The sequence below is a fragment of the Dromaius novaehollandiae genome, unplaced genomic scaffold (assembly GCF_036370855.1).
Source record: "Dromaius novaehollandiae isolate bDroNov1 unplaced genomic scaffold, bDroNov1.hap1 HAP1_SCAFFOLD_56, whole genome shotgun sequence".
NCBI classification, from domain to species: domain Eukaryota; kingdom Metazoa; phylum Chordata; class Aves; order Casuariiformes; family Dromaiidae; genus Dromaius; species Dromaius novaehollandiae.
This window is the reverse complement of record NW_026991304.1, coordinates 687,402-758,589: the sequence shown is the minus strand read 5'-3', so window position 1 is coordinate 758,589 and position 71,188 is coordinate 687,402. Positions and strand designations below refer to the sequence as shown.

Genomic DNA, 71,188 nt, shown 5'->3' with positions numbered 1-71,188 from the left:
CCATCCTGGACCTTGGCTCCATCTCCACCACTGTCCCCAAATCCATGGCCAATTCCCTGAGGGACACCAGGGCCATTTCATACTTGGGATGTGCTGTTCAGGTCTTCCTGGTTGTCGTCTTGTTTTTGGCAGAGTATTCTCTCCTCACAGTCATGGCCTATGACCGCTACGTTGCCATCTGCAGACCCCTGCACTACGGGACCATCATGGGCAGCAGAGCTTGTGTCAAAATGGCAGCAGCTGTCTGGGGCACTGGTTTTCTCCATGCTCTCCTGCACACTGCTAACACATTTTCCATACCACTCTGCCAAGGCAACACAGTGGACCAGTTCTTCTGTGAAATCCCCCAGATCCTCAAGCTCTCCTGCACAGACTCCTACTTCAGGGAAGCTGGGCTTCTTGTGGTTAGTGCCTGCTTATTCTTTGGATGTTTCATTTTCCTTGTCCTGTCCTATGTGCAGATCTTCACAGTTGTGCTGAGGATCCCCTCTGAGCAGGGCCGGCACAAAGCCTTTTCCATGTGCCTCCCGCACCTGGCTGTGGTCTCCCTGTTCATCAGCACTATCATGTTTGCCTACCTGAAGCCCCTCTCCATCTCCTCCCCAGCTCTGGATCTGGTGGTGACTGTTCTGTATGCGGTGGTGCCTCCAGCAGTGAACCCCCTCATCTACAGCATGAGGAACAAGGAGCTCAAGGAGACACTGAAAAAACTGTTTCAAGTGGTACTAGTTCAGCAGCAATGAGCTGCCCATCTCTCCTCACAAGCAATTCCCAGTTTATTTCAGGCAGCTCTTGTGTTTTGGGAGTTCTGCCTGTGATAGCCATGTTTGTGCACAAATGAGTGAATTCCTCCCACTTCTCCAGAAGTGCAAACCCCGTCTGCCTGACCCAGAGGCCTTCTGTAAATCTGCTGACCACTGTGTCAGAGGTGGCCTCCCAAGTAGCATCTCTGTAATAAATGGGGTCCTACTTAGTCCTGTGCCTGAAGGTTGAGGTCTTCTTCTCAAGCTGGAGTCAAGCATGCACTCAGGGAATTGCACCCCATAAGGCCCTGTTGCTGTGCCTGGGTTTTCCATGGCCTAAGGGGGATGCACTCATAGGGTGATGTGTTAGGGTGCCCAGTGGGTGCCCAGTAACCCTGGGGAGGGTGAGTGCTCAAGAGATCTCTGCCAAGGACTGTGCCATGTATTAGAGGGCTGTTGACAGATGCCCATCCCTCTGGAAGGGAATATGGAGCCACCCGGAGAGCAGAGGGGATCTCCAGGAGCAGTTTGTGCCTGGGATGGGCAGTGCATGTAGACTCCCAAAACCAAGTGGAGTCACCCAAAGGTGAAGAGCCAAACCGTTGAATGCACCACATCAGGGCTCTGCAGTCTCAGGAGAGGCAGTGGACTGGGCCTAAGGACACCTCTGAACCCATCCTGAGCAATGTGAAATGGCCTGTGATTGCTCCAAGGACCCTCCAAAGCCACAGACCCTGGGGAGGGTTTGTCAGGTGCAGTGATGCTGGTCCAGCTGGGTCTGCCCTCACCAGCATGGCCAGTGAGGAGTCACCCTGGGGCCGTACAGCCTGCTTGCCCTGCAGGGCAGCACCGCCAGCCCGGGGCCCTGCAGGGAGCCCAGGACAGGGGTGCAGGAATGGCCGATCAGGCCAGCACGGACACACTGACCTGAAGAAAGGCTCTCTGGGGAGCAGGGACATCTCCAGAGAAGAGCAAAGGAGCAATTGTGTGCTTGTGAGGAGGAATAAATGAAAACCTGTTTCTATGTGTGTCAGCTCAGGGCAGGCTGCCCTGTCACTGGAGCTGCCTGAGGAGCCCCGGGGCCAGGACTCTTGTGCTGTGCTGGGGAGAGGGGCTGCCCAGAGGGGCTGCAGGCAGCCAGGGTTAAGGATCTCTGGTCACGAGAGCAGTGGAGACATGGAGTGCCTGGCCTCCATTGCCTTGTGCCATTGCTGGCCCCCAGGTGTGGGGCTGATGGGGAGGCTGACACCCCTCTCTGCCCCCCAGCAGCTGCTGTGGCCTGCAGAGGGGCTGGGGCTGTGGGGTGAGTGCCCAGAGCTCTGCAGCCCCCTGCCACAGGCACTGCTGTGGGGCCACCCCAGCCTGGTCTGCTGTGCTGGGTGGGCTGGGGAGAGGGCAGGGGAGGTGGGGAGAGCTGGGGAGGGTCTGGTCTGGTCTGGAAAGGGTCCAGGAGAGGACAAATGCCAGCAGGCAGCTCCTGCGTGTGAAGGGCAGTGTGGGAGCACGCAGCCGTGTGCTTGCAGGCAAATGCAGGTCTGCTGGGAAAGGCAGCAGGACATGGTGGGTGCAGGAGAGAAGAGCCCAGGTTGTTGCCTGTGTTGCATGCTGTCATGGCAAGGCGGGAAAGGGAGGGTCAGATACTGCATAGAGGGACACTCAAGGTTCATGGGAGGTTAATCAGGACAGATTTAACAGAAGACTTACATTCCAAACCCGGGAACTGCCCCGAGGGCTCGCTGTTGGACCTCGTTGTATCTTAGAGGGCCCCTTAAATCTGCTAGAACTGTTTCCTTATCTCAGCTATGCTAAGCTTGAGCAGATACTGCCTGTGAGGCAGCTAGATGTTGTTGACAAAATGGGACATGCATGTCTGACCTTTGACGGGAATTCAGTCGGTGTACAGAGATCACATGCTGGGGCTGCAAGCATGTACTCTACCAGTCCCCTGACTCCTCGCCAGATCTCCCGCAGGTATTCTCACCACACATGTACACGCTGGGGAAGCTGCCCCATGGTCATCGTCCCAGACCAGCCCTTCCAGTGCTGGCTGCGCACCCCAGCTGTGGGGTGGACCATGGCCAGCTCCTTCCTTGTGCAGGTCTCCATATCCCGATGGAGAGGAAAATGCCAGCCTTGTACGGCCTCTCTTCTGCACCAGACTGCAGCAGATCCTGGAGCATGGCTGTCTGCTGACCCCCGAGTGGGGCACAGCCCAGGATGGGCAGGCGGGTGTTTGGATCCCCCCGACTCTGAGATCATTTAATAGTCATTTAATAATACCCTTTTCATGTCAGAGATCTCTGGTGCCAGCTCCACCTCCACCTGCTCCTGAAAGGCTTCAGCACAGCCCTGGAGGGAGCTGGAGCTGCCTCAGGCCTTGGGGCAGTCTGGCAGCAGGAGGGTTTGACATGGGCACAGCAGCAGCGGTGCCGGGAGCAGGGAAATAGGGGCGAAGACCCCTGCCCTCGGCTGCACAGCCAAGGCACTGGATGGGTGATGCCTTTGTGGCCAGCCAGGCTCTGGGTGCAGGGTGGATGCCAGCTCGAGGGTAGGAGTGCTGCAATGGACTTCGGTGCAGCCATGACAGTGGTGAAGGCAAGTGGGCAGAGCCAGACACCTGCAACTGCAAAGGCGGGGGTGGGAAAGGCAGCGTGGGGCTGGTTGTTATGGAAATTAGGCTTGTCAGCCACCATAACAGGGCTCGACCCTAGGTTCCTGCAGAAAATTTCAGAGCCAAATCAAAACAAATTAAATAATTAAATATTAATGACACGCGTGCAGTAATTACAGCTCGAGCTGGGTGCCTCTGAAGAGGGACCCTAACATAAACAAATCCTGGGCAACTATAGTTTTTTTCAGCTTACATTTCCCACCCCTTATGCGGTAGTTAGATCAATAGTAATTTTTTGGTCTGGGGTCTCCTGCTCCTCATTGGGTCTCATTGTCATTCTGAGGTAAGCTGCTTTTCTCCTTATTCTTGGTTTTTTGCAGTCTCTGATGATGGTTGTACCTCTGTTTTTGTTGGGTCTTACTGTTGTGTCTTAAGGTCCTGAGGAGGAGGAGGAGATTCTAAATCATAACAACACTGCCCCAGCAGTGACCTAAGGCTTTGTCCCTCAAGGTCCTAATGCTCTGCACTGGTCTTACTTCAAAGCCTTGACACCCTCCCTTTGGGAGTGTGAGACGCAGGAATGCAGACTGCTTGTAACTTCCTTATCTTCCCAGCTGGAACCAGCTCTGAGGCCCTTTTCTTACTGGACTAAGTAAAAGTTCATTATTTTATCTAAGTGCGGCCTAAGGCTTCAGCAAATTTAGCTGCTCATGCTAAGCAAGTTTTATATAAGTTGTGCTAAGCAGCTACCTCTAGACAGTGTCAGTTCGCTATTCTTTAACAGTATATATTTATTCTATATATACACATATATATACTTACAGTTATTAATTCCCGATACATTTCCTACCAGCACTCTGCATGGAGAAACTTTGTTCTGAGGAACTACGGTATTCAAATAGACGTACTGCCTATCTCTTCTTCTGCCTCTCTGCCCTTTCTTCTGCATCTGCAGAAGGGGGACATGGCTGCAGTGCTGACTGTGAGGTCACTTCCACTGCAGCTGCCTGATTGGCCCTCAGCAGATGTGCTGGCCAGCAGGCTTAGTGATGTCACCCAGTGCATCAGAGAGCCCACCCAGCAGCAATGACAGCCCTGGGGAGGGGAGGGGGTGACACAGGTGACAGGGGCCCATCTGGGTGCTGATTGTGAGGGCACCTCTGCTGCAGCCACCCCACCAGCCCACGGCCGGCAGGCAGGCAGGCACGGCTCACGGCCACCCTGCTCAGGACTAGCCCCTCTGCAGCCGACCTGCCACCAAGCAGTGCACAGCTCCTCGCCTAGATCTCCTCCGAGCCCAGGGTGCTGCCCCTGCAGCCCAGGGACAGCACAGGCATCATCTGGAAGGTTCAGCAAGGTGTGCCCAAAGTAGTGCATGATGTATTATTACCAGCCACGGGGGTTTTATATAGTATGATACCAAGAAGGAGTCACACTGCGTGCACTAATGTACAGTTTGATGATGGCTGGGTGAGTTGAACCGTGCAAGGCCTGCTGGGTCAGCCCTGGATGACTCAGGAAGGAACTGAAACTCACTTTTTTTTTTCCACACCTCACTGTGAAGAGGGGACCTTTGTCCAAAGTAGCTTCAGATCCACACTTGGGATATCATCTCAGAGGGGGTTCACTTGCAAAGAAGAGTCCAGGAGTGAGCTAATAGCCAGGCTGTGCCTGCGCTGATCAGGCTCCCAGAGGCTGAGAGGATGAAGGAGCCAGGTGATTTCATGGTGCTGCAAGGATGAATTACCTCAGATGAGGGCTGAGACCCTCTGTCAGCTGTAAGAGAAGCCTGTACGAGCAAGAGTGGATGGACCTCCCAGTGCAACAAGGGGAGACAAATCCCATCTGAAGAGCCCCTGTGGCATGGGAGCAAGCCAGCAGGAGAAAACCCTCCCTGCTGTCCTCTGGATGAACACAGGGCATGGGTTTAACCGTCATGGGCGGGATTCAGCTCCCCTGATGGCAAAACGTCCATGTCTGAGCTTCAGGAAGGGAGGGGGGATGGCACCACCTACTTAGTTTTCTACCACCCAGGTAGAAAACTCACACCCCAGGTGCTGAGACACAAGTCACCTCACAGACTGCTGCTCCTTGCCCATCACTTGCAGAGACAGAAGTGACCTCACCATCACCTTCGTGGCCATGTGCCTCAGATTGGCCTTTGAGCTTTGGGGCCTATCAACCTGTCAGAAACCAGTACTCTCACCATCATCTACCCACCCTATATGCCTGCTGCTGGCAGGTCAGCTTCTCAGAGGGACATGACCAGCTATGTGCCAGCTGCTATCCAGTCAAGGACTCATGCAGAAGTGACCTCACAGTCACAATGCAACCCATGTGCCTGCTGCTGGCCTATCAGGCACTCAGGCACAAGTGACCTCACAGACAGTTTCCAACTCCTGTGCTTGCTCCTGGCCCATCACCTGCAGACACAGAAGTCACCTCACAGTCCCCTGCATGGCCATGTGCCTCCTAAGGGCCTACAAGCTTCTGAGACACAATCTTCTCCTAAAATACAGCCATGATACCACAGCTGTTTGCACTGCCACTCAGAGGGACCTTGGCAGGCTGGAGAAATGGGCACAGAGGAACCTCATGAAGCTTCACAAAGGGAAATGCAACATCTCGCACGTGAGAAAGAGTAACCCAATGCACCACGGCACACTGGGTGCTGACCACCTGCAAAGCAGCTTTGCAGAGAAGGACCTGGGGGTCCTTGTAGACAACATGAAGCAGCATGAGGCAAGACCATGTCCTCATGTCAAAGAAAGCCAATGGCTTCCTGGGTTGCACTGGGAAGAGTGTTGCCAGCAGGGCGAGGGCTCTGTGCCTGCTGTCTAATCAGGTCCTCAGGCACAAGTGACCTCAGAAGCACATCCTCCTGCTGTGAGCCTGCTGCTTGCCTATCACATTCTCCAGGATAAGTGACCTCACAGGCACTTCCACATCCCGGTGCCTGCTGCCAGACCATCATCTTCAGAGACAGAAGTGACATCACTGTCATCTTCACAGCCAGGGTCCTCCTAGTCCTCCTAGCTTAGGAACTTCCAAGACATAATTCACCTCATCATAACTTTGCCACCCATCAGCCTCTTAGTGGCCCATCAGCTGATCAGATACAAAGAACCTCACAAACAACATCCAAGCCCACGCACCAGCCTTTCAGCTTCCCAATGGATGTGACCCAGCTACGTGCCTGCTGCTCTCCAGTCAGGTAGTTGGGCAGAAGGGACCTCACAGTCAACATCCAAGTCATGTGCCTGCTGCTGGCCAATCACCTGCAGAGACAGGAGTGACCCCAAAACCTACATCCTAGCCCTGTGCCTGTTGGTGGCCTATCAGGTACTCAGGCAGACAGGACCTCACAACCACTTACCGCACACAGGAATCAAGTGCTGGCCTATCAGCTTCACACATACTTGCATTTCCATATTGCTGTAGAGATCTGCAGGTGTCAATCCCTCCTCCTGGCACACTCACCAGACCCACAACCTCACCACCAGCAGCTGCTGGCCTGGCAGTTGCTCAGGTAGAAGTGACCTCACAAGTGCATGCCCCCACCAGGTGCCTGCTGATGGCCTGTGGCTTTAGAGACAAAAGTTTCCTCAAAACACCTTCCCCAGCCACCAACATACTGCTTCTCTACCAGGTCCTCTGCCAAGGAGACCTCACAGTCTGCTTGCACACCCATCTGCCTGCTGCTGGCCTATCAGGGATGCAGGTACAAGTGACCTCACAAGCAAATACCCAAGCCATTAGGCAAGTGTGAACCTTGAAGAGAGAAGTGACCTCACAGCGACTCTCCCAGCAATGTGCCTCCACACAGTCTACCAGGCACTGAGACAGAGCTGAGCTCACAAACACTGACCCTGTCACATGCCTGCTGCTGGCCTCCCTGCTGCTCTGGAGGAAATGACCTCAAAGTCCGTTCCCAGCAAGGGGCCTGCTACTGGCCTATCACATACTGAGACACAACTGACCTCATCAGCACACTCTCCACTTCACAGCCTGCTGCTGGCCTATCGGCTTCTCACCCAGAAGGCACCTCACAGGCACCTTTACAGCCAGGCGCCTGCTGCAGCCCTGGAGGCTGCTGGGACAGGAGGGACCTCCGCCTCAGTTCCCAGCCAGGTACCAGCTGCTGGCCTGCCAGCTGCTCTGTCTGCAGTGACCTCACAAGGGACTTCCCAGGCAGGGGCCTGCTGCTGGCCTATCAGGGACTCAGAAGGAGATGACCTCACAGTCACCTTCACAGCCATGTGCCTGTCACTGGCCTACAAGCCTCTGAGACAGCAGCTACCTCACGATAGCTTCCCCAGCCATTGGACAAATGCTGACCTACCAGCTGCTCAGGCAGCGTGATCGCTAAAGCACAGATCCCAGCCAGGGACCTGCTGCTGCCTTACCAACTGCTTAGGCAGAAGTGACCTCACAGTCACCTTTCCAGCCACAGCTCTGCTGCCATCCAAGCAGCTCATCAGTCACAAGTGACCTCACAATCAACATCCAAGCCTTGATCCTGCAGCTGGCCTATCAGCTACTCCAGCAGAAGTGACCTCATCATCAGTAGCTGAGCCATATGCCTCCTGCTGGCCTGGCAGCTACTGACCAAGAGCTGATTTGACAGTGGTGATCTTGTGGCACAGCTCTTGTAGACAGTCGTGACCTCATTGCCCACACCCCAGGCACACAGCTATTGCCCCTGCAGCTCCCCCTGCCCTCCCCAAGACTAAGCCAGCTCCAGAATGGCCTCCCTGAGTCACATCATGACAGCACAGATTCATATCATCCCCTCACCATTCTCACAGGGCGGCCAAACACCCCTCAGGTACCAGGTACTACACCAAAAAATCAGCACCTACACCTAGCCTATCGCGTATTGCTGCATCGGTTACCTCACAGTCCAGTTCAAAGCCATATGCCTGGAGCTGCCTTAAAAGTGTCTGAGTCACAAATGACCTCACAAGCACAAATGGTAGCAATATGCCGTCTGCTTGGCTATCCAGTAACGAGGCACAAGTGACCTCACTATCAGCCTTGAAGCCGTCGCCTAGCTGCTTGCCTGTAACACACTCAGGAAAACATGACCTCACAAGCACAGACAACAGCCATTCGACCACCAAGGGCCTATCAGGAACCAAGGTATCAGTGACCTCACGACCACAAACACCAGCCACATGACCAGCACTGGCCTATCAGGCACTCAGGCACAAGTGACCTGACAACAGGAAACAGCAGGCACAGGAGCAGTACTGCTGAGCAGGCACTGAGGCAGAAGTGACCTCACAACCAGAAACAGCAACCATGACCACAGCACTGGCCTATCAGGCACTGAGGTGGAAGTGACCTCATAAGCACAAACACCAGCCATGTGACCAGTACTGGCCTATCAGGCACTGAGACACAAGTGACCTCACAACCGCAAACAGCAACCACATAACCAGCACTGCCCTTTCAGCCACAGAGGCAGAAGTGACTTCACAACCACAAACAGCAGCCATTTGCCTAGCCCTGGCCTATCAGGCACTGAGGCACAAGTGACCTCACAACCACAAACAGCAGTCATGTGCTTGGCAGTGCCCTATCAGGCACTGAGGAAGAAGTGACCTCACGACCACAAACAATAGCCATGGGCCTAGCACTGGCCTATCAAGCATTGAGGCCCAAGTGACCTCACAACTTCAAACACCAGCCATGTGACCAGTGCTGGCCTATCAGGGGATCAGGAAGAAGTGACCTCACAACCACAAACAGCAATAATATTTCTCCTTGTTGCCTGGCATTTACAGGTGCACAGTGGCCTCACAATGGGTATCACAGGAATTTGCTTGGTGCTTGGCTATCCCGTTCTGAGGAAGTAGGGACTTCCCAGTCTTCATCAAAGCCATGTGCCCTCTGCTGGCCTATCAGATAGTAAGGCAATAGTGACCTCACAAGCAAAAACCGCAGCCATGTGCCTACCACTGGCCTCTCCAATGCTAAAACAAAAGTGACCTCACAGTCTGCATTGAAGCCATGTGCCTGCTGCTGGCCTATCACGGACTGAGGCACACGAACCTCAGACGCACAAACGGCACTGCTCTCCATAACGCTGCTCTACCAGGCACTTACACAGATGGGAGCTCAGAACCAGAAACAGGCAATGGCTCTGCTGCTGGCCTATCAGATTCTTCAGCAACAATGACCTCAGAATCTGCACTGAAGCCATGTGCTTGCTGCTGGCCTATCAATACTGAGGCAGAAGTGACCTCACAAGCACAAAAGTAGCAATGTGCTTGATGCTGTCTAATGAGGTACTGAAGCAAAAGCGACCTCACAAGTACAAAAATGAGCAACATGGCTGATGGTGGCGTAGCAGATCCTCAGACCGAATGACTACACCAACACAAACATCAGCAATATGCATCGAGCTGGACTGTCAGGTACTGAGGCTGAAGTGACCTCACAGGAAGCCATCGATCAGCAGATGCTCCTGGCCTGTTAGTGACTGCGGCACAATCGACCTAAACAAGCACAAAGAGCAGCAATGTGCCTGCTCATCGCCAATCACGCACTGATGCACAGCTGGCCACAAAAACATCAACAGCAGCAATGGGCCTGCTCCCCGTTTGTGAGGCACTGAGACACGAGGGACCTCACCAGCATCACCAAAGCTGTGTGCGTGCTGTTGGCCCACCAAGCTCAGAGGCACAACTGACCTCACAAGCACAAATGGCATCGACGTGCCTGCTGCTGGCCTAGCTGGTACCGAGTCACAAGTGACTGGAAAAGTGCAAACCTTCACAGAGGAGAAGCTCACCTGGGCCACTTGCATGGCCCTTGATTATGCTGTGATCACTCTGTACAGAAAAGTCATCTGCAAACGGCTTCCATCTCCTGGCAGGATTCTCTCCAGGTCATGGGACATCTCCACTCTGTCGCCTTGGGCACAAATCACAAAATGCAACGATTGATCTTGCTTTTCCTTTTTGACCATCAAGTCCTAGCTGTGAGCCTTTGCACTGGAGCACCTACACAATGACAGCAGGAGGCCACTGCCATTTCCAGTGCCGAGGTACAGAGATCATCTGAGGGAGCAGCTGCACTGGAAAGGGTTCCTGACACTGTCAGATCAGCTCAGCACTGCACCAGCCATCACCATGACACCAGACCTCAGCTGTGCCAGCTAGTCTGCAAACACACTGTCTCTGCCCCACAGAGCTGGTCCTTCTGCTAGATACAACCAAGTGCCAGCAAGAAGAGATGGATGCAGGACCCTCGCCACTTGCACACTCCCCAGGCACTGCTCTGCTCACTGCCTTCCCCTGGTTCCTCAACCCACACACACAGGGAAGCTCTTGCAGTAACACCGGGATTTGGCCAAGGCACTCCAGGCTCACAAGGCAGGTGCAAATAATCAGCTCAAGACCAGGGACAGAGCTGGCTCCTTGGATGATGCTGCTCTTTTCAGAGGGAAGGAGCCTGCTTCCTTTGGGCAGAGCAGGCTGCTGCTTTCCACCCCCATCCCCTCAGGAACCTCCAGCTAGGGATGGGGGGATGGGGATTTTGTTCAGTAATACAAAAGTTACAGATACACTGTAGAAACCTTTGAGAGTCCTGAAGGCCTCCTGAGCCCAAAGTAACCTCGGTTCCTTTCCTTTAGTCCCTTGGACAAGGAGCCCCTGTGAAGGGAAAAAGGGTGCAGAGGCTTTGACATGAGGCCCAAGCAAGGAGACAGCCCCACACTGGAGGTCTGCTGAAATGCCAGCTGTCCTGGCTGCCACGGGCAACCTGGCCCTGGGCACATCTTCCCCCCTCACAGAGCCAGAAGCCCAAGAGCTGTGAGACTTCCTCACTTCAAGCCAAGCAGGCTTTGGGGCACACAGACAAAGGCACTCAAGAGATGCTGGCATTTAATTATAAGGATCTTGGACTCATCTTATGTGGCACCACAACCTTCTAGGAAAAGGAGGGGGCACAACAGCATTTGCTGAGCAGGCCGGCAGTAACAGCATTTGTGGGACACGGAATTAGCAGCACAGGAGAGGTACTAGGAGGTGAACCCACACCTCAAATCACCCATGGAAGCCAGGCACATTTATGGAAGCATTTGCATCCAGACGTGGCTTCAGCTCATTCACTTGCAGCTGCTTTCACAGAGGACTCACCATGTTGCCAGAGATGTTGACAGATACAGGGACACAGCCTGGCATCCTGCCTCCATCCTCGGGTACTCTAGCACTGCACCCGGAACCTACGTGAGTGGAGCAACCTAGAAAGAGAGAAAGCATCTGAGTGTTACTGTGAGTTCTGCTGGCCTTGTGGAGTCACAACAGTCAGGGGCAAATGTCTCCCCTCTGTGCTGGGCTGTATTTATGAAGACACAGCCAGCAGGGCCACCGAGACATTCTACCCCTCTTTTTGGCACAGGGCAGACCATGTCTGCATATCGGCTCCCATTTGGGCTCTCCCATTCTGCAAAGGCACTAACACACAGGAAGGAATCCAGTACAGGGTCACCAAGATGGTCCGGCCTGGAGCATGAGGCATATAAGGAGAGGCTGGGAGAGCTGAGTTTCTTCAACCTCAAGAAGAGAAGGCCAAGGGGCATCTTCACGCTGTGCACAGCTACCTTATGGAGGGCACAAAGAAGACAGAGCTGGATTTTCTTGGAGGTGCACACTAATAGCATGAGAGGCAACAGGGACAAATTGGACAAAGGGAAATTCTTCTTAGATGTTAAGAACAAGCCTTTTTCTCCGTGAGGGTGGCCAAACTGTGGCACAGGGATCCAGAGAGCTTCTCAGCTCTCCATCCTTGGAGATAATCAAAACTTCACTGGAAAAGGCCCCAAGATACCTCCTCTTCTGGGACCTGCCTTGAGCAGGATGTTGGATCCCTACCTCCAACTGTCTCCCCCATTGAAGGCTCAAGGAGTCTGCTATTCTGAGACTCTTGCCAAAGGGACCAGAGGCTTTGGAGATGCCACCTCCACCGCTGACCAAGGAGAGATGTCTCAGAGCCACCCATAGTCCTGAGAGGCCTGACTTCTTGTGAGGTGGCATCTGCCCTGTCTCCAAGGGTCTGGGTACGCACAAAGTGGAGAAATGGCTCTGACTACTTTGATTAACTACCCTCTGTCGGATGGCTCGGAACGGATTAGGGTCTCAGATGGGAAGATGCAATGAGGGTCCAGATTCAACAGAAAGCCTTCAAGGAGTGAGAAGAGGACTTTCCCCAGCAGTGTCAGTAAAATCCCAGAGACTCACGGAAGCATCAAGACCTTCAGAAACTGCAAGCCTGAACCTCAGCTGACAGAAACCACCAAACTGCGAGCATCCCTGGCTCGCACCAGGATGCTCCAAAGAGGGAACACGGTCACCAACAGTCCTCACCCAGGTCTCCCAGAAGGACTCCGTGATGGCAGGCTGGGCCCTGGGAGCAGAGCACTGCTCTCTCCAGCCACCTCCTCCCATGCTCAGCAGCACAACACTGGGGCCAACACCCAGCTCCACCACAGGGCACCCCACAACTGTAACACCCTGCTACGGCTGCATCTCACAAAGGGTTGGCAGCCAACATGTGCTTGTGCGTCAGTGATGCACAGGGCACAGCACCACACAGGGCAGCAGACAGGGCACCCCCAAGTGTCCCAAAACACAGAAAGCTCAACTCTCCATCCCCTCAACAGGCACTGCCTCTGAACAGCCACTCACAGCCCGGGGCCTGCTCACTTCCCACCTCCAGGAAGCAGAGGAGAAGGGCTCTCACAGGGCTCATCAGGCAGCTCTTGCCTCTCGCTTGTGCCTCAGCTTCCCTGAAAGCACCGCTGCCCCTGCCCCGGCGGGAGGGCACCCGCCGCCATCGGGACGCACCTGCAGCCCCGCCACCCCCACTTGCACCTGCTCTCTCCCGGCCCCTCTCTCCCACTTTGCTCCTACCCTGCTTCCAGGGCTGGGTTTTTCTGCATGCCGCACTCCGATTGGTTGACAGAAACACCAGTCAAGCACATCCCCGCCCTCCTCCTCACCCCAGCCAATAGAAGGCAGCCCTGGGGCATTGCCGAGAGAACATTCTAGCCTCCTGCCCTGGCAGCCAGCTCTGCCCCTTCCCCTCCCCCCCGTCCCCCGCCCCGCGGTGGGGCACCATGTTGTGGGCGGCAGCGCGGGGCGCAGAGGGGCCTGGGGGCAGCCCGGTGCCGTGTGCCCGGGCAGTGCAGGGCCCTGGGGCCTGGCTGCTGCCCCGCAGGGACTGGGCTCTGCTGCAGGGGCCCCACGGGGCTCCTGGCTGCCCTGTGCCCGGGGGCTGTGCCGGGCCTGGGGCCGGGACCAGTGCTGGTGCTGGCCCTGGTGCCGCCATGGGGATCCTGGGCATGGCTGGGGCGCTGGAGCCCATGGGCAGCATCCTGCTGCCCTCCGGGCAGGGCAGGGCCCTCTGGCCCCTGGGGCCCCAGCTCCCTGTCCATGGCAGCCCCGCGGCTCGGCAGCCCTTGCGCTGCGCCCAGCAGGGCTGGGCCGTGGCCAGGCAGGGGCTGCTCTCTGCAGGACTGGGCTGGGCCCTGGGAGTTCACGCCTGAGAGCTGAGGAGGCTGTGGGAGCATGGGGCAGCGATGGGGGGCAGCTATAGGGAGAGCAGCTCTGGGCCTGCTGGTGGTGTAGGGCCCAGAGGAGAGATCAAAGGGGGACCCACTCCCAGGGAAACCTGGCCCTGGGTTGCCCCCACCCCCACAGGATCCTGGGGGCTTAGGGCCGAGCCCCAGCACCCAGGAGTCCTGGCTGTCACTGTCCCCCAGCCAGTCAGGACTCTACAACAAGGCTCTCTTGGCAGCCCCCACCCTGTCCAGCAACCCCCACAGCCCAGGATCCACAGCCCTTTTTGCAGTCTCTGTGCGACCCCTCAGGAAGGAGCTCCCAAAGCCCTTACCCTTGGTGGAGAGCTGCAGGAGCACTGGGAACAAGGAACTGCAGTCTGGGCTGATGGTGGTGGTCCATCAGTCCTCCATCTCACTTGTCCTCTTGCCCTTGGCTCACCTCTCTGGTTGAGGAGGAAGGAGGCTCTTCCTGTCTCGTTGCACAAAACTCTCATGTGCCCTTGCTCCTCTGCCTGTCAGTGAGGGGCCCCAGCGTGGCTCCCATCCCCTCTCCTTGCCACGGAGTGGCTCCAGAGGGCAGTGGCAGGCAGCACATGAGCGGTGCCCAGCAGTGACCAGGCCTCACAGGGAAGTGAGGGTACCCCTGTGGCACCAGGGAGACCTCTGTGTGAGGTGGCACATCCCACTGTGACCTCAGTTCGTGTCATCTGGAGACTCAGTAGGTCACTGCCATGGAGATGGCACAGCCAGGGAGAGAGCAGACAGATTTCCCCTCATGTCCTGGAAAGCAGTCACTTCCCTTCACCCCAGTTATTTTCCACAAATTGCTGATAAATCCTTCAGGAATGTCTCTAGATGGTGTCAAAGGCTGTGAAATATCTAAAAGGGGGCATTGGAGGAGTCACTTCTGCACCCCTGCACTGACAGGTCTCTGGCCTGGGCAGACCTGTGTGGGAAGCTGGGCCTTCAGGGCTGCTTTAAGGTTTGGCATTTTTCAAAGCCAGGATCAAAGTCATGTGGGATGAAACAGCACAAAGTGTGGCCACAGGCTGAGATGCTTTGGTGAGCCTCAAAACTGGTTTCTGCTGTGGTTTGCTCTTTTTGTCAAAGTAGGATGTAGGACAATATGAGACAGGACAGAACCTTCCTCCTTTAGGCACCAACGTTTTTAAAAGTCCTCAGCAAGGTTTCTCCATCTGCAGTGCTGAAGATAGAATATGTCAGAGAAGAGCAATCATCCAGGGGGCTTTCTCCAGGACCCTGGTCCCTGCCAGGCTCCAAAGCCATGGGCCAGCCCAGGTAGCAAATTTGGAGGTTTTCCCATTTCCCATGACTTTTGCCCTGCTTTCCTTTTGGCTGAACTTAAGAAAAGCTGTTTCTCATCTTTGACGTGAGTTGGTCCATGGGCTTTTCCGTGTCACCTCAAGGTAGTGCTTCTCCCTTGGGTACATTCCCTTGTATCCTGGACCCCCTCCAGGACACTGTCTCACTTGGGGGATGTGCAGCCCTGGCATCCTGGATCGCCCACATTTTTGACCCTGGGCATCTCAGGACATGCCCACACACCACAGTGCTGCTGTCCAGGCTCCGATGCAGAGCCTGTAAGGGGATGCAGTGCCTCAGGACCTGCATTTGGGCTCATTCAGAAGTCTGTGAGGTGACCAGCTCCCACCTCTGCAAATCTTGCAGAAGGGGGACTCCATCCCCCTTGAATACAGTCAGAGATGTGGCTTTCCAAGTCCCTGCAAAAGGAAGGACTTGTTTGCTTCTTTGGGTTGCTTATTCAGCCTGTGACACCCCTCTGTGACGCTGTGAGCCCAACTGTTGAGCCCAAGGTCTCTGCCCTTTCTCTGCCCTGTCTCCTGGGTGTCTTCTCTGTGCACCAGGGCCATGGGAAGTGTTGCTTTAGAGAGCTCGCTTGAAGCTGTGAGATGTTGTGGAGCTGAAGGCCTGATGGAGACTAGTCTGGGATGTGGCTGTGTCCCCACATCCCCTCCTACTCCTGTCCCCAGGGTCCAAGAAGGTGTCTGGGGAGAGCAGGGGGTTTGGTGTAGGTGGGATGGGTTTCCCTTGACATGTCTGAGTCCTGCCTGGGTTGCTTTTCACACTCAGGAAAATCTTTGTTCTCTAGGGGCTTGCATAGGGTGTTTTCCAGACTTTTGTACAGAAACACAGCGTGGTCCTGGATCCCCAAGAGCAGCACAGCCCCCGGCATGGTCCAGGACCCCCCAGAGCCATGTGGCTCTCTCTTGTATGTCCACATGTCCTGATTAAATTGACAATTTCCAACTTCCCCTTTACAGCACACTATCCGGGCACGTTAACATTGCAACTCCTTCCATCACTCTGTTCATTCCCATACCCAGCTGCTGATTTCCATTTCCGTGAGATTAAAGCTTGCTCTGTCAGTAGTTTGTTCCTCTGGGCAAGTCCTAAATTCTGTTTCTATCTACCGTTTTCTATCTATGCAAAAGATTCCCAGTCAGGCTATCCCTTGTGGAAAGTGAACCTCATTGGAGGCAGCTTGGACTTAGCATACAGTTGAGGAGTGTAATTATCTTTAAGGAACTATATCAAGCTTTACTTTTTCTCTTGCAAATAATAATAAAAAAATCCTTGTGTGCCTATTTGCAGCTAGTTTTCTAAGTAAAGCAGGTGGGAATTGGGACATATGAGCTGCAACATTCAGCTACAGGCTTCCCTGGAATAAGGTTAGCTTTTAACCAGAGTGGTACAACTCCCAGGTGACTGATGAGAGAAATGGCAGGGCTGGGGAGATGGGGAGGAAGGTTGTCCATGCAGTGTCTGACCTCTGGGACACTGCTTTTCCTACGTGTCCAGGCTTCATTAGGAGACACTCTTTGATAGCAACTGGAGAATGTTGCTGTCACTTATTCTGAAAGGATAATAATAGTAATTGTAGTAATAATAATACCTTTAAAAGCAGAAATACTTATATATTTTGAAGTGCCCATCTTTTAGCTACACTCCTGAAAGCTCTCCAATTAGCCATGCAAGACTTGAAGAAAATTATAGGGAGAGACGTGGTTCATCAGGCCTTTTTGCATTGTAATGAGCCCCATGGTGTATTTGGTGCTGAGTCCATGAACCTCAGCTATTGCGAGGAGGTTGAGCAAAATGTTCAAGTCAAAGTCAGAAGAAAATCCCCAACTTTTGTAGAGCATTAATAGATCCCACTGAGGGCCATTACCAGCAAAGACTCACTGGGGGCTGATTAGAGCAGAAAATTGTAATCACCGATTACAGGTAGGCAAAGGAAATGTGCAGGTGGCTCTGATACCATGTTAACCCTTGGTATGTTTTTTCAAGTAAAACGGCCAAGCATGGACACTGAGAGCCTGGGAAGGGAGATCCTTTCCCCCACCTGTTTTCCATGGCTCCTTCTGGGGGCAGTGTGCAGGTCAGGGTGTGCACTGTTGAATGCAGGACAATGACATGAGACCTCCTGGGCTCTGCAAGGGACAAGGGGACAGTAAGACCCTGATGTCTACTCATAGGCCTCAGTGGCAGAGACAACAGCCATAGGGGACAAAGACATCAGGTCTGTTGGAGGCTTTCAGCCTGTTTCAGGCAGTTGGCCTTTCTTGCTGCCCAGGCACACTGCTGTCTGACTAACTTGCAAACTAACTGGTGTGCAAGCATAGTGTGGGAGAAAGTTTCAAGAGCCTTCCTAAACTTGAGTTAACTGATGTTCACTGTTCTCCATTCCTCCACAAACACAGTTATTTTAACACAGAAGACCATCAGGTTGGTGAGGCATCATTTCCCCTCAGTAAATCTATGCTGACTGCTCCCAGTCACCTTCTTCTCCTTTGTTTACCTAGAAATAAGATCAGAGACGACTTGGTCCATGACACTCTCCTGATCAAAGTGAGGCTGAACGGCCTGTAGTTCCCCAGGTTGTCCTTGTGGCCTTTTTTGAAGATGGATGCAACATTTGCCTTTCCCTGGTCATTGGGACCTCCCTGAGTCTCCACAGCTTTCCAAGATGATAGAGAGAGGCCTTGCCAGATGGCAGCCAGCTCTCTCAGCACCCTTAGCTGCAGCCCATCCAATCCTGTAGACCTGTGTTCTTGCAAATAATTCCTGACTCAAGCCTCAGGCACTGGTGGTTGTTTTTCTCCTTGGAAGTCCTGACTCTGAGCACAATGGCCTGGGAGACCTTGTTGGTGGAGACTGAAGCAAAGACATTGAGTTCCCCAGACCCATCTGCATCTGCTGATACCAGATTCCCTGCCCCATTCAGCCATGGGCTCACATTTTCCTTGTTTATGCTTTTACTGTTTCTGAAGGAATAGCAGATCATCTTTGTGCCTTTGACATCCCTTGAAAGCATCAATGCTAGAGGAGCTTTGGCTTTTCTAACCACTTCCCTGGACAATATTTCTGAATTCCCCCTTTGCAGCCTCTCCCTGCTGCCCATTCCTCTGTGCTGCCTTTTTGTACTAGAGCTCAGTGAGGAGTTCCCTGTTTAGCCACCCTGTTTCCTGAGATGTCTACCTGTTCTCCTGGGTATCAGTATGGGCCATTCTTGAGCTTGGAGGATGCTGCCTTAAGGACCTGCCAGCTTTCCTGAGCTCCTTTGCCCTTCAGAGCAGATTCCCATGGGATTCTTCCACCAGTCTCCCCAGTAGGCCCAAGTCTGCTCCTCTGACATCCAGAGTCTGGACTCTGATACTCTTCTCCTCACTCCCCTCAGGAGCAGACACTCCACTACCTCATGGCCACTGCAGGCAAGGTTGACACTGATTATCCCATCCCTGGTCAGTTCTTCTTTGTTTTCAGGTCCCAGGTCCAGGAAGGTGTCACCCTTGTTGACCTGACTGGCTTAGCTGCGCTGAGTTGTCCTCCACATCCTCCTGGACTGTTTGCACCCTGCTGCACTGCCCTCCCAATGAATGTCAGGGAGATTAAAGTCTTCCCATAGGAACCGAGGTCTGTGATCCACAGACTTCTTCAGGTTGCTAAAAGATTTGCAGTTCTGTGACAGCCTGTGCATCTCCCCTTCCTCTTGTTTGTGGACTGGTCTATGTGCATTTGTGTATATTTGGGCTACAGGACCTCAGCTGTGGCACCAGGGCTGAGTGCAGACTTGCCACAGTGAAACCTGTTCCCCAGAGCCAAGGACGCCATGTATGCAAAGGTCACACTTCAGAGCAGAGACCTGCTGGTGTAGATAGCAGATGGCGATACAATGATGATATGAGGCACCCACTAAGGGAGCAAACCCTGCAGTAGCCAAGGCCAGGGAGAAACAGAGCTGGGCCATGCAGCTGTGGCAGGAGAGGTGCATTGTGCCCAAGATGACTTTACAGCACCTTGGGGCCTGTGATAGAAGTTACCAGATGTCCAGGAAGGACAAGGTGCCACTGAGAAGGTCCTTGGGCCTGAACAGCCTGCAGTGTAGCCACGCAGTAGCTGCATCATTAGTACGGTCCCTGTTCATATCATTGGGCATGAGAAAAGGCTTAGGGAGAAGAAAACGAGCAGGGTTTGAGAGTATAGGCACATACGTGGAGACCTTGGTGCAATGTGCCTTCTATCTTTGCTGCATGCTCGGATGTAGATGGCATGGACTTTGCCTAAAGGCAGTGGTTGATGGAGATCCATTGCCTGAGATGCTCTGGGGTGTTTGTCCAGCAATCACTCCAAAGGGCATGATTTTCCTGTCGGTCCTGTGCTGTATCAGCTAGAAACATGGTGGTTGTGCCAGACACCCCATGCATCTGATCTGGCTCTGCAAGCCTATTGTCATTGCATTAGATCAAGTGTCTGCACTGAATTCCATTAGCTGAATTACATTAGCTCCACCTGGCCCCCAGCTGATGCTCCGGAAGGATTTGGGTCTCATAGTTGCTGTATCAGAGCAAGCAAACACTTGCACATAGCTTGGACCACCTCTGGCACCACAAATGTCAGAAGGTGTTTGTGTGTGAACAACTGACTCCCATTCTCCATCTCCATTGATCACAGTGGGAGCTTAGACAAGGAGCTCGCGTGCAGATACCCATTCTGTATACACCAAAACTTGGACAAGGAGAATCGCACCTCCTATGAGCTTGTGGAGTGCACGGGAGGGAACTGATTCCCACTTCATCTCAGGGGCTTCCCAGTGGGCATTAGATGCATTGATTAATTCCTCTAAATCAGCCCCTGAAGCACAAGTCAATGACCTCACTCTCATCCCTGTCTATGTGTCCTGATGGGAGCAGGGCTTTCTAGAGTGGGACATTTCCACCTCTCAGATAACCATCCTCTGATGAGACCAACTGCAATACTGCAGTCAGTCTCTCTCCACTGCTTAGAGAGGGACCATCTGTGTTTATTTTAGTCCACTTCAGTGGACATTTTCCAAGGGTGACTCTGCTGCCTTTCTGGTGATGTCAGCCCTGGAGCCCCGGGAACATCTTGAGGGTGCACAGGGTACAGACAGAGCAAGTCACGTCTTCAGCTGGGCCTCTGCTCCTGAGCTGGGCCTGGCCTCTGGGACTGCAGGAGCCCATGGCAACCTGGCAGGTGCTGCAGAGAGACAGCTCTGTCCAGGAGCAGCTCCTCTTAAAGGAGCAGCAAGACTCAGGTCACTGCCTGCAGGGGCCAGGATGAGATGAGCGACTCAGAAGTTAAAGACAGTCAGGAACAGGAGGATGGCTGAGAGTTCACTGCAGGGAGAAATCTTCACCGCCCTTGACACAGTAAGTCTCTGGCTGCAGGGCAATGCTGCTGTGGTTCCTGGAGGATTCTTCTGCAGCTGGCACCTTCCACAGCTGATAGGGTCTGTCAGGGTGGCTCTCCCAGCTTCTCCTGTTTGGAGCAGGTGGTGCTTTAGAGCAGGGATTCCCAGCTGTCAGACTGACAGGGCATCACAGCTACCTTCTTGAGGGGATGGTGCAGGGATGTGAAGCTGGGGTGTGCACCTAGGTCTGCCCAGGACTGTAGTTCAGAGCAGTGTCCCTGCACCCCAGGGTGCTGTGTGCCTGGGGCAGTGACTCTGCCGCCTGTGAGGGTCAGCACTCAGCCTGCCCAGGGAACTCCTCAAGACGTTGCAGGGAGAAGCTCTGGGTGGGAGGATCGAAGGGCAGGTTCATTCTCCCTTTGAGAGGGTACTGTATAGGTCAGGGCTGCTCACAGCTCCAACTCATGCACAGGACATTTCTGAGGGGACTTTGCAAAAGGAAGGTGAAGGCAAGTGTTTACTGAAAGAAAAGGCAATTCCCTGAGATGGTGCTTTAAGTTTCCTTCCACCTGCAAAGCGGAAGATGGAAATGGAGCTGTCAGGTTTGGACATGTGGCTGAGACTCATTAACTCACCTGCACACAGAGGGATGCCCCCGGACAGTGCCCTGCTGCTGGGAGGTTTCTGCAGGACAAACTGGAGCACCCTGGGGAAGGCTTTGGCGTCGCCCAACTGACCATGACTTGCTCATGTCTCTCCTCCCATGATGTCTCTGTTAGCAATTCTCTACCATTCCCTGCCCATCCCTGCTGCCTGGAGCTGTTTCTGCCAAGAGCTTTTTCTCTGCCCCAAAGTCTTTTCCCAGTCGCTGTTCACAGACCCCATCCCCCCCTTCTGTGTTCTGTGATGGACAGAAACCTCCCGGGTCAGGGCTCTGGCCAGGGCCATCTCTGTGCTCGCAGGTCCTAAGGAGCAGATCAGAGAAAGCCTGATGAGGCCATGGAGGTGATGGTGGTGCTGTCTGCAGGCTGAGGTGGGGATGAAGGGACTTGCTGAGGTTTCTCACAGACATTTGGCTCTGTCTCTCTCTTAAGAGAGAGAGCTGACTCTTACTGAGCTGCCTTCCTCTGAAGGAGAGCCCATCTTTAGGACCCTAGACTGTTTCTCTGGGGTGTCCTACCAAGCTGCAAGCTGCCCTGCAGAAGAGCACAGCTTCCCTGGAGCATTTCTGTGATATCTGAGAGTCCTTGGTCTGCTCCTGTGAGTCAGAAACCTTGTCACACTCCTCATCACTCCCTCCATCTCTGGGCTGAGAGAGAAGAATTTGGAAGTCTTCACTGTGAAACTGAAGTCCTCTGCTCCCAGCTCAGTCCAGTTTCTTTCTTAGAGGAACTCACGAGTGTGGTTGTCCTTTATCTGAGTGAGGTGCAAGTGCAGGGCAGTGAGGGGCAAGACACACTGACAGACCAGATCCCAGGACTCTGTACAAAGTCACAGGGAGCCCTTTTTTCCTCCTCAGGTGCATAACTGCTCATGCTGAGAGCAACTGAAATACCAAAGATTTCTAGCCCTTCCAAGAATGCTCCCACAGTGTAATGGAGGCATCTAAAATCTAAACCAATATATAATCAGACTCCTCTGCTGCAGGTTATTTTCTGGAGATAATAGGTGTCAAAATATTGAACAGCCCTTCCACAAAAGGAGTGGACATAATTTGCTGCGGGATGTGCGCATCAGAACCAGTCCCTTGCCATTCCCACTACAGTGCCTGGAGAAAGGGCACAGATGTAAATTGATGTGAGGAGCTGGTTTATCTCACCGGAAGGGGGACATCTAGAAAAAGTCAGGTCAGCCCCTGCCTTCCCTTGCCTGTTCCTCTCCCTTGCTAGGGTGGGAGCTGGTGTGACTGATTCAGATACAGACACCTCTGTTCAAGAGGGCAAGATTGAGGGGGATGAATCCCTCACAAGGGTCTTCGCTTTCAGACACAGCTGGCATGAGTGCTGTAGTCAGCTTTCATGGCAAATAGAGAATATTCCCCCTGGGTCAGTGGACCAAGCCCCCTCCACCCAGCTGATGTAGCCCGTTCCCAGTTGTCCCCCCAAATACCTGGGACTGTTTGACATGTCCATTTACACCTGCAGCAAAGCAGAACCAACTCCTCTGGAGCTATGGGCAGAGGCCCCTGCTGCACATGACACACTCAGCCAGTGCAAACCAGAGTCCCAGAAAGGGAGCTGAAAGAAGGTAAAGGACCGAGGAAATGTGGGGGTTTCTACGAGAAACAGAATTGGTATGGTTCAGAGAATCCTGCTCTAACTTTTACTTTCTTTTCTTCCTTGGATAGGCCTCCTGTGCCCCAAAGGAGCATATGTCCAACAGCAGCTCCCTCCACGAGTTCCTCCTCCTGGCATTTGCAGACATGTGGGAGCTGCAGCTCGTGCACTTCTCCCTCTTCCTGGGCATCTACCTGGCTGCCCTCCTGGGCAACGGCCTCATCATCACAGCCATAGCCTGCAACCACCACCTCCACACCCCCATGTACTTCTTCCTCCTCAACCTCTCCATCCTCGACCTTGGCACCATCTCCACCACTGTCCCCAAATCCATGGCCAATTCCCTGTGGGACACCAGGGCCATTTCCTACTCAGGATGTGCTGCCCAAGTTTTTTTCTTCTCTTTCTTATTTTCAGCAGAGTTTTATCTCCTCACCATCATGGCGTACGATCGCTACATTGCCATCTGCCAGCCTCTGCACTACAGGACCTTCATGAGTAACAGAGCTTGTGTCAAAATGGCAGCAGCTGCCTGGGCCAGTGGCTTTCTCAATGCTCTCCTGCACACTGGGAACACATTTTCAATACCACTCTGCCAAGGCAATGTCATGGAGCAGTTCTTCTGTGAGATTCCCCAGATCCTCAAGCTCTCCTGCTCAGACTCCTACCTCAGGGAAGTGGGGCTTCTTGTGGTTGGAATTTCTTTAGGCTTTGGGTGTTTCATTTTCATTGTGCTGTCCTACGTGCAGATCTTCACTGCTGTGCTGAGGATCCCCTCTGAGCAGGGCCGGCACAAAGCCTTTTCCATGTGCCTCCCGCACCTGGCCGTGGTCTCCCTGTTTATCAGCACCTCATATTTTGCCCACCTGAAACCCCCTTCCCTCTCCTCCCCAGCTCTGGATCTGGTGGTGGCTGTTCTGTACTCGGTGGTGCCTCCAGCAGTGAACCCCCTCATCTACAGCATGAGGAACAAGGAGCTCAAGGAGGCCTTGAGGAAACTGATTCAACTGGTACCAGTTCAGCGGCTATAAGCTGTCCATCCCTCTTTGTAAGTGACTTGACTTCATCTCAGACAACTCTTGTGCTTTGGGCACTGTATCTGTGATAATCAGGCTTGTACAGAATTATTTGAAATCATCCCACTTCTCCAGAGGCACAAACCCATCCTGTCTGACCCAGAGGCCTTCTGTAAATGTGTCTGTCGCTGTGTCAGAGCTGGCCTGTCTCTAATAAAAGGGTATTTCCTCAGTGCTGTGCTTCAAAGTTGGTTTCTTCTTCCAAAGCTGGAGCCAATAACTCACCCAAGGGCTTTCACCCTGAAAAGGACTGTTGCTTTCTGGGAGCTCTCCATGGGCTCAAGGTGATGAGCTCATGGGGTGCTGTGTTAGGGAATGAGGGCTGCATTCAGCTCTCACTTGTGGGTGCCCAGTGCTCCTGGAGGTGCTGAGTGGTCAAGAGGTGTCTGCCTGGGACTGTCTGCCCTATGACAGGGCTGGTGACAGATGCCCACAGTGGGGACCCTGCAGGCAGAGGGAAAGGAGCCTGGAGAGGGGCTTCAGCCCCTTCAATGGGCTGGATCTGGGGACACACCTGAACACAGCGTGAGCCATTTGAAATGTCCTGTGATTTCCCAGAGCATCATCCATGGCCACAGACCCCTTGGTAGGGGCTTGTCAGGTTAACTGACATCCAGCTGGATCTGCTTCTCACCCCAACCACCACGGCCAGTGCAGAGTCACCCCGTGGCCCTGGGGCACCACAGCCCGCTCGCTCTGCAGAGCAGCACCGCCAGCTCGGGGCCCTGTGGGGAGCACAGGGGAGGCTCCAGGAGTGGCCAGGCAGGCCAGCACTGATGCACTCCCTGGGGTGAGGACACACACCGGTGGGTTTGTGGGGCAGAGCCAGGTCTCATGCAGGGGAAGCAAGACATGCCAGGTGCAGGAGAGTGGAGGCCATTTGCAGCCCTGGCTGCACAGCCCAGCTTTATGGGCCGGTTTTGCTGTACGGGCAGCTCGTTCCTGCTGGGCTCAGTGCCTGTATCGAGGGGAAGAGCCAGGCCTAGGCAGCCTCTCTCCTGGCCCAGACCCCAGCAGGCCCTGGGGACGGCTGTGTGCTAACCCCTGCGTGGGACATGGCCAGGGCTGGGCAAGGTGCAGAAACTGTGGGGGCTGCCAAAGCAGGAGGGCTGTGGGGGGACGAGGCACTGCAGGCTGTCGCAGGGACTGTGCCGGGGGATGCTGGCCTGGCCCACGAGCTGTTCTTCCTGCTCCAGCTGTGCTGGAGGACCATGAGGTCCCTCAGGCAAAGCTGTACCAGCCTTGGGGAGCTGCCCTGAGCACCACAACAGGCAGAGCACGCTCCTTGTATGTCCCAGTCCTGCTGGGAGGGTGGCACGGGCACAACCCCTCGCTGCAGCCCCCACTGGCCCCTGCCGACCTGCCCCTGCCAACCTGCCACCACCCCCGTGCTGCCTCGTCCTCTGTCCCTCTTCTCCACACTGCAGGCACCAGTGATGCAGCAGGAGCTGGCACAGCCCCACAGCCGCTGCCCGGCCCCTGGCCCTCCCCTCCTGCCTGCCAAACATGACATCCATCTTCAAGAAGGACAGGAAAGAGGATCTGGGCAGTGATATGCTGGTCAGCGTCACCTCAGGCCCTGGGAAGCAAATCTTCCTGCAGCTGGTTCCAGCCACATGAAGGGGTCGGGAACAGCCAGCACAAAGTCCCTGAGGGCAAATTGTGCCTGACCAACCTGACTGCCTTCTGTGATGGGATGACTGGCTGTGTGGACAAGGGAGTGCAGTGCATGCACTCCTTGAATGTAGGAAGGCCTTTGACATGGTCTTCCATAACTTCTTTGTAGCCAAACTGGGGAGATGTGGGATGGAGGAGTAAGCAATGGAGGGTGTGGGAAATGAGCTGGAGGTCGCCTGGCTCAAAGGGTGGAGAGCAGTGGTACAAAGCCGAGGGACCTTGAAAGACTTGGGGATTTGGCTGACAGAAACCTCATGGCATTGTACAAGGAGAAATGGCAGGTGCTGTATCAGGGGGCAGAACAGTCTGTGCATCAAGACAGGCTGAGACTTGACCGGTAGAGGAGTGACCCTGAGGAGAAGGACCTGGATGTTGCAAGGGATGCCACATGAGCCAGTGCTGCGTGCTCACCATAAATCAGGCCAGCTGCATACGGGGCGGCATTGGGAAGTGAGCGGCCACCCAGACAAGGTGAACTATTATCCCCCTCGTCTCAGCACTGGTGTGGCCACATCTAGAATAGGGTGTCCCAGTGTGGGCTGCCCTGTGCTGGAGGAATGGGGAGGAACTGGAGAGGGTCCAGAGGAGGTCAGCAATGGTGAGGTTAGAGGTCTAAAGGACAAGGCCTTTATGGAGAGGCTGAAGGACCTGGGTTGCTTTAGCCTGGTGAAGGGGAGGCTGAGGGCAGTAGCGTAAGAACCTGTGACTGCTTGAAGGGTGGCTTCAGAGATGATGGAGCTTTTCTTGTGTGGGAAACAGCAAGAGAAGGGGAAAGCCACAAGCTGCAGCTTGTGGGGCTCAGCTGTGACATTAGGAAAAGGAAATGTCACTTGAAGGGTAGTGCTGTGGTGCCACAGGTCACCCAGAGGGAGCCTGCGATCAGCCCCTGGCTTTGTGTTTCAAGGAGAAGCAAGTGAGGACAGGAAGACAGCAGTAGAGGTGGAGACATCCCGGGGTGAAAGCAAAGTGGGGAAGCAGGTTGGGTGTCTACAGTCTGCAGGGGAACAGGCACAGGTGTGGGACAGTGTAGGACAGGCTGTGGTGGAGGTGGCCAAGGGCACTGCCAGGGGTAATAGCTCCCAACAGAACTGAGGTCTTTGTCCTCTTTGCGATGGCTGGTGTCTCTGCCACCAAGGCCTCTGAGAAGACACCATTCCTTAAAGCACTGTGGCCTTGCTGCCTCCTCATCCCCAGGGAGCCCAGGAGGTGCTTTATCATTGCCCTGCACTTGGCGTTGCACACCCCAACCCTCACACTGCCCCCAGGAAGAGCCCTGAGCAATGCGTGATGGAAAGGATCACCCTGCCCAGGGGCTGGCTGTCAGTGCCTGGCTGCTCTGCTTGATAACACACATCAAGGTTGACTTGGCATCACAGCCACCTGCACATTGCCTTTGCCTACCTGCAATCAGGGCCTCCAACTTTCTGCTCTAATCTGTTATGGAAATTAGGCTTATCGGCCACCATGACAGGGCTCGACCCTAGGTTCCCACAAGTAAAGTTCAGAGGCAAATCCAAACAAATTAAATTTCAATCACATGCGTGCAGTAATTACAGCTCGAGCTGGGTGCCTCCTAAGAGGGCCCCTGACGTAAACAAATCCTGGGCAATTATAGTTTTTTCAGCTTACATTTCCCACCCCTCACGCGGTAGTTAGACCAATAGTAATTTTTTGGTCTGGGGTCTCCTGCTCCTCATTGGGTCTCATCATCATTCTTAGGTAAGCTGTTTTTCTCCTTATTCTTGTTTTTTGCGGTCTCTGATGAGGGTTGTACCTCTGTTTTTGTTGGGTCTGGTGGTTGTCTCCCAAGGTCTTATTTTTCAATTGTTTTGATGTCTTCCCTTTCGGAGTGGGTAACACAGGAACGCAGACTGTGTGTGGCTTCCTTATTTTACCAGCCTGAATGAGCTCTGAGGCACTATTTTTTACTAAACTAGGTAAAGGTTCATTACTTTTCCCATGTGTGGCCTAAGGCTTCCGCAAAATTAGCTCCTCATGCTCAGCAAGTTTTATGTAAGTTGTGCTAAGCAGCTATCTCCAGACAATTTCAATTCACCATTCTTTAACAGATGCACGGTATAATGACCATTCTCACTTTTTCCTTGTCCTTATGCGGCCACCTCTCCGGTAACAGTTTTCCCCAGATTGTTCTCACCATGCTCCAGCTGTGCCAGGATGATTCATGTCCTCCCTGGCAGTTGGCCTCAGGGTCATCCCCACTGATGGGTGGGTGGTCGGGTACGCAGGCCAGCTGACGGTGAGTCCGAGTCCCCACAGAGGCATGTGGCTTACTCTCTTATCCTTCCTGGGCTTGGTTCATCATCCAGTCAAACAATGCCAGACCAGTTACACAACAGCTGTACGGCCCCAGTCAATACCAACAGGCATACCAAGAGACAACCCAGTGCTCAGTCAACAACAGTACGCGTATTCAACAGACAGCCGTACTCAGTCAATAGCAGTATGCAAATCAACAGGTCCTTCAGTGGAGAATTCCACAGTACCTAGATGTCTTCGGTGTGAGTCTGTGGTGTCACTTCCCCTCTGCTGACTAGGTTTGTTCAGCGATCATGGGGTCATTGGAGGGTGTGCCACTAGGCTACAGCAACCGCACAGTGTGGTGACTCTGGCCGTGGTGCCCCCCAGGTTCCTTAACTCTTGGGGAGCCCCCCAGAGCAAACCCCTCTTCTGTGGGCTGTCCCATCCTGAGTCCCACGCTTGCCTGTGTGACGCTTATCAAATGGCTGCAAAGGGTCTAGCAGGAGATGAATGTCCAGAGGAATTCCCTGTCCCAAGGCCTTGGAGGAATGGAAGTGAAGGGATATAGACTTGGCCTTTGTGTGTTTTGGGGCCCTTGTGGGTCCCCTAGCTGCTGCCACATCTAGTCCTGTCCCCTGTATGTCTCTGATGCAGAGGCGTGTGTTGGCTGGCAACCCTCTATGAGGCGAGGGGCGGGTCATGCGGTGTGTCACAGTGGTGGGGTGCCCTGTGGTGGGAACGAGTGGTGGCCCCAGTGTCTTGGTGCTGCTCTCTGTGGGAGGAGGTGCCTGGAGAGAGCAGTGCTGTGCGTGGGGAGTGCCCCCAGGCTGGGGAGCTGGGGAGCCCTTGGAGGTGAGGAGGTGACTTGGCTCGCAGGGCCCAGGCTGCCCTGGTGGCGAGAGCCAGGGATGCTGGCTGAGGTGCACTGTGGTTCAGGCCTTGAGTTTCCAAAGCTCTTGCCAGGATCTACAGCCAGATATGCCACAGAGACTGTGAAATACCTAGAAATATGGAGATTAGAGTATTTGGAGTACAAGAGGTCATCTTTCAGAAAAGTTTCTTTGTTGGAGATTCTTGAAGTTATCACTTCTGGGATCTGCCCAACCACAAGGTTTTTTAGGCTAGAGGCATAGCAGTTGCCTCTCCCTCCTATTAGCAAAGGCTATGGGGAGATACTGCCCATATAGCTAATTGGTGCAGACACTCTTTTCTTCTCATGTGGCAGGACCCTAGAAACTCTTTGCTAACAATGCAGTATTATCTCCCAATTAGCCCTTACTTAACCATTTGAGTAACTCCCCTCCAATCCACTGAACTATAGAGAGGATCTTGAGCTCTTCTTGCTGAAGGCCTCGCTGCTTCGGGGCTCTGTGCTGCTCCCTGCACCCTGCGCACTGCTCTGGGCTCTGACACCAGACATCCAGGGGCTGACATCCAGTGGGAGGACGCAGAGAGCAGGTTAGATCATGTGGGACTTTTTTCACCCACACAGTTCACAAGGAAATGGTCTTGCCACAGTGGAGCACTCGGAGGTGCCCTTTCAAGCGGTCAGTCATTAGTGCCACAGTCATTAGCTTTTAAAATGGGAAAAACAAGGGAAACTTCCAAAGACAAAGTATTTCTTCAGAAGATAATCGGCCTTTAAAACCACTTCTTCCAGATGTGCAGTGACTGCAGTTAGTTGTGATGCTCAAGCACTTGCCTGCAAGTCAGCAGGAAATACTTCAGGGGTCAGAGCTGAGAACCAGCTTGCAAAGCTGAAGCTGTTTTGTGCAGATGACTTGCAAGACCCCTCAGAATTATGTTCCTCACCTTTCCACATGCTCCTCTCTGCTCTAAGGCAGTCATTTCTGACCTGACAGTTCAGGTGTCCAACTCAGCTGAGCACTCTTTGCAATGTGTCACTGAGCTGGTTGAGGCCTGCAGGTTCTAAAGCTCCTGCCCGATCACTTCGGGCACAGCCTGGGTAGTAGCTCACTTGTGGACTGTTCTTTGCAAGTGAATCCCCTGTGAGAGGAGATCCCAAGTGTGGATCTGAGGCTAATCTGGACAAAGGTACCCTCTTGGCAATGAGGTGTGGATAAAAGCAAGTGACAGTCAGTTCCTTCTGGAGTGGTGCAGGGCTGTCCCAGCAGGCCTTGCACACTATAAAAAAAACCCTCTGGATGGTAATAATACATCATGTGCTACTTTGGGAAGGCTGAGCTGCCAAAGGAAGCCTCCAGATAATGTCCATGGTGTCTCTGGTCCACAGGGGCAGCACACTGGACTTGGAGGAGACCTACATAAGGAGCAGTACGCTGCTCGGTGGCAGGTGTGCTCCACAGGGCTAGTCCTGAGCAGGGTGGCCGTGAGCCGTGCCTGCCTGCCTGCCAGCTGCAGGCTGGTGGGGTGGCTGCAGCAGAGGTGTCCTCACAATCAGCACCCAGATGGGTCCCTGTCACCTGCATCACCCCCTCCCCTCCCCAGGGCAGTCGTTTCTGCTGGGTGGGCTCTCTGAGGTGCTGGGTGACATCACCAAGCCTGCTGGCCAGCACATCTGCTGAGGGCCAATCAGGCAGCTGCAGTGGAAGTGGCCTCACAACCAACACTGCAGCCATGTCCCCTTTGCCTGCCTCTCCCCATCCTCCTGCTCGTATATCATCTCTGATGGGATGAGAGGTGGTGTGATTCTCTTCTTGTCCTCATGAAACTGGGCTCCTGGGGAAGGCAGGCTGGGATGGCGAGGAGGTGCAGGTGTGCTCTGTGCAAAGGGGTGGCTGGAGTGCACAGGGCTTTGCCTTGGAGCAGGTGATGAGCCAGTGGAGACCTTGTAGAAAGAAGAAGAAGACACAGCAGTCTGGGTGACATTCTGGGAGTGATTCAGTTCATTCAGGATCTGCTTAGCAGGATCCCCCAGGAGACTTCCCTGGAGGACAGAGGGGCCATAAGGCCTCTGTAAAGAGAGACTAGGCAGAGGAAGAGAGGACAGAGAGGCAGAGAAAGAGAGAGGAGACATGTCAATTTGAATACAGTAGTTTCTCAGAACAAGGTTTTTCCATTCAGAGTGTTGGTAGGAAATTGATCACATTGAATAACTGTACATTTATATAAATATATACATTCATGCAGTGTAATTACTGTAGTGTATACATATGGTGCTGCCAATCAGAAGGAAAGAAATTATGCATTAGAATTGATATGTTTGAAGTTCTGAAGACAAAGATTTGTTTCAGTTCTTGCACAGAACTATTCATGACACAGATTTCACCCAATGACGGGAACTTTACATTCAGGCCCTTAGAGATACATACAGAGGCCACTGCTGCCTGAGATGCCCTGTGTAGCTGTGTTCCCATGTGGTGCTAGGAAATGTGACCCAGGAACCATGAGAACCTTTCTGGAGCATTAGCTGGTCACCAGGAGAAGCATCTCCAGACCTCTCAGTGGGACAACTTTTTTCTTTCCACTGACTAGAAAGGGCAGTCCAGACAACTGGATTACCCAGAGACATCTGCACTGCAGGCGTCCAACATCAGATCAGATAATTCCCATCCCTGTTGTCACCTGAAATGGAGTCACACTTCATGACCATGCAGGGAATGAGAAGGGAGAGTGGCTAGATGTGTAGGGACTCCTTTAAGATGTTACTGTAACACAGGTACATTGAGATTTGTGCAAATTAGGCCATCGATAACAAAAGCATTTTATTGAAGCTGGTCAGCCTGTTTTCCTCTATCAGCTGTGAGCAGGTGACACCTCACGCTACAACTCACTGTGTGCAAAGAGTGAGATATGGCAAGGAAGATTCTGGGCAGGGAGTGGTTTGAGGGGCGCTGGACTTGTGCAAGACACAAAAGTAGTATTTTTAATAGTGTAGGCGTTATTATAAAAGATGTCTTCAGGAACTGTCATTAGAAATGAAAGAAGAAAGAAATTAAATAAATTATCTAAAGCAAAAAAAAAGTTTTGTTACATCTTTCAGCTTTTGAAACATCTTTGTGTTCTTATTGAACTGGGAAAGTGATTTTTAGAGCTGGGGTGGGATGCAGTCACAGGGTCATGGACAGCTGGTGCCGTTGCAGGTGCCCTGGCCCTCTCTGCCCAGCCTCCATCTGCAGCTCTGAGGGGCTCCAGTCTCCCGCAGGTCCCCTGCGAGAGCTGCCAGGCCCAGGCAGGTGCCTCAGAGACACCAGGGCCACTCCAAGTGCCACTGGCTGCTTGTGGTTGGACACCTGAGCTCTGCCTGGAAAGGTGAAGAATTGTTTTCAACATTTCAAAAATATGAGCCCATTTTCATCAGCTCAAATGATTGACTAATTTTAATGTCAATGTTTTGCTTTGATGAAAGAGTGGAAATCTTCAGGAAAGGTGATGAACTTGGGAGAAGAAATATTGATCAGCCCTTGACCTTGTGTTTCCACTGCTCTGTCTATTAGGCTGTGGATGTAATCTCAGTGATCTCTCACATATTTCCACATGATCTGATTAAACTGGTCATTTCTAAAGTCATCTTTGCATCAGACTCTCTGGACATATGCACTTTCCATAGTTATCCAATTTTCCTCCCTTCTCCCCTTGCTCTTTACTCATTCAGATACCTCTCAACTCTCCAGTTGCTGCTCTGAGCTTCTGGGAGCCTGAAGCTTGCCTCATCTTTCAGCAGTCTCGGTGTCTCTTTAGCCAGCTCCTTTGTTCTGCTTCTTGTCTGTCCTTTCCTATCTATCTGTCAAAAACATTTCAAGGAAGGTTATGTCTTGTGGGCAGTGGAACTCACTGGAGGCAGCTTGGACTTGACATACAGTTGAGGAGTGTCTTTTACTTCTTATGACACTTTCAAATTTTATTTTGTTTGTTTGCAATTAAGACAAATCCTTCTGTGTCTCTTTGCAGCTAATACGCTAAGGAAGGCAGGTGGGAATTGGTGCACATGAGCTGTAACCTTCAGCTACAGACCTGAGAGGAAAAAGGCTGGATTTTAACCAGCATGATCTAAGTCCCCAGTGGCTGATGAGGGAACTGGCAGGGCTGGGGAGCTGGGGAGGAAGGTTGTCCATACATGTCTCCTATCAAAAATCCTGCTTGTCCTACCTGCCCAGAATTGATTAGGAGACCTAGTGGGTCAGTGTGAATTGGAGAATGTGGGTATCACTTCTTCTAAACACTGAAGAATAAAGAAAGCTTCAGAAGCAGACATCTTTCATTTCAGGTGCTCATTGAAATCTGCCTAATTTCAATACTCTCCTGAAAGCTTCCCAATTAGCCACACAAGACTTGAAAAACTGAAGCAAATTATGCAGAGAGTCATGGCTCCTTAGGGTTTTTTGCATTTTCATGACCCCTGAGGTGTATTTGGTGCTGAGCCCCTGAACCTCAGATGCTGAGAAGAGACTGAAGAAACCTCTCAAGAAGTTACAGTCAGAAGGAAATCCCAAGTTTCTTGGAGTGATAACAGGTCCCACTGAGGAGAATTACCAACAAAGTCTCCCAGGGACTGATTAGAGCAGAAAGCTGGAGGCCCTGATTGCAGGTAGGCAAAGGCAATGTGCAGGTGGCTGTGATGCCAAGTCAACCTGGATGTGTGTTATCAGGCAGAGCAGTCAGGCACTGACAGCCAGCCCCTGGGCAGGGTGATCCTTTCCATCATGCATTGCTCAGGGCTCTTCCTGGGGACAGTGTGCAGGTAGGGGTGTGCAATGCCGAGTGCAGGACCATGATACGGCACCTCCTGGGCTCCCAAGGGATAAGGAGGCAGCAAGGCCACAGTGCTTTAAGGCATGGTGCCTTCTCATGGGCCTCGGTGTCAGAGACACCAGCCATAGCCAAGAGGACAAAGACCTAGCTCTGCTGGCACTCAGCCATCTCCACCTCGGGCCATCCTATGCTTTCCCACGCCTGTGCCTGTTTCCTTGCAGACTGTAGATACCCGGCCTGCTTCCCCACCTTGCTCTCACCCCGGGATCTCCCGACCTCTCCTGATGTCTCCCTGTCCTCACTTGCTTTCCCTTGAAACACAAAGCCAAGGGCTGATCACAGACTCCCTCTGGGTGACCTGTTGCACCACAGCACTACCCTAGGAGTCACATTCTTTTTACCTGAAGTCCAGTCAGAATCTCTCAAGCTACTGTTTGTGGCTCTTTCCCCTTCTCATGCTGTTTCCCACTACCGAGAAAAGCTCCATCATATCTGAAACCACCCTTCAAGCAGTCACAGGCTCCTATTCTACTGCCCTTTGCCTGCACTTCAGGAGGCTAAAGAAGCCCAGGTCCCTCAACCTCTCCTCATGGACAGGTTTATTCCTGCCTATGCACGGGACTTGACACTTCTTTTGTAAATCTTCATGAGGTACCTGTTGTCCAAATCACCCGAGTTCCTCAAGATCCTTCTGAACTTTAGCTCCTCCTGTGTCAAAACAAAAATAAAAGACAAAGAAACAAACAAAAAAGAAACCAATACAGCACCAATGAGTTAAGAGTAAGCAGGAGTGGGCTGATTGTAGGGGAAGGGATCAGGATGGTAAAGGAGACAAACTGAGAAGGGGGGGAAGAAAAAAACTCCAGGAAACTCAAAGTGAGGTAAAGGATTGATCAGGGCTGTCTTGGGGATTGAGGTGGAGAGGACCTCAGGAGGTCTCTAGCCCAATCTCCTTGCTCACAGCAGGGTCAGCTCTGGGGTCAGACCAGGTGGCTCTGGCCTTCAGCCAGTCTGGTCTTGGAAACCTCCAAGGCAGGAGACTGCACAGCCTCTCTGGGCAACCACTTCCAATGCTTGACCATCCTCATAGTGGAAAAGCTTTTCCTTATGTCCTGCATGAACGTCTCTTCTTTCAACTTATGCCCATTGTTTCTTGTCCTCCCACTGCACTCTGGTGAAGAGCCTGGCTCCATCTTCTAGGTGACCTCCTCGTAGCCATTGGAAGGCTGCTATGAGATTCCTGCAAAGCCATCTCTTCTGCAAGTTGAACAAGCCCCATTTCCTCACAGAGCAGGTGCTCCAGCTCCCCAACTACTGCGAGGACCCTCAGCCGAATTTGCTCCCAATTATCAGCCTCTCTCTTGTTCTGGGAACCCGAAACTGGATGCAATATTCTCTAGGTGGTCTAATGAATACTGACTGGAAGGCGATCATCATTTCTCTTGACCTCCTGGCTGTGCTCCTGCTCAGACAGCCCACGATGCTTCTGGCCTTCTTTGCTGCCAGGGAAAGCTGCTGGCTCATGTTTTGCCTCTGTCCCCCAGCACCTTCAGGTCCTTTTCCACAGAGCTGCTCCCCAGGCACTCAGGCTCCAGCCTGTAACACTGTGGGGTGTTGGTTAATCCCAGGTGCAAGACCTAGCATTTGTCCTTGTTGAATTTCCTGAGCTTCCTGACAGCCCATTCCTCCTGCCTGTCCAGGTCCCTCTGAATGGCAGCCCTCAAGCATATGGCTGCCCCCCCCCCCCACCTCCAGTTTGGGGTCATCCACAAGTATGATGAGTGTTACCTCCTGCATGTAACTAGTGCAGATGCTAAATGAGACAAGTTCCTGGAGACATCAATGGTGCTGCAGTTCTCTCTGTCCTCCAAGAAGAGTGCTACCCATTCATCACTGCCCTCTGACCATCCAAGCAGAGTCTCCCTCATGTGCCCAGAAATGTGACCTAGGAGGATTCATTCCATGGCTCACTCCTCACCAAAGTGAGGCTGAACTGCCTGCAGCTCCCCAGGTTGCCCTTGGGGCCTTTTTTGAAGATGGATGCTGCATTTGCCTTTCTGCAGTCATTGGGACTTTGCCCCATCTCCACAACCTTGCAAAGATGGTAGCGAGTGGCCTTACAGTGACAGCAGTCAGCTCTCACAGCATCCTCACATGCAGCCCATCCAACCCCACTGACCTGTGTAGTTTGAGTTCTCACGAGGAATCCCTCACTAACCTCATCCACCATTGGCTGTTTTTCTCCTCTGGAGCCCTGACTCAAGGCACAACAGCCCGGGAGACTTTGCTGGTGGAAAGGGAAGCTAACAAGGGCTTGAGTTCCTCAGACCTATCTGCATCTGCTGCTACAAGAATCCCTGTCCCATCTAGCAGTGAGGCCACATTTTCCTTTTTATTCTTTGATTCTTACTGGAGCAGTAGCAGCTCATCTTCATGCCCTTGACGTCCCCCTGCAAGTGTCAATGGTAGAGGAGCTTTTTCTTCCCTAACACCAAGCCTATGATGCTGGACAATATTTCTAAATTCCTCCTTGGCCTCTCCCTTCTTCCCCCTGCTGTATGCTGCCCTAGTACCCTGGAGTTAAGGAGTGAGGTCCCTGTTTAGTCAAGTTGGTCCCCAAGGTGTTGGCTAGCTTTAGTGATTATCAGGATGGCCAATCCTTGTGCTTGGCAGGTCTGTCCTTAAAGACCTGTTGACTCTCTGGAGCTCCTGGGCCCTTCAGAGCTGCCTCCCATGGCATCCCCCAGAAATCCCCTGAAGAGGCCAGGAAGTCTGCTCCTCTGAAGTCCAGGGTCTGTACTCTGCTACTGTCCTTCCTCACTCCCTCCAGGATTTGGGACTCCACATTTTCATGGTCACCATAGCAAAAGCTGACACTATCCCATTCCTGATCAGTTCCTCCTTATTTGCAGTTTCCATATCCAGGAAAACATCATCCTTTTCTGGCTCGTTCATCTCCATCTGCCTGTGCCTGTGCCCCAGGTTGCATGCATTTGTGTATATTTGGGCTGCAGAGCCTCAGCTGTGGCACCGAGTGCAGACTGGTCATGATGAAACATGTTGCCAAGGGCCAAGGACACCACATGTGCTATATCCCCACTTCGGAGCAGAGACATGCTTGCATAGATAGCAGGCGTCCATGTAGTAGTGAAAGGAGGTTGCTAAGAAAGCAAACCCTGCAGTGCCCAAGGCCAGGGAGAAACAGAGCTGGGCTGTGCTGAAATGGCAGGAGAGGGGATTGCTGCCTGAGCTGACTCTGAAGCACCATTGGGCCTGTGACAGAGGTGAACCAATCTCCAGGAAGGACAAGTGCCACTGAAACATTCCCTGGGCCTGGATGTCCTGTGATCCAGCCAACCTGTGGATATCACTAGCCCAGTCCCTGTTCATATCAACTGAGGGTGTGAGAAGTTGTTCATGGAGAAAAACTAGAAGGGTTTGAGAGTGCAGGGACTACGGTGGGGACCTTGGTGTGATGTGCCTTCCGTCTATGCAATACTGTTGGATGTAGATGGGATGGACTTTGCGTAAAGGCAAAGGATTCAGTTGTTTGGGCACTGATAGGAAACCTGGGAGGCTCTGGGGTGCTTTCCCAGCAACCACTCCAGAAGGACATGGCTTTCCTGTAGGTCCCATGCTGAATTTGCTAGAGACGTGGTTGTGCTGGACACCCCAGGAATGGGACATGGCCCTGCCTATGGCCTATGGCCTATCTTTATGTCACTGAATCTACTGTCTGCACTGAATTGCATTAGCTGTTTGCTTTGTACAGATCTGCTTGTGCCTCAGCTTGCTAGTGAGTGGAGCTCTAGTTGCAGTAGGCATCTAGGGTCATTTCAGATGGCCAAGGCAATCCCCCACCTGGTCGCCAGCTGATGCTCTAGAAGGATGCGGGTGTCATAGTTGCTCCGTCAGAACAAGCAGACTCTGGCACATGCTTTAGACCACCTCTGTCTCTTCAGCTGTCACCAGGTGTTTGTGTGTGTCCAGCTGACTCCCACCCTCCATCTCCAGTGATTATAATGGGAGCTTAGACAAGGAGCTCCTATGCAGACACCTCTGTGGTGCTCACTTCAGTTTTGGCAAAGGGAATCCCACCTCCTGTGTGTTTTTTGTAGAGCTCACAGGAGGGATCTAAATCCCACTCCAGCCCCGGGCCTTCTAAACCACCCTGAGAAGCCCAGACTGACTCATCTGAATTAACACCCCAACCATGGGTAAATGAACTCCCTTCTTGTCCCAGCTTAGGTTCCTGCCTAGTGAAGGGATAGGAATAGGTGCTTCCAGATTGGGACATTTCCACCTCTTGCAAATAACCATCCTCTGATGAGACAAATTGCAATGCTGGAATTAACCCTCCTTCGGTGCTTAGAGAGGGAGCATCGGTGATTATTTTAGTTTATTGCAGTGAACATTTCCCAGGAGGAGGGAGCACAAGGGACAGAGACATTTGTGTCTTCAGCTGGGCCTCTGCTCCTGAGTGGGGCCAGGCTCCTGGGATGGAGGGAGCTCATGGCAACCTGGCAGCACTGCCCAGAGACAGCTGTGTGCAGGAGCAGCTCCTCTGCCAAGAGCAGCAGGGCTGCGGGCACTGCCTGCTGCTGCTGACATGAGCTGAGAGAAGACAGGGAGAAGTGCAAGGCAGTGTGGAGTGGGAGGACAGAGGAGAGCTGCTTGTGGGAGAAATCTTCACAGCCCTTGACACGGTAAGTCTCTGGCTGCAGGGCAATGCTACTGAGGTTCCTGGCAAGGTCTTGAAACCTGTCCAGTCACACGATTTTTTTTTAAGGATTGCTCTCCCAGATTCTCCTTTGCAGAGGAGAAGATGCTTCAGAGCAGAGATTCCCTGTCACAGCCTCACAAGGACAGGGCATCCTGCTCCCTTCTGCCAGGGACAGCTGTGGGGGTGTGAAGCTGGGGTGTGCTCACAGGTCTGTGCAGTGCTGTGATCCAGAGCAGTGTCCCTGCGCCCTGGAGTGCTGTGTGCCTGGAGCAGTGACTCTGCCTCCCGCAAGGGTCAGCACTCAGCCTGCCCGGGGAGCTCCCCACGGCACTGCAGGGAGAAGCTCTGGGTGGCAGGGCAGGTTCCTTCTCCTGCTGAGAGGGTGCTGTGTGGGTCAGGGCTGCTCTCAGCTCCAGCTCACTCCCAGGACATTTCTGGAGGAGACTTTCCAAAAGGAAGGTCAAGGCAGGAGAACCACGAAAGGGAAGGAGCTGTCATGAGTGTGTTGTCAGTTTTCTTCTCTTTGGGTGGGGTGAAATAGCAATGCGTCTGTCAGGTTTCAGCAGGGGACAGAGGCTCCAAAACAGGGACACTGAGAGAGCAGCAGCTCTGGGAGGCACTCAGCAAATGCCTTCGTCCACCCCAAAGCCTACAGACAGAGCCAGCAGCACCTTTCCAGCCTCAGCAAGGTTTGTCTCCCCTGCTCCGTAGCACCTGCAAACACGGAGGTGCCCTGGGCAGTGTCCTGCCCCCGGGAGGTTTCTGCAGGGCAGAGCTGAGCACCCAGCGGGTGGGATGGGGTCTGTGAGCACTGACAGGGGAGAGACGTGGGGACAGAGAAACAGCTGCCCGCAGGGACGGCTCCAGGCAGCAGAGTCATGGTCAGAGTGTGAGAGAAATCCACAAACTCCAGCACCTCCTCTCAAGGCTGTGGGGTCCAGGGCAGGAGTCGTTTCCTCGGCAACTGGACATGCAGGAGAGGAGACACTCCTGAGTGACCCTGTGTGCCTGCCTGTCCCTGCCTCCCTGGGCACAAATATCATGCTATTGCTCCGTGTTTCCCACCTGCCCCTGCTGCCCTTGTCCTTCTGCTTGGACTCTCTGGGCAGGGGCGTTTCTCATGCAGTTCAGACACTAACCCTGCAGGTCCTGCCATGCAGACGTGTCCTTGACAGTGAGGTGCCCAAGTGCCCCTCTAGCCTGTGGGGCTCTGGGCAATGCAGTGTGGGGGGCTGGGAATGTGCCAACTCTCTCGTCAGGACACCCCATCCTTAGGACATTCTGCCTTTTCCCTGGGGTGTCTGGCTGGGCTGCAGCTGCCCTCCAGAAGGCCACAGCTCTCCCATTGCAGCTGGGTGTAATCTAGGTGCCCCATAGAGAAGCCACCTTGATATTGAGGCGACAGACATGCTGCTGGGAGGCTGACTGTGGGCAGCTGGAAGGAGTCTGATGTGTTGCTGGCTAGAAGGGGAGGGCTGAGACCTGCCTCACACACCCTCAGGAAGAGTGCTGATGGGCACTTTGGAAGTGGATTCCTCTGCTCTCTGCAGTGTTGTTTCTTTTTCGGGTAACACGAGTACAACTATCCTCCACCTCTGATGTGGGAACACAGGGCAGCTGGGAACAAGATAGACAGGCCAGCTCTCCTGCCTCTGCACTAAAGCCAGAGAGAATCCTTTTGCCTCTCTGGAATCACAGCTGGTCCCTCTGAGTGCAGCAGCAATGCTGAGGATTTCTACCTCCAAGATGTGACAGAGCCAGCTAAAGAAAACAAGCCTTAAAATATTATGAGTGGATTAAATCTGACTGGAACTGGGAATATAAATTTTGATTACCCTTGTTTCCATGTACACGGTACTGTAGGTCAGGGCTGACTCCTTTGGATCCCATGGGCATAGGCCCCTGCTCCTCATGGCAAACTCAGCCAGCACAAACCACAGCTCAAGCCATGGAGCTCAGTGACAGTATTACCGAGACAGGGAGAGGTAATGTGTGTGTGTCTGGGGGAGGTTATGAGAAAGTTTTGCTCAGAGAAGTCTGTCCTAACTTGTCAACGTCTCTTCTTCCTTAGAGAATCTCCCTGTGTCCAGGGGAATTAAATGTCCAACAGCAGCTCCTTCAACGAGTTCCTCCTCCTGGCATTCACGGACACACGGGAGCTGCAGCTCTTGCACTTCTCGCTCTTCCTGGGCATCTACTTGGCTGCCCTCCTGGGCAACGGCCTCATCATCACAGCTGTAGCCTGTGACCACCACCTCCACACCCCCATGTACTTCTTCCTCCTCAACCTCTCCCTCCTCGACCTTGGCACCATCTCCACCACTGTTCCCAAATCCATGGCCAATTCCCTGTGGGACACCAGGGCCATTTCCTACTTAGGGTGTGTTGCTCAGGTCTTTTTCTTCTTTTTCTCTTGTTCAGCAGAGTATTGTCTCCTCACAGTCATGGCCTATGACCGCTATGTTGCCATCTGCAAACCCCTGCACTACGGGACCCTCATGGGCAGCAGAGCCTGTGTCAAAATGGCAGCAGCTGCCTGGGCCAGTGGTTTTCTCAATGCTCTCCTGCACACTGCTAACACATTTTCAATACCACTCTGCCAAGGCAACACAGTGGAGCAGTTCTTCTGTGAAATCCCTCAGATCCTCAAGCTCTCCTGCGCAGACTCCTACCTTAGGGAAGTGGGGATTCTTGTGGTTAGTGCCTGTTTATTCTTTGGGTGTTTCATTTTCATTGTGGTGTCCTACGTGCAGATCTTCACTGCTGTGCTGAGGATCCCCTCTGAGCAGGGCCAGCACAAAGCCTTTTCCATGTGCCTTCCGCACCTGGCCGTGGTCTCCCTGTTTCTCAGCACTGGCATGTTTGCCTACCTGAAGCTCCCCTCCCTCTCCTCTCCAGCTCTGGATCTGGTGGTGGCTGTTCTGTACTCGGTGGTGCCTCCAACACTGAACCCCCTCATCTACAGCATGAGGAACAAGGAGATCCAGGAGGCAGTGAGGAAACTCTTTCAGCTGGTACTAGTTCAGCAGCAATGAGCTGCCCATCTCTCCTCACAAGCAATTCCCTGTTTATCTCCAGCCGCTCTTGTGCATTGTGCATTCTGTCTGTGATAGTCACATTTGTGCACAAGTTTGAATTCCTCCCACTTCTCCAAAGTCGCAAAACCCATCTGTCTAACCCAGAGGCCTTCTGTAAATCTGTCTATCACTGTGTCAGAGGTGGCCTCCCAAGTAGCATCTCTGTAATAAAAGGGGATCTCCTTAGTACTGTGCCTGAACAAACGGCTCTTCTTCCCACCCTGGAGCCAAGAATGCACTCAGGGAATTGCACCGAAAAAGGTCCTGTTGCTGTGCTTGGGATTTCCATTGGCTAAGGGGGATGTGCGCAGAGGGTGATGTGCGAGGGAAGGAGGGCTGGATGGAGCCCTCACTTGTGGGTGCCCAGTGCCCCTGGAGAGGGTGAGTGGTCCAGAGGTCTCTGCCAGGGACTGTCCCACACATTAGAGCGCTGGTGACAGATGCCCATCCTTCTGGAAGGCAATATGGAGCCACCCGGAGAGCACAGGGCATCTCCAGGGGCAGCGTTTGCCTGGGATGGCAGTGAGTGGAGACCCCCCAAACCAGGGGTGGTCACCCGAAGGTAAAGGGCCAAAACAGGGAATGCACCAAATCAGGGCTCTGCAGTCTCAGGAGAGGCAGTGGGCTGGGTCTAACGACACCTCTGAACCCCTCCTGAGCAATTTGAAATGGCCTGTGATTGCTCCAAGGACCCTCCACAGCTACAGACCCTGGGGAGGGTTTGTCAGGTGCAATGATGCTGGTCCAGATGGGTCTGCCCTCACCAGGATGGCCAGTGAGGAGTCACCCAGGACCACTGCACATCTGCCTGCTCGCCCTGCAGAGCAGCACCGCCAGCCCAGGGCCCTGCAGCGAGCACAGGGCAGAGGTGCAGGAATGGCCGATCAGGCCAGCACGGACACACTGACCCAAAGAAAGGCTCTCTGGGGAGCAGGGACATCTCCAGAGAAGAACAAAGGAGCAATTGTGTGCTTGTGGGGAGGAATAAATGAAAACCTGTTTCCGTGTGTGTCAGCTCCGGGCAGGCTGCTCTGTCACTGGAGCTGCCTGAGGAGCCCCGGGGCCAGGACTCTTGTGCTGTGCTGGGGAGAGGGGCTGCCCAGAGGGGCTGCAGGCAGCCAGGGTTAAGGATCTCTGGTCATGAGAGCAGTGGAGACATGGAGTGCCTGGCCTCCACTTCCTTGTGCCATTGCTGGCCCCCAGGTGTGGGGCTGATGGGGAGGCTGACACCCCTCTCTGCCCCCCAGCAGCTGCTGTGGCCTGCAGAGGGGCTGGGGCAGTGGGGTGAGTGCCCAGAGCTCTGCAGCCCCCTGCCACAGGCACTGCTGTGGGGCCACCCCAGCCTGGGCTGCTGTGCTGGGTGGGCTGGGGAGAGGGCAGGGGAGGTGGGGAGAGCTGGGGAGGGTCTGGTCTGGTCTGGAAAGGGCCCAGGAGAGGACAAATGCCAGTAGGCAGCTCCTGCGTGTGAACGGCAGTGTGGGAGCACAGAGCCGTGTGCTTACAGGGCAAATGCAGGTCTGCTGGGAAAGGCAGCAGGACATGGCAGGTGCAAGAGAGGAGAGCTCAGGTTGTTTCGTGTGCTTCACGGACACACTGGGGAAGCTGCCCCAGGGCCATCGTCCCAGAGCAGCCCCTCACATCAGCCCTTTCCAGCACTGGCTGCTCACCCAGCTGTGGGGTGGTCCAAGGCCAGCTCCATCCTCCTGCAGGTCTCTGTATCCCAACAGAGGGGAAAAGACCAGTCTTGCAGGGCTTGTCTTCTGCACCAGACACCAGCGGATCCTGGAGCATACCACTGGCTGGGCAGTGGGTGGGGCATCATTTAGGAGTCATTTAATGACAGCAGTTGCCATGTCCAAGACATCTGGTTGCAGCTCCAGCCAAGCTCTGGCTTTCCTCACTCCATCCCTTTGTGCACGGACAAGGTCTCGATGCTCCCCCTGGGCAGCTTCCTCCCTTCCACCCTCTGTGCACTTCCATCCCAGCACCCTGAGCACTGGTGCTGCTGCCAGGGCAGAGGTGGAGGATCCCCCGGAGCGGCTCCTCAGGGAGCTCCCCAGGGAAACGCTGTGCCCAGCCCCAGCCCCAGCCCCAGCCCCAGCATGGCAAAGGGGAGCTGCCCTCTCCTGACCCACCCTGGCGGTGCCAGCCCCAGGTGTTGGCTACATGTCCAAACTTCACTAGGAGACACTCTGGATCGATCTCAACTGGAGAATGTTGCTGTCCCTTATTCTGAAAGTGGGAAAATAATAATCCGAATAAATAAATAATCCGGAAAAAAACACCACCCTTTCAAAGCAGAAATGCTTGTATATTATTGCAGTCTCCATCTACAGCTACACTCCCGAAACATCTTCCATTAGCCATACAAGATTTGAAGAAAATTACAGGAAGAGATGTGGTTCATCAGGGCTTTTTCATTTTAATGATCCCCATGGTGGATTTGGTGCTGAGTCCATGAACCACAGCTCCTCGCAGGATATTGCAGAAAATGTTCCAGAAGTCAAAGAAGCAAAGCCCAAAGTTTCTTTGAGTGTTAGTGGGTCCCATTGAAAGCCATGAGCAACAAAGACTCCCCAGGGGCTGATCTGAGCAGAGAATTGTGATCACCAGCTACAGGCAGGCAAAGGCAATGTGCTGGTGTTTCTAATGCCAAGTCAACCTTGGTGTGTTTGATCAAGAAAAATGGGCAAGGATGGACACCCAGCCCCTGGGAAGGCAGATCCTTTCCTCCCACGTTTCCCAGGGCTCTTCCTGGGGGCAGGCTGCATGTGGGGGTGTGCAATGCTGAGAGGAGGACAAGGACACAACATCTCTTGGGGTCCCCTGGGGGACAAGCGGCCCTCAGGCTTGCCTGTGCCCTCGACTGTCTCCACCACAGGCTGTCCTACACTGTCCCATGCCTGCTGCTGTGTCCCTGCACACTGTAAACCTGCTTCCCCACCTTGCTCTCTCTCACTCTGGGATCTCCCTCCCTTTACTGGTGTCTCTCCATCCTCACTGGCTGTTCCTTGAAACACAGAGCCAGGGGATGATCACAGACTCCCTCTGGGTGATCTCTGGCAGCACAGCACTACTCTTTGAGTGACATTTATTGACGTTAATGTCCAGCCTGAACCTCCCAAGTTGCAGTTTGTGACTGTTTCCCCTTCTCATGCTGTTTCCCACTACCAAGAGAAGCTCCTGGGAGTCCCACCCTGGGACACACTGCTGCAGCTGTGGCCACGCCAGTGCTGAGACAAGGGGGATAATGGCTCCCCTGGTCTGCTGGCCAGGCTCTTCCTAATGTAGCCCATGGACCTCTGGCCTTATTTGCAATGAGTGTGCCCCACTGGCTTGTATGGCATTTCTCATGATGCCCAGGCCCATCTCCTCAGGGTCACTCCTCTGCTGGTAAGGTCCCAACCTGCCCTGATGCATGGAGTTATCCTTCCCCAGGTGCAGGACTTGCCCCTTCTCCTTGTAAAACTTCAGGAGGTTTCTGTTGGCCAAACCCTCAGGTTTCTAAAGGTCCCCCAGACTGAAGCTCTCTTGTGTCTTGTGTGTGTGTGTGCAGATGGCTCCCCCTGACTTGTGCTGCCTCTAAGTAGATAACAGCAGGAGGGATTGCAGGACACCACAAGTAATAAAAGGAGGTTGTAGTTCAATGGAATTGCTGGCTGAAACAGGAATTACCAGGGCAATAATCTCAGAAACAGCAAATGAGGGTGCAAGCAAACAAACCCAGCGCCCATGGGAAAAGTGTAAACAGAAATGTGCTGGTTTTTTTCTGGGACAGTGTGATAATGGCGTGACCACAAGGCAGGAAAGGGAGGGTTGGATAACGGTGTAGAGGGACACTTGAGGTTCATGAGGGGTTAAATAGAGTATATTTAATGAACTGGGAACTGCATGGGGGGGGATTGCTGATGGGAGGCTGCTGGACACATGGGTCAGACGCCCAGCGGGACTCACTCTGTGTATCATAAGGGCCCCTTTTATCTCCTTGAACTATTCCCTTATCTCAGCTGTGCTAACCTTGAGTAGCTGCTGGCTGCAAAGCAGCTAGACATGGTTGACCAAACGGAATATGCATGTCTGGCCTGGATGGGTTTCGGTCAGTGTGCAGAGAGCACACGCTGGAGCTGCGATCACGTACTCTGCCAGTCCCCTGACTCCTCACCAGATCTCACTGCACTCCACCCCCTGAGTGACAGAGACGTGGTGTTGGTGCCACCAGTGTAGGAAAGGTTTGGACATGCCTTTCAGGCATTAGCTGAACTGACAGCTAAGGTGTACAAGCAACTAAATTATAGCAAATATGTAGAGTAAATTATAACATACATGCATGCAAAACTAATCCACCCAGAAGACTGGGAGTTTAATGCGTTTCCCCATTGTCCTAAATTCTACAGTCATGATGACAGTCACTGCCAGGGGTTGTCCCACACTGATTTTTCAGATTTGACATCACATAGTCCTAGTAGGCTCGTTATCTTCTCGATGTTGGGTTTGATGTACTTACTGCAGGTTTGTCAGTGTCCCAACTGCCATCAGAGCACAGGGTTAGGATGGAGAGCAGCAATGTTGCGGCTCCACTCAGCATGCTCATCAGGTCTCGGTTCTCTGGGCAAGAGTCTCCCAGAGGGAACATGGACTGGGGCACCGGGTAGGTGCCTCCTGGCCCATCAGCAATGATTTCCCCCTCCAACTGTTTGGGTTTAGTCGGATCATGCACCCTGTATACTCAACACTGCCTGGATGCTGAGCTGGCTGCAAGAATCTCCTGCCTGGATAGTGGGGACCCCTATCTGCTCAGATATCAGTTGGGCTGTTGGGTCTCCCTGTGCACATTGCAGGGGTTGGGATCCGGTGTAGTGGGTTGCAATTCTCACCTCCTCAAGGACAGTTCAAGTCAATGACACCTGCAACGATGTCCACCTCCACCCTGGAGAGCTAAACTATTGCTGGGCACCAAGCGACCATAATGCTCCTGAGGTATGGTGACCACCAACCCCATACTCACAAGATGGTGGCTCTCCAGTTCCAGGGTCATTTCTCTGTGTGACAATCGCAGACCCAACCCTGCACTCCTGGGCTTGGCTCGCATGGGGAGGCAGGCTTGGGGCTGCAGCCCTTGCACTCTAAGCACACATGGCTGCTCCATGGATTCTCCTTGGAAACGAGCATATGGGGTAGAGCCACGTGGTGGGTGGGTGGTCACTGAGGCAGGTAGCTGCCTGAGGAACATTTTTGCTCCAACCTGTGAAGGTACCAACAGAGGACAATTTGCACAGCTGCTCTTTGATCAGCCTGTTCATTTGCTCTGTCAGTCCTGCCCTTTGCAGAAGGCAGGGTATGTGATATGTCCAGGCTATTCCCTGCTCTCCAGCCCAGTTCTGAACATCATTGCCTGTAAAATGAATGCCCGGATCACTTTGGATTTCCACGGGGGAACCGCATAACCCAGTCAAGTCTTCTAATGCCTTCATGGTGTGAACTTGGGTGTCTGTGGTGCAGGAGTGGGTGTACAATAGACCAGACCAGCTGTCTAGAGCATCCAGGACATATCTGTGCCACTGGCTCTCTGCTAAGGGTCCAATATGATCAGTTTGCCACACCTCCCCAGGCTTTTGTCCTCTGCAGATATATCCCTTATTGGTCCACAACGACTGTGGAGCTAAGCGGGTGCAACGGGGGCAACACTGCCTGGCTTCTGTTTGTGCCACTGGCAGCTCCCCCTCCATACACGCTGCTGGTGGGGGATGTAAATGGGTATATCCATGCTAAGTGTTCCCAGGCACCATCTCCTTCATGTGCCCAGAACTGTGACCTGGGAGGATTCATTCCATGGCTCACTCCTCACCAAAGTGAGGCTGAACTGCCTGCAGCTCCCCAGGTTGTCCTTGGGGCCTTTTTGAAGCTGGATTTTTTGCCTTTCTCCAATCATTGGGACTTTGCCCCATCTCCACAACCTTGCAAAGATGGTAGCGAGTGGTCTTGCACTCACAGCAGTCAGCTCTCACAGCATCCTCGTATGCAGCCCATCCAACCCCACTGACTGGTGTAGTTAGAGTTCTCACAAGGAATCCCTCACTAATCTCATCCATCACTGGCTGTTTTTCTCCTCTGGAGTCCTGACTCAAGGCACAACATCCCGGGAGACTTTGCTGGTGGAAACAGAAGCTAACAAGGGCTTGAGTTCCTCAGACTTATCTGCATCTGCTGCTAGAGGATTCCCTGTCCCATTTAGCAGTGAGGCCACATTTTCCTTTTTATTCTTTGATTCTTACTGAAGCAGCAGCAGCTCATCTTCATGGTCTTGACGTCCCCCTGCAAGTGTCAACAGTAGGGTAGATTTTTCTTCCCTAACACCATGCCTATGATGCTGGACAATATTTCTAAATTCCTCCTTGGCCTCTCCCTTCTTCCCCCTGCTGTATGCTGCCCTATTACCCTGGAGTTAAGGAGTGAGGTCCCTGTTTAGTCAAGTTGGTCCCCGAGGTGTCTGCTCGTTTTAGTGAGTATCGGGATGGCCCATCCTTGTGCTTGGCAGGTCTGTCCTTAAAGACCTGCTGGCTTTGCTGAGCTCTTGAGCCCTTGATAGCTGCCTCCCCTGGGATTCCCCACCAGTCCCCTGAAGAGGCCAGGAAGTCTGCTCCTCTGAAGTCCAGGGTCTGTACTCTGCCACTGTCCTTCCTCAGTCTCCTCAGGATCTGGGACTGCACGTTTTCAGGGTCATGGTAGGCAAGGCTCACACTTACATCTCTGATCAGTTCCTCCCTGTTTCAGATTTCCAGATACAAGAAAGCATCACCCTTAATGGCTCATCTGGCAGCTGTGCAAAGAAGTTATCCTTGACGCTTTCCAGAAACCTCCTGGCCTCCTTGCACTCTCGTTTGCCCTTCCAGTTCATGTCAGGGGGATTTAAGTGCCCCTTACAACAACCAGGGCCTGTGATCAACAGACTTTCTCACACTGTTTATAGGAGACTGCATCCACCTCCTTACCCCAATTAGGTGGTCTTTAGCTCCCATCATGATGTCACTCTTACTGTGATGCTCACCCACAAGCTCTCACCCAAACCCTTGTCCATCTCATGCAAGAGCTCCACACACCCGAGCTGCCCTTTCACATAAAGGACATCGTCCCCTGCTCATCTTGCCTGACAGTCTCTCCTGAAGAGATTGTACCCTACAAGCATTGCCCTCTGGTCCTGTGAGTGATCCCACCACATCTCAGTCATTCCAAAGATGGTTCAGACCTCTGACAGCTTCTGCACTTCCAGCTGTTCCTGTGTGTACCCCAGGCTTCATGCACTTGCATATATTTGGGCTACAGAGCCTCAGCTGTGGCAAAGAGTGCAGACTGGTCATGGCAACACCTGTTACCAAGAGCCAAAGACACCATGCGTGCAATGGCCCCACTTCAGAGCAGAGACATGCTGGCATGGATAGCAGGTGGCAATGTGATGGTGAAAGGAGGTTCCCACTGAGAGAGCAAACCCTGCAGTGCCCAAAGCCAGGGAGAAACAGAACTGGGCTGTGCAGGAGTGGCAGGAGAGGGGTTTGCTGCCTGAGCTGATTCACAGTAGTGTGCATCTGGTGCCCTTTGAGATGGCCCAGGAAATTCCCCATCTGGCCCCCACCGGAGGCTCCAAAAGGATGAGTGTCACAGTCACTCCAACAGAGCAAGCAGACACTGGCACATGCCTTGGACCATCTCTGTCTCTTCACATGTGTCCAGGTGTTTGTGTGTGGGCAACTGACTCTCACTCTCCATCTCCAGTGACTCCACTGGGAGCTTAGACAAGGAGCTCATGGGCAGATCTCTCTGTTGTGCACACTTCAGCTTAGGCAAGGGGAATCTCAGCTCCTGTGTGTTTGTGGATATAATGGGAGGGATCGGAATCCCACTCCAGCCCAGGGCCTTCTAAACCATCATGAGATGCCCAGATTGATTCATCCGAATCAATACCTGAACCATGCATCAATGAATCCCTTCTTATCCCTGTCTAGGTGTCCTGCCTAGTGAAGAGATGGGAAGAGGGGCTTCCAGAGTGGGACATTTCCACCTCTTGCAAATAACCCTCCTCTGAGGAGACAAATTGCAATGCTGGAATCAGTCTTCCTTCAGTGTTTAGAGAGGAACCATTGGTGATTATTTTAGTTTATTGCAGTGAACATTTCCCAGGAGGAGGGAGCACAAGGGACAGAGACATTTGTGTCTTCAGCTGGGCCTCTGCTCCTGAGCGGGGCCAGGCTCCTGGGATGGAGGGAGCTCATGGCAACCTGGCAGCACTGCCCAGACACAGCTGTGTGCAGGAGCAGCTCCTCTGCCAAGAGCAGCAGGGCTGCGGGCACTGCCTGCTGCTGCTGACATGAGCTGAGAGAAGGCAGACAGAAGTGGAAGGCAGTGTGGAGTGGGAGGACAGAGGAGAGCTTCTTGTGGGAGGAATCTTCCCAGCCCTTGACACGGAAAGTTTCTGGCTGCAGGGCGATGCTACTGAGGTTCTTGGAGGGGTCTTCTGAACCCAGCCCGTAACATGGGGTGATAGGCATTTTAATGCTCTCTCTCCTGGATTATCCAGGGCATAGCAGGAGGAGGAGATGCTTCAGAGGAGGGATTCCCTGCCTCAGTATCACAGGGACAGGGCATCCTGCTACCTTCTTCCGGAGATACTGCAGCGGTGTGCTGCTGGGGTGGGCACCCAGGTCTGCGCAGGGCAGTGATTCAGAGTGGCATCCCTGTGCCCCAGGGTGCTGTGTGCCCAGGGCAGTGACTCTGCTGCCTGCGAGGGTCAGCACTCAGCCTGCCTGGGGAGATCCCCACGGTGCTGCAGGGAGAAGCTCTGGATGGGAGGATCGACCCCTGGCCAGGCAGGTTCGTTCTCCCATCAAGAGGGTGCTGCATGGGTCAAGGCTGCTCACAGCTCTAGCTCATGCACAGCACATGTCCAAGGGGTGTTTGCAAGAGGAAGATCAAGAGGAGGGCTACTTGAAAGGGAAGGAGCTTTCCTTCTGGTGTCTCTGCTTTCCATTTCCTCCCTAATTTTGGCAGGGAGGAAAAAGAAGAGTGTTCTGTTTTGGCAAGGAACTGGGACTCACAAACCTTCCCTCTCAGAGATCAGGAGGTCTGGGAGAAAGCTCAGCAAACCCCTTCAACCCCACCTCCACCTACAGACAGCATCAGCATCAGCTGTGTGGTCTCCCTGGGGTTTATGTTACCTGCTCCTTACGAACTGCAGGCACAGAGATGCCTCTGGACAGTGCACTGTCCCGGGAGGTTTCTGTAGGGCAGATCTGAGCACACAAAAGGTGTGATGTGGTCTGTGAGCACTGCCTGGGAAAAGATGTTGGGAGAGACAAAGGTCCCAGTAGGGACTGCTCCAGGCAGCAGAGACAGGCAAAAAAGGAGATGGAACTGCTAACAGAATCATCGTGGGAGGATGGATTTGGGCAAGTCATGGTCAGTCCCTCCAGTGAAAACACATTGCACTGAGCAAGCCCCCCCCACATCTCTGCTCCCACCCAGCAGAGCCTCTGCCCTGACAGCCATGGAGTCCAGGCCATGAGCTGCCTCCTCTGCAGCCAGACCTCCAGCAGAGGAGAGGGGCATCTCTCCTGCCAGGGGCCTGTTTAGTGCTGCCCGACAAAGGGGCTGAGAGTGACTGCCCTGCAACGTCACCCTCTGCCAGGTGGCATGCCCAGCAGGTAAGGTGAAGGCTTTCCCAAGTGTCCCTCTGTCTCTCTCCTTGCCTCCCTTGGCAGCAGGATCATGGTGTTGCTCCTTTTTTCCTCTCTTGTCTCTGCTGCTCTTGTTCCTCTCTCGGGCTCTCCGGGGTGGATGAGTATTCAGCTGCAGTTCAGACGCGTGCCCTGCGAGTTGGGCAACAGAGGGGTCTGCATGGAAGTGAGGGGTCTGCAGCCTCCTCCTAAGCTGTGCGGCTCCAGGAAATGCAGTCTGTTGAGTTGGGAAATAAGCTGATCCTCCCTTAAGGAGAGCCCATCTTCAGTCCTCCTGGTCCTTTGACTGTGGTGTCCTGCCAGGCTGCGAGCTGCCCTCCAGAAAGGCACTGCTGTCTCATAGCATATCTGTAAAACTGGAGAGATTGTGAAGATGGTACAGAGATGCTGAGAGTATGGAGATGATGGTGGGAGGCTCCATATGGGCATCTGAAAAGAGCCCTGTGTGTGCTTGGCTAGAAGGGGAGTGTGGAGACCTCCCTCTGGTGCCTGGAGAAAGGGAGGAAGGTTGAAGATCTGCACTTTGAAACTGGACTCCTCTGCTCTCAGCAGTGGCTGGTTTCCCTTCAGGGCAACATATGAGTGCGATCGTCCACCAGCTCAATGAGGTGGGAGCACAGGACAGCTGGGAACAAGCCTAATAGCAGACTAGCTCTCCTCACTCTGCAACAAGGGACAGTGAATCGGTTTTTCTCAGGACTCACAAAGACATGCCAAGGATTTCTACCTTTGAGGAACACTGCCCAGGGGTGACAAGACCATCTAAACTAAAATAAAAAATCCCAGAAACCCTGTTCCTCAAACCTCATTCTTTACAAAGGGGAGTGAAGATGGTTAAAATCCCTTCTACACAATGAGTGTATTTCACCTGACAGAAATGGTGAATGTCAGAGCTATTTCCCCATTTCCCAGTTCCCACTGCTGCACAGCAGGACTGACTCCTCTGGAGCCCACAGGCAGAGGTCCCTGCTCCTCACAGCAGCACACTCAGCCAGTGCAAAGTGGAGCTCAAGCAAGGGAGCTGCACAGAGATGCTCTCAGTAAAGAGAGAGGCAATGTGGGGGGTTGTATGAGAACTGCAATAACTGGGGGATTTTTTTTTTGCTTGAAGAGTCTCTTCTAACTGCTCAGTGTCTTTTCTCCTTTGGACAGTCCGCCATGTCCGGAGATAGCAAAATGTCCAACAGCAGCTCCCTCAACGAGTTCCTCCTCCTGGCTTTTGCGGACACCCGGGAGCTGCAGCTCTTGCACTTCTCGCTCTTCCTGGGCATCTACCTGGCTGCCCTCCTGGGCAACGGCCTCATCATCACAGCCATAGCCTGCGACCACCACCTCCACACCTCCATGTACTTCTTCCTCCTCAACCTCTCCCTCCTCGACCTTGGCTCCATCTCCACCACTGTCCCCAAATCCATGGCCAATTCCCTGTGGGACACCAGGGCCATTTCCTATGCAGGATGTGCTGCCCAGGTCTTTCTGTTTCTCTTCTTGTTCATAGCAGAGTATTCTCTCCTGACTGTCATGGCCTATGACCGTTATGTTGCCATCTGCAGACCCCTGCACTATGGAACCCTGATGGACAGCAGAGCTTGTGTCCAAATGGCAGCAGCTGCCTGGGCCAGTGGTTTTCTCCATGCTCTCCTGCACACTGCTAATACATTTTCAATACCACTCTGCCAAGGCAACACAGTGGAGCAGTTCTTCTGTGAAGTTCCCCAGATCCTCAAGCTCTCCTGCTCAGACTCCTACCTCAGGGAACTTGGGCTTATTGTGGTTAGTATGTGTTTAGCCTTTGGGTGTTTCGTTTTCATTGTGGTGTCCTACGTGCAGATCTTCACAGTTGTGCTGAGGATCCCCTCTGAGCAGGGCCAGCACAAAGTCTTTTCCATGTGCCTCCCTCACCTGGCCGTGGTCTCCCTGTTTCTCAGCACTGCAATGATTGCCTACCTGAAGCCCCCCTCCCTCTCCTCCCCAGCTGTGGATCTGGTGGTGGCTGTTCTGTACTCGGTGGTGCCTCCAGCAGTGAACCCCCTCATCTACAGCATGAGGAACAAGGAGCTCAAGGATGCAGTGAGGAAAATCTTTCAGCTGGTACTAGTTTAGCAGCAATGAGCTGCCCATCTCTCCTCACAAGCAATTCCCAGTTTACCTCAGACAGCTCTTGTGCTTTGGGAGTTCTGTCTGTGACAGTCATGTTTGTGCACAAGTGTCTGAATTCCTCCCACTTCTCCAGAGACATGAACCCCATCCATCTGACCCAGAGGCCTTCTGTAAATCTGCTGACCACTGTGTCAGAGCTGGCCTCCCAAGTAGCATCTCTGTAATAAAAGGGCATCTCCTTAGTCCTGTGCCTGAAGTTCTGACTCTTCTTCCCAAGCTGGAGCTGAGAGTGCGCCCAGGGAATTGCACCTGAAAAGGCCTGGGCTTTTCATGGGCAGAGGAACATGAGCTCATAAAATGATGGATGAGGGAATGAGGGCTGAATTCAGCTGTCACTTGTGGGGCCCAGTTTCCCTGGAGAGGGTGAGTGCTCAAGAGGTCTCTGCTGGGGACTGTCCCAGCTACTGGAGGGCTGGTGACAGATGCCCATCCTTCTGGAAGGAAGTATGGAGCCACCTGGAGAGCACCTCCAGAGGGGATCTCCAGGGACAGCATGTGCCTGGGATGGGCGGTGAGTGGAGACTTCCAAAGCCAAGTGGAGTCACCCAAAGGTGAAGGGCCAAACCAAGGAATGCCCCAAATCAGAACTCTGCAGCCTCAGGAGAGGCAGTGGGCTGGGTCTAATGACACCTCTGAACCCCTCCTGAGCAATGTGGAATGGCCTGTGATTGCTCCAAGGACCCTCCAAAGCCACAGACCCTGGGGAGGGGCTTGTCAGGTGCAATGTTGCTGGTCCAGATGGCTATGCCCTGACCAGCACAGCCAGTGTGGAATCACCACATGCCCCACAGCCTGCTCGCCCTGCAGAGCAGCACCATCAGCCCGGGGCCCTGCAGGGAGCACAGTGGAGAATTGCAGCAATGGCCGGTCAGGCCAGCACGGACACACTGACCTGGAGAAAGGCTCTCTGGGGAGCAGGGATGTCTCCAGAGAAGAACAAAGGAACAATTGTGTGCTTGTGGGGAGGAATAAATGAAAACCTGTTTCCGTGTGTGTCAGCTCCAGGCAGGCTGCTCTGTCACTGGAGCTGCCTGAGGAGCCCCGGGGCCAGGACTCTTGTGCTGTGCTGGGGAGAGGGGCTGCCCAGAGGGGCTGCAGGCAGCCAGGGTTAAGGATCTCTGGTCATGAGAGCAGTGGAGACCTGGAGTGCCTGGCCTCCATTTCCTTGTGCCATTGCTGGTCCCCAGGTGTGGGGCTGATGGGGAGGCTGACACCCCTCTGTGCCCCCCAGCAGCTGCTGTGCCCTGCAGAGGGGCTGGGGCTGTGGGGTGAGTGCCCAGAGCTCTGCAGCCCCCTGCCACAGGCACTGCTGTGGGGCCACCCCAGCCTGGTCTGCTGTGCTGGGTGGGCTGGGGAGAGGGCAGGGGAGGTGGGGAGAGCTGGGGAGGGTCTGGGCTGGTCTGGAAAGGGTCCAGGAGAGGACAAATGCCAGCAGGCAGCTCCTGTATGTGAAGGGCAGTGTGGGAGCACACAGCCATGGGCTTGCAGGCAAATGCAGGTCTGCTGGGAAAGGCAGCAGGACATGGTGGGTGCAGGAGAGAAGAGCCCAGGTTGTTCCCTGTGTTGCATGGACACAGTGGGGAAGCTGCCCCAGGGCCATCATCCCAGAGCAGCCCCTCACATCACCCCTTTCCAGCACTGGCTGCTCACCCAGCTGTGGGGTGGTCCAAGGCCAGCTCCATCCTCCTGCAGGTCTCTGTATCCCAACAGAGGGGATAAGGCCAGCCTTGCATGGCCTCTCTTCTGCACCAGACACCAGCGGATCCTGGAGCATACCACTGGCTGGGCAGGGGGTGGGGGATCATTTAGGAGTCATTTAATGACAGCAGTTGCCATGTCCAAGGCATCTGGTTGCAGCTCCAGCCAAGCTCTGGCTTTCCTCACTCCATCCCTTCGTGCACGGACAAGGTCTTGATGCTCCCCCTGGGCAGCCCGTCCCCCTTCCACCCTCTGTGCACTTCCACCCCAGCACCCTGAGCACTGGTGCTGCTGCCAGGGCAGAGGTGGAGGATCCCCCGGAGCGGCTCCTCAGGGAGCTCCCCAGGGAAACGCTGTGTCCAGCCCCAGCCCCAGTGTGGCAGAGGGGAGCTGCCCTCTCCCGACCCACCCTCACGGTGCCAGCCCCAGGTGTTGGCTACATGTCCAGACTTCACTAGGAGACACTCTGGATCGATCTCAACTGGAGAATGTTGCTTTCCCTTATTCTGAAAGTGGGAAAATAATAGTCCGAATAAATAAATAATCCGGAAAAAACCACCACCCTTTCAAAGCAGAAATGCCTATTTACTATTGCAGTCTCCACCTTTCAGCTACACTCCCGAAAAATCTCCCATTAGCCATACAAGATTTGAAGAAAATTACAGGAAGAGATGTGGTTCATCAGGGCTTTTTCATTTTAATGATCCCCATGGTGGATTTGGTGCTGAGTCCATGAACCACAGCTCCTCGCAGGATATTGCAGAAAATGTTCCAGAAGTCAAAGAAGCAAAGCCCAAAGTTTCTTTGACTGTTAGTGGGTCCCATTGAGAGCCATGAGCAACAAAGACTCCCCAGGGGCTGATCTGAGCAGAGAATTGTGATCACTGACTACAAGCAGGCAAAGGAAATGTGCTGGTGTTTCTAATGCCAAGTCAGCCTTGATGTGTTTGATCAAGCAAAATGGGCAAGGATGGACGCCCAGCCCCTGGGAAGGCAGATCCTTTTCTCCCATGTTTCCCAGGGCTCTTCCTGGGGGCAGGCTGCATGTGGGGGTGTGCAATGCTGAGAGGAGGACAAGGACACGACATCTCTTGGGGTCCCCTGGGGGACAAGCGGCCCTCAGGCTTGCCTGTGCCCTCGACTGTCTCCACCACAGGCCATCCTACACTGTCCCACGCCTGCTGCTGTGTCCCTGCAGACTGTAAACATGCTTCCCCACCTTCCTCCCACTCCAGAATCTCCCTCCCTTTACTGGTGTCTCTCCATCCTCACTGGCTGTTCCTTGAAACACAGAGCCAGGAGCTGATCACAGACTCCCTCTGGTTGATTTTGGCAGCACAGCACTACTCTTTGAGTGACATTCATTCACGTTAATGTCCAGCCTGAACCTCCCAAGTTGCAGTTTGTGGCTGTTTCCCCTTCTCATGCTGTTTCCCACTACCAAGAGAAGCTCCTGGGAGTCCCACCCTGGGACACACTACTGCAGCTGTGGCCACCCCAGGGCTGAGACCAGGGGGATAATGGCTCCCCTGGTCTGCTGGCCAAGCTCTTCCTAATGTAGCCCATGGACCTCTGGCCTTATCTGCAATGAGTGTGCCCCACTGGCTTGTATGGCATTTCTCACGATGCCCAGGCCCATCTCCTCAGGGTCACTCCTCTGCTGGTAAGGTCCCAACCTGCCCTGATGCATGGAGTTATCCTTCCCCAGGTGCAGGACTTGCCCCTTCCCCTTGTAAAACTTCAGGAGGTTTCTGTTGGCCAAACCCTCAGGTTTCTAAAGGTCCCCCAGGCTGAAGCTCTCCTATGTCAGCTGTGAACGTGTGTGTGTGCAGATGGCTCACGCTGACTTATGGTGTCTCCAGCAGGATAACAGCATGAGGGATTGCAGGACACCACGAGTAATAAAAGGAGGTTGTAGTTCAATGGAATTCCTGGCTGAAACAGGAATTACCAGGGCAACAATCTCAGAAACACCAAATGAGGGAGCAAGGCAAGCAAAACCAGCGCCCATGGGAAAAGTGTAAACAGAAATGTGCTGGTTTTTTTCTGGGACAGTGTGATGATGGTGTGACCGCAAGGCAGGAAAGGGAGGGTTGGATAATGTTGTAGAGGGACACTTGAGGTTCATGAGGGGTTAAACAGAGTAGATTTAATGGACTGGGAACTGTGTGGGGGGAATTGCTGATGGGAGACTGTTGGACGCACGGGTCAGATGCCCAGGCGGGACTCACTCTGTGTATCCTAAGGGCCCCTTTTATCTCCTAGAACTATTTTCCTTATCTCAGCTGTGCTAACCTTGAGTAGCTTATGGCTGCAAAGGAGGTAGATGTGCTTGACAAAATGGAATAAACATTTCTGGCCTTGACGAGTTTTGGTCAGCGTGCAGACAGCACACGCTGGGGCTGTGATCACGTACTCTGCCAGTCCCCTGACTCCTCACCAGATCTCCCGCAGGTGTTCTCATCGCACTCCGCCCCCTGAGTGACAGAGACGTGGTGTTGGTGCCACCAGTGTGTAGGCAAGGTTTGGACATGCCTTTCAGGCATTAGCTGAACTGACAGCTAAGGTGTACAAGCAACTAAATTATAGCAAATGTGTATAGTAAATTATAGCATACATGCAAGCAAAAACAATCTGCCCAGAAGACCAAGAGTTTAATGCATTCTCCCACTGTCCTAAATTCGACAGCCATGATGACAGTCACTGCCAGGGGTTGTCCCACACTGATTCTTTGGATTTGACATCACTTAGTGCTTGGAGTAGGCTCATAATCTTCTGGATGTTGGGTTTGATGTGCTGACTGCAGGTTTGTCGGTGTCCCAACTGCCATCAGAGTATAGGGTTAGGATGGAGAGCAGCAATGTCGCAGCTCCACTCAGCATACTCATCAGGTCTCGGTTCTCTGGGTGAGAATCTCCTGGAGGGAACATGGACTGAGGCACTTTCCCCTTTGATTAGTCCCAGGTGGGTGCCTCCTGGCCCATCAGCAATGATTTCCCCCTCCAACTGTTTGGGTTTAGTCGGATCATGCACCCTCTATACCCAACACCGCCTGGATGCTGAACTGGCTGCAAGAATCTCCTGCCTGGATAGTGGGGACTGCTATCTGCTCAGATATCAGTTGGGCTGTTGGGTCTCCCTGTGTACATTGCAGGGGTTGGGATCTGGTGTAGTGGATCGCAACTCTCACCTCCTCAAGGACAGTTCAAGTCAATGACACCTGCAACGATGCCCACCCCCACCCTGGAGAGCTAAACTATTGCTGGGCACCAAGCGACCATAATGCTCCTGAGGTATGGTGACCACCAACCGCACACTCACAAGATGCTGGCTCTCCGGTTCCAGGGTCATTTCATTGTGTGACAATTGCAGACCCAACCCTGCACTCCCGGGCTTGGCTCGCATGGGGAGGCAGGTTTGGGGCTGCAGCCCTTGCACTCTGAGCACACGTCTGCTCCATGGATTCCCCTTGGAAATGAGCATACGTGGTAGAGCCACATGGTGGGTGGTCACTGAGGTAGGTAGCTGCCTGGGGAACATTATTGCTCCAATCTGTGAAGGTACCAGCAGAGGACAATTTGCACAGCTGCTCTTTGAGCAGCCTGTTCATTTGCTCTGTCAGTCCTGCCCTTTGCAGAAGGCAGGGTATGTGATATGTCCAGGCTATTCCCCGCTCTCCAGCCCGGTTCTGAACATCATTGCCTGTAAAATGAGTGCCCTGATCACTTTGGATTTCCACTGGGGAACCGTATAACCCAATCAAATCTTCCAGTGCCTTCATGGTGTGAACTTGGGTGTCTGTGGTGCAGGAGTGGGTGTACAACAGACCAGAGCAGGTACCTACAGCAGCCAGGACATATCTGTGCTGCTGGCTCTCCTGTAAGGGTCCGATATGATCAGTTTGCCACACGTCCCCAGGCTTTTGTCCTCTGCAGATATATCCCTTATTGGTCCACAACTGCTGTGGAGCTAAGCGGGTGCAACGGGGGCAACACTGCCTGGCCCCTGTTTGTGCCACTGGCAGCTCCCCCTCCATGCACGCTGCTGGTGGGGCAGTGGGTGTCATGGATCCCCCTTGCGCTCTCCTGGGATCCTGGGGCAGAGCTCCGTCCTACCAAGCTCCTCTCTAGTAAAATAAACCATCTCTGCCCCATCGCCCCACAGCCTGAACAGCCACTCTAACAAGCCTTCACAGGGCTGCTGCCTGCAGCACCCTGCACATCCTGCAGCTCTGAGGCTTTAAAATCACCAGTAGTTGTGGTCCCTTGCAGATTGGCTGCATTTGGTCCAGTGAGCAGCTGCTCTGCCACCGGCTGGGCAGCTGCCTCCCCCTCCTGCTCTGTGTCTGATTCCAAGCTGGGGGCCTCATCAGGGTCCCAGATGTTCCCATCCCAAGTTTCCGGATCCCAATCTGCTTTTCGCACCAGTGCCCACATCACCAGGGGATGGACATCTCGCCGACCCCCCGTCAACTCTGGCAATTTGCAATGTGGGCAGCCAAAACGGCATGTTGGTGCTACAGCTTCTTGGCTCCATCTGCAGTTGCAGCCTCCTGGCTAGCTTGGCAAGCCTCCTTAGCAGCTTTGAGTTCACTTTCCAACTGCCCGTTTTGCTGGTGCTGCATCAGTAACACCTTGTCCAGGGTGTGGAGAGCAGTCAGGAGGATCCACCCCAGATCCTCCACTACCTTGTGCACTGCCAGCCCTGTTTTTTCCAGCTGGAGCTTGGAAACCAGTTCCAGAAGCCGCTCTGGGGATCCCCCCAGCTCACTCTCTAGCTCCGGCCATGCTGTGGGGGTGACCTACCCCACCAGCTTGCTAGCCATGGGTGCCCACCGACCTGTAACGGCCACCCAGGAGCATGGCTCCCTGCCTCCTCCATGTCCTTTCGCCTCCAAAGAGTTATCTCCACACCGTTCTCCTGCCAACTACGCCAAATGTGACCACAAGGCAGGCAAGAGAAGGTCGCACACCAGCGGAGAGAGACACTCAAGGTTCGTAAGGGATTAAACAGGATAGATTTAATAAAAACCTTACACTATGGACTGCACGGGGAGTCCTGGGAAATGTTCGAAGGGGTTGCTGATGGGAGGCTGCTAGAAGCACGGGACGGACATACGGATTGGACACCCAGGTGGGACTCATGGGTCAGACACCCAGGCAGGGCTCGACTCATTGTATCCTAAGGGCCCCTTAAGTCTACTAGAACTATTTTCTTATCTCAGCTGTGCTAACCTTGAGAAGCTACTCTCCAGGAAGCAGCTAGACATTGCTGACAAAAGGGAATATGCATGCCTGGCCATGATGGGAATTTGGTCAGTGTGTAGTTTCACATGCTGGGGCTGCTGCCACACACTCTGCCAGTCCCTGACTCCTCGCCAGGTCTTCCACAGGTGTTCTCACTACAGTGGGGAATGGCCAGTGCTGACCAGAGATCCAGCCCTGTTTGAGGCCCCCCACAAGATGAAGATGGTCTACAGGCCCATGCTCCCTGCCAGCCCTGCAGAGGATCCGGGAGAGGGCTCATCCTCCCAGGACTCATGGCTGGACATCCAATCCTCTAGCTAGGCATGGAGCCTTGTCTGGGTGTGACTTTTGGGGTAAGAACCAGCGCACAGGGTGGGGGAGATTGTCACAAGAATATGTGGGGACAGCAGCAAACTGATGTAGCTCCCGGGTCCTGCTTCTTTCAACGCAAGCTCTGACAAAGGGTGCCAGCCTTCTTTTGGAGCCACCCATCAGGAGGGATCATGGCATGATAAGCTGGGAGGGTGGGGAGCATTAATCCTTCTTCAGGCACTTCCCAGGCCATGTAGAGGCCAGGACAGCAAGGGCTTCTGGCTCTGCACTGAGCGCTCATTGTAGTGTACCCACACTCTGAACATTGTCTTGGATTAAATGTCACTATTTTTTTCTCCAAGACACTTTCAAGCCCAGTTCCACTTTCTTCTCATCTCTCCCAATCCCTTCTCTGATCTCACTGGCCATTCCCACACCCCCCTCCCCTGTTCTCCTTCCAAGGCCCTGAGCTAACCGTGCTGCTCTGCAGAGTGAGGCTGTGGGGCCCCGGGGTGACTCTGCACTGGCCGTGCTGGTCAGGGTCGGAGGCAGATCCAGCCAAACGGGGATCATGGTCTCAAATCCCTCCAGGGGGATGCAGATGTGGCAGGTACTTCGAAGGACTATTGGGCATTTCCAAAGCTACTAGTTGTGTCCAGGTGTGCCTCTAGATTCAGCACGTGGTATTTCATTGACAATGACATGAATCACTCTCCGGTCTCCCTTCTCCATGCCAGCTGGGTCCTCACTGCCTCTCCTGGGATTGCAGAGGCCTCCTTTGCCCCCAAATACCTGGGTTTAGTGCTTTACCTTTAAGTGACTCCACCTTGGAGGACATCTCCCTTTGTGAGGCTCCCCTCACTGCCCATGCCAGGCACACGCTCTCCCAGCAGATCCCCTGTGCTCTCCGGGCACCTCCAGCTTCCCCTCCAGAAGGACAGCCATCTGACACTGGGCCTTAACATGTGGCACAGCTCTGGGTATGTGAATCTGTGACCATTCATCCCCTCCACTGTCACTGGACACCGATGGGGGAGTGTCCCGATCCAATATCGGGGGGTTTTCGTTACGATCCCAAGGACGAGATTAAGACACTAAAACCAGTCAATATCGTACAACCTTTTAACTTTATTTTCCACAAAGTGGGGAGAAAAGGTGGGGAAAGGTGAAGGGGAAGAGAAAGAGAAAAAGAGAGAGAGAGAGAGAGAGGGAGAGGGAAAGGGATATCACCACCCGTGGATCCAGCGGCGTCCCGTTGGTCCTCTTCACCCTGGGTGTAAATTTTAGTGAAGCGCGTGCAGTAATTACAACTCGAGCAGGGTCCGACCCTAGGTTCCCGCTGAAAAGTTCGGAGCCAAATCAAGGCAAATTAAATAAATAAATTGTAATGACACGCGTGCAGTAGTTACAGCTCGAGTTGGGTGCCTCCGAAGAGGGACCCCGAACAAAGAAATCCCTGGGCAATTATACTTTCCAATCTTAAGCTCTCCGCCCTTCACGCAGTAGTTTGGACCAGTAGTAATATTTAGGTCTGGGGTCTCCTGCTCCTTATTGGGTCCCTAGGTAGGTTGTTTACCGTTGTGGTTTCTGCTGACAGATGCGTTTTCATTCTTCGGGTCTTGCCCTTATCTCTCAAAGCCCTGACAATTTATTACTTCCCCAGCAGTGATGGTAGGTGTTATTTCCCAAGGTCCAGACAAAGGGAATATGATCTGGACCCCAAGATAGCCCAGACCCCCCAATCAGCATTGTTTCCGCAGCAAGAGGAGGCCCTGCTCCCCAGGGTCCCGGTGCCCAAGCAGGCCTCACTTCAATGCCTTGACATCCTTCCTCCTGGAGCGTGAAGCATGGAAATGCAAACTGCTGGTAACCCCCTTGTCTTTCCTGCCTGCACCAGCTCTGGGGCCCTTTCTCACTGAACTAGGGAGTGCGGCCTAAGGCTTCAGCAAATTTAGCTACTCATGCTAAGCAAGCTTTATAGAAGTTGTGCTAAGCAGCAGTAATTTATAGTCCAGGTCCCAAAGTCTCTGCCCGATCGTGGTCTGGTTCAGCACAGGCTCGGTGTGTTCCGGGTGGTCACAGGGAGACCATTTCGGGGGTCGCAGCAGCTCAGTCCTGTTCCCGCCGGGAACAGATGGCTTGTTTGGCGTTATGGTTCGCTTGCACCTTATGTACCAAGAAATATTTAAGGCAAAAGTTCACTCATCTGTCCGCCACAAGGCATGATCCCTTGTGATGTCCCATAAAACTCCAAACAACAGCACACACCAGAAGATAAGCCATCCAACAGCAGGACATGCAATGCCAAGGAAGTCTTATTGCTGGTAAGGATCTGGAGATCAAAAAAGTAGGGAAAGGTTATGTGGAGTGGAAGTTGTAGAATAATTTAGGAGAATGACTTGAAAAGATGTCAGAGACAGCAAATGTTCTGGTTTGGAGGGCTGGCAAGGCCAGGGGAGTGAGGTCTCTTCCCTCTAGAAAGCACTGACTCAGACTGGGAGCATGAGGGTACTGAATGGCTCTAAGGTCTGGTCAGTGGACCCCAAGACTTTCATTCTCTGTGGAGCACCAGTGAATGGGACATATAAGCTTCTGTTACAGTCAGTGGAGACCAACTGCTTAAAGACAGGCATCTATGAACCAGAAGATTTAATCAGCTGGTTCTGAGCCAGCAGTGTCTGTTGTCTTTTCTTCCATCCCATGTAGGCATTTAAAATATCCTAGAATATCCTAGAATACTAAAAATAGCACTACATGCCCATGTTTCATCAACTAATCACTTCCCTACATTTGTTCAGCAAAAATGCTCTGTAAGCTCTGTGGACACTATCGGCCAGGTCACTGCTGAATATAATGAGAGCTCAGACCACTTGCGTTGCAGACACCAGCTTCGCTGTCTGGAGCTGAATCCCACTGCTGCACTGCAAATGTTCACATCAGAGTTAGTGTCTGCTGCCCCTTCAGAGTCAGGGGGAAAAGAATGGCACCTGCAGAGGATGATGAATTTAGGCAGTTTAGACAGTGTCTTAGCACTGGAGGGCTCTCCATTTAGTAAAACATACCTGTCTCCACTTGTGTCTAGAGAGACCACAGTTTAGGTAAGAAAGGTAAAATAGGTATAGTGGAATCTGATCCAGAAGTTAATTGCTAGTTTTTTCAATGAACATTTCAGGAAAAAAAAATCTCATTTTTTTTTTACTGTTTGTATCTAGAAAAACTAATAGCTATCAAGAAATCATACAGTGTGACATTACCCATTCAGCAGGAAAGACTAGATTTTATCATAGCTCCTGGCATCTGAACTGCCTGATGAAATTTATTTTCACCTGTATTTTTAACATTTTAATGACAGATTTATAAATGCTTCTCTTAATCTAGTAAGGCAAGGCGTGTAAGAGGCAAGCTTTTTTGTTTTTGAGGCCAAGTCTTACAGAAGTCAATGCTACTTAAATATGGAGGATTGCCTTTTATTGTACCTCCAAATAGGCAGACATGGAAATAATTTCATTTAATCTTCAGCTTTTTCATATAACTCATTTAAACAACTTTAAGCCTCAATGGGTCATCCAATCTCTGCAGTCACTGGAGAGAGACAGAGCTACTGGGGCTTGAGTCATCCCATCCCTAAGGTTTCCTCTGAGATTCCACCTCCCTGTGGCTTCTGCAGAGCAGCTTAGGCTGTATGAATGTGTATTAGGTGACTGAACTTTGGTAAGAGGAGTGCACCGATTGACACCAAAAGCAACATTCTTCAGTGTTAATGCACCATGAACCACAAAGCATCTGCTCACTATGGGTGGTCAGTGACATAGCTAAAGTTAAGGCAAGGAATAAATAGTAAGATAACCGAAGAGAAGAAGAAAGCATCAAGAGAAGCAAGGTGGAATAATACATAGATGTTAGCATCAAGTGGGAGTGAATGAACAGCCACCAGTTAATCCAAGTTTGCAGTGACTGAAAATAAAGGTCTTTGCCGGTTGATTTTACCAGACCGTTTCATGACAAAATCAATCAAACAAACAAAAATCAGTAAAACAAGACCTTTGGGGAATTATGAGCCCTTGTGGGGGGAGATCATTTTCAAGGACAGAAATTGCTAGAAAGATTTTGTCAAAAGGACAGCACAGATAAAAACAAAGAAAAACCAATTAGGTAATTGATTCTGGTTTTGTTGCAACAGACTTTTTGTCCTCAGTAACTGTGTGTTTCATGTGAGACACCTCATTTCAAACATACCATGTTTAAACATTGGAATCTCCCAAGTAATGATACAGTTATGACACTAAAGATACAATATGAGCACTTAATAAAGAATGATGCAGCATTCTGAGGAAACCATAGCTTTTATTTCAATGAGAACGCACATTTGGAGAAATATAATAATGAATCATCTCTTTGAAATCATGCATTCCTCTTTCAGTTAAAGTTTTCCCAGAAAGTATTTTTTAAAAAAAGAAAAGGAGTGAGAGAGAGGAAAAGGGAAAGAGGGTTCCTAATTACCTTATGTATTCAGATTTTAAAAACTGCAAAAATACTGTAATATATAAAGCCCAATCAATCTGTCTTTTCCTGTGCTGCAGGTTACTATGAAGGCAGATTATTCTACTTTTTTTTTTTAATGCACCAATCAGTCCACAGCTACAGAGACAATTCATATAGCTTACAATGTAAACCAAACCATAACATTTAACTGATGTGAAAAAAGGGTGGTGGGGGAGGGGGAAGAAACGTCAGGAGGGGTCAAATCTAATTGATTTAGAGGTGTTTAGAGGTTCATATTTCTCTCCAGAGTCCCTAGTAATTCTGATCTTCCGTACCTTTAAGCTCTTAGTTTGCACCTTATCTGGAGTGAGCCAATTAGTTCCCTTCATGGGAGAATCTGGGTGCAGAAAAGAAGATGCCAGAATTTACACTCTGCAGACAGAATGGATGCAAACCAGTCAGCATCACTTGCTCAGGTACTCTGACTCAGCCCCTGGAAGACACCACAAGAACAGAAGTGTAGCCTGAGGCACACCTGCTGTGTGCAAGAGACTCAGCCAGGCTGAGTCTACAATTAACAGACAGAATTCACCACTTCCAGAGGCCAGGTCAGTGCACCTATCCCGAGCTGTGCAGAATGACTGTGTGGAAATACCTTTCTTTCCACTCACTCTAGCAGTAGCTCGTGGTAATCTCAAATACAGACACATCCTTTGCAGTGGCTAAAGCTAGGTGAGATGAATCCTGAACACCACAGTTCTTTAGAGAATGGGATTCAGTTGTCCACATGCAGGTGCCTTCTGCTTTTTGAGATGCCCTAAGGAGCCCAAGACATCTGTGCAGTGGTGACAAGGGACTTTGAGAGACTTGTTGCTTTCCAGAAAGGCAGGTGGAGGTCAACTAGGATATGCTGTGGCATCTCAAATGGCACTAGCCCCCATGTGACTGTGACTGGAATTTAGTCCCTTATCAATACAGACAATGGAGTTGAGAGAAGGATTCCCGTCATCCTCATGTAGATACCACCTGGCTGCTTACCTGAAGCATATTCCATGCACCACTGAATCTCATCCAAGGAGGCTAATCTAATCTGGCTAGTTTATCCATATGAACGCAAAGATCCTGCTCACATTTTTCAAGGATTGACTGAGTAACAGTCATCAGGAAGCTCGTGGGTTTCCTGCCCCCTTAGACATCACCAGGCCCTTGTGCAAAGCATTTCTCAAGGCCTCTTTCATTTGTTCATTCCTTAGGCTGAATATGAATGGGTTGAAAAGAGGTGTCACAATACTGGAGAACACAGAGAGTATTTTGTTGACATGCAGAGAGGTCACCTGGGAAGGCCTGGCATAGACAAAGATGCCAAAACCTAAGGAAACAACAGTGAAATGAGAAGCACAAGTCGCAAATGCCTCCTGCCTGTCCTGAGTTGATGGGATCCAGAATATGGTAGCAGTAATGTAGGCATAGGAGACCACAGTCGATGCCAAAAAGCCAAGGAGCAAGACCAGGACACCACAGAATCAATCAACTCAGTAAGCTGGATGTCAGCACAAGCAAGGTGTAATAAGGGCGCACTGTCACAGAAGTAGTAATCGATTACATTGGGACCACAGTACGGCAACGGGGCTTTCAGAACCAGAGATGACAGAATCATGACAAAGCCACCCACCCAGGAGCCCAAAACAAGTTGACTGCATACCTTGCTTGTCATGATGCTGGGATACCTCAGTGGGTTACATATTGCCACATACTGGTCATAGGACATAACAGCAAAGATGATGAAGCCAATTGTGCCCATGAGGAAATAGAAGTAGAGCTGGCTAAAACAGCCAGCAAAGGAAATGACCTTCTTCTCTGACAGGAAGTTTGCCAGCATTTTAGGAACCACAGAGGAAGTCATGGAGATCTCAGTGAAAGACAGGTTACTGAGGAAGTAATACAGTGGCAATCAGTGTATAGCAGGACAATGATAAGAGCGTTTTCCAAGACAGTCACTAAATAAATAAGTAGGAACACAATGAAGAAGAGGATCTCCACCTCATGGATGTTAGGAAATCCCACTAGGATGAACTCTGTCACAGATGTCACATTCTCCATCTCTGTGCATTCTCTGTCATGGGAAAGAACAACAGAGTAATGTAGAGTGTTGAATATTTTCTCAGGTGACATCTAGTAAGTTTTGGACATCCTGATTTTTAAAGAGAAGTCAAGTCCCTATACAGAGGTATTCAGGGTCAAGTTCATCACACCTAACTTGGACATCTTCATCTTCTGAGTTAGTCATCTAGTACCATTTTTTGAGGCTGCCTAGCCCTCCACAACTATAGAAGGGTCCTGGAGTGACCAGTTCAGCCTAAGACATCTGTCTTTTCAACTGAGATTCGTCATGCCTGACTTAAGCCTGCAGGAGCCTGCAGGTGCCCACCTACAGGGTACAATCAGTAGTGCCTAAAGGGCCATTCATCTGTTCTTGTCCAAAAATATATCTTGTCCAAAAAATACAGGCCTACTTTGGTCTGTTTTGGCAATAACCTTTCTAGAGATGGAATATATCCCATTCCAGCTCCCTGTCTAATCAAACAGGAGAGGAAGCCATCCCTAAAAGGTGATTCAGACCATTGCAGTCTGCCTCTCTCCATTGACAGCTGAGGAATGGAAGATGACAACCTTTGTGAAACAGCTGTCACAGTTTGGTGCCACCAATCTTTGCCATTGCTCTTTCCTTAATATACAAAGGTGACATAGGTAGGTCTTTATTGCAAAGCTGCCTCAATTTCTCTGTAACCATCATTCAAAATTACCAGCAGATCATAACACAAGAGAGACTACAGTGATATTGCTGTAGGCGACTGGGCTTGAGCTTTTGCTCAAACAATTACAAGCCAGCGGCTAAATTTCAGCAAATCTTCCAGATGGACCCAGTGCAGAGATCCCCCTATGCCAGACTAGAGGCAGAGAGCAAGACAGAGCATTTGGGATCTAGGACTAACCTGAGCCCCAAGTTAAAATGCCAATGCAATCACGGAGTATTGCCCACTACTGGGCTTCCCATTTTGCTCCCTGTATAAGAGCCATGTGCTATGCTCTGAGATGGGGCCTGGGGAAGACAACACAGTTTGAGGAGAACCTCTGTTTCACTGCTTAAAACCCGTCATCCTCCCCCCTTGCATTTTTGAGGCATCCTATTTGTGGAGGCATCTGCTCCTTTCCTTTATATGTCTAAAACCAAATGCAAAGGTGGAGGGAAAAACGTCAGCATTTATTGCCTGTGTTTTCCCTGGGCTTCCTTCTGTTAGACGTGTTCTTTGGTTTGAAAAAGAAATTAGCTACTAAATAAATTAGGAGATTTGAGATTGAAATAGGGAGTTTCATCTACTTCACTGGAGGTGTGTGTGAGCAGCTGGAGTCCGTACTCATTTTCCCTTGGCTCCCTATATAGTCAATGGAGATGAAGAGAGAGCTCTAGAGGTTGGGTCCTCCCAGATTATAACCAGCATGTGAAAGAAGTGTTACCAGTCTCTTCCAGACACTCTTCTCTCTCTGCTCTGGCAATATGGGAGTCTGCTAACTTGCTCAAACTGAAGCATCCAACTTTTAGACACCTAAAATATAACCCTGCTTCATGTTTTCTTTGTTCCAGATACTTCCTATTTCAAATAACCAGAAGGACAGCCTTTAGGTTTTTCGTATGAGATGATTCCCCCCTCCCCTAAAGGGAAAGCCACTTCCAGTGACTGAAGGGAACCGTCATGAATTTCACTATTCAGAGTATTAAAGAAGGCAAGCTATGCTTGTTCCCTATTTCCTCCCCTTTTCGGGAGAAACAGAGAGGAAGAAGATGTGGAAGAAAGCAGGGGATTGCAAAAGAGATACTCGATATTGGCTTGTTTTGAAATCAACAGCCTCCCAGATGTTCTGAATCAAAAAAGGCAAGTACCGAAAAGTAGAAGGAATATCTTTCAAAATGCATATATAAAGGGATGGTCTGGCATGTGCAGATAACAGTAAGCATTTTTGCTGGGACATTAGTTTGGCTTTTGAAACACAGATGTGATGGATGTTTGCAATAAGTCGAAGTGAACTGGGAATTTCCAAGGCATGGCATGAAATAGTTCACAATCTCTTTAAAATATTGTGCTCTTGGGAAAGAATCCTTTGTGAGAGTTTGGAAAAGGTAGAAAGAAGACAGCAAAATCTCTGAGGACTGTAAATGTGAAACGGAGAAATCAGAGTGTGATGAATGGTTGAGAGGAATATTCTGTCTGTGTTGCATAGGAAGCAAGCAAGGGAGCAAAGAAGGAAGGATACAGCCTCCTGTGCAGACTGTGAAATTCTCACACTTGTTTCTTCCTGCTCCTCTCTCAGCAGGATGTACTGAAATTGGGCATGGGACCAGGAAATGAAACTGTAGTTGCTGAGTTCATCCTAGAGGGTTTCTCAGGGCTTGATCAAAGACTACAGCTGTTTCTCTCCCTGCTCCTTCTACTCATATACCTGACAACTGTGATAGGGAACACGACGATCATTTTCCTCGTGTGTGTGGATCACCACCTGCAAACCCCCATGTACTTTTTCATCAGCAATCTGGCATTCCTGGAAATCTGGTTTACATCCTCCACAACTATCAAACTGTTGGTGATTCTGAGCTCTGGTAGGAGGACAATCTCATTAAGCAGCTGCTTTGCCCAATCCTATTTCTATTTTGCCCTGGGTAGTACAGAGTTCACTCTCCTTGTTGTCATGTCCTTTGACCGCTACGTTGCCATCTGCCAACCTTTGCATTATGCTGCTGTCGTGAAGTGGCAGCTCTGCACCCACCTCGTTGTTGCTGCTTGGGTCATAGGCTTCACACTCTTCAGTTACCGCCTGGTCCTGCTCTCAAAGCTGACGTTCTGTGGCCCAAACAAGATCCACCATTTTTTTTGTGACAACTCTCCCTTGTTCAAACTGTCCTGCTCTGACACCAGCCTGCTTTGGAAAGTAGACTCTCTTTTCATATCATTTGTAGTGCTGGGTTCCTTATGTTTAATCCTGGTGTCCTACATGTGCATCTTCCATTGTATTCTGCACATGCCATCAGCATCTGGGAGGAAGAAAGCTTTTGCTACATGCTCTTCCCATCTCATCACTTTAGCCATCGTATATGGAAGCTGCATTTTTCTCTATGCACGACCCTCAGAAGATGTTTCCTTGGAGACCAACGGAACTGTAGCTTTGCTGAACACTGTCCTGTACCCATTCTTAAACCCCTTCATCTACAGTCTCAGAAACAAGACTGTGAAACTGGCCCTGAAGAAAGCCATTGGCAAAGGTTCGACTTTTCCCCCAGTCATGATGTTTCTCAAGATAGCAATTTTAATTATGTGTCATATAAAATATCACACACATATGTATGTAGCTACTAAATACAGGTGCCTCAGACTAAATACAGGTGCCTCAGGAGATTTATTTTCACATTGGATTGTAGTAGTGAAAGGGAGAAATGTGAATTGTGTGTCTTGGTTAGAGGGGGGTTATTATAAACAGAATCTAAAACATATTAATAGAATGTTGGAAACACACTTCTTAGGACTGGGGCATAGACTGCCAGTGGGTGCTGACACAAGGAAGCTTTCATAAGTTATCTCAGGAAATTTAGCTGAAAACTCTGGGGACAATGTCCCAGGACTGTTGAGAAAAGCTCAAAACATCTTCTCTCCCTGAAAAACAGAAGATGCTAAGCACAAAAATTAAGCTCCAGGCTGGGTCCTTCTGCACTGCAGTGAAGGATGTGGTGGCCCTGGTCTACCCACCCAGGCCCACAGCTCCACCGGCAATGTGCAGTTAGGGTATGCAGACAACTAGGCTCTGGCTTGAGGTTGAGCTAACTGACTAAATTGTCTACTACATATGTGCTTGAGTACATACATAGTAAAACTGGGACCAATGAGGAAAAAACTACTTAGAGATGGACTGTTTATTGCAAAGGGGATAAAGCTGGCGAAAGGGAGGGATCAGTTGGATCATGGAAGAAAAAGCATGGGAAAATGGAGGGAGAGGGAATAAAAGGGGCCAGTTTTGTGTAAGCAAGCTGCTGGCAAGTACACTTGCCTGGCCAAGCTGTGTGCCTGGTCACTGCAATCTGCCTTAGCGTCGTATTAAATCCTATTCCTAGCTACTTTCTGGGTGAGCATTCTCTATTCT

General features: G+C 52.3%; 1 protein-coding gene across 1 annotated transcript; it reads left to right on the top strand.

The window, feature by feature from the left end:
* Window positions 1-40,782: 40,782 nt before the first annotated feature.
* LOC135325760 (olfactory receptor 14A16-like) lies at window positions 40,783-41,244 on the top strand (the record flags this gene model as incomplete). Its single annotated transcript, XM_064503761.1, has 1 exon — window positions 40,783-41,244. A coding segment is annotated over one exon (462 nt), but the record flags the coding sequence as incomplete, so codon positions are not given.
* Window positions 41,245-71,188: the final 29,944 nt, after the last annotated feature.